General features: G+C 30.3%; 2 protein-coding genes and 1 long non-coding RNA gene across 6 annotated transcripts; 2 read left to right on the top strand and 1 right to left on the bottom strand.

The window, feature by feature from the left end:
- Nucleotides 1-1,111: 1,111 nt before the first annotated feature.
- Nucleotides 1,112-19,804, bottom strand: LOC113516874 (probable nuclear hormone receptor HR38). 2 transcript variants are annotated; one of them, XM_031907941.2, is made up of 4 exons: nt 19,595-19,804; nt 7,163-7,239; nt 5,395-6,823; nt 1,112-4,142 (listed from the first exon to the last, which is right to left on the bottom strand). In XM_031907941.2, the coding sequence occupies exons 1-4, from the start codon at nt 19,692-19,694 to the stop codon at nt 3,883-3,885; spliced, it is 1,866 nt and encodes a 621-aa protein (XP_031763801.1). In that variant the 5' UTR covers nt 19,695-19,804; the 3' UTR covers nt 1,112-3,882. The 2 variants fall into 2 exon arrangements, with proteins under 2 accessions (XP_031763801.1, XP_026757160.1); XM_026901359.3 differs by having other exon boundaries at nt 19,408-19,737.
- LOC116412787 (uncharacterized) lies at nt 4,218-8,241 on the top strand. Its single transcript, XR_004223889.2, has 3 exons — nt 4,218-4,915; nt 6,766-6,998; nt 7,137-8,241. It is a non-coding gene; the product is annotated as an uncharacterized LOC116412787 (long non-coding RNA).
- A 9,591-nt stretch (nt 19,805-29,395) lies between the features above and the next one.
- Nucleotides 29,396-41,694, top strand: LOC113516947 (uncharacterized). 3 transcript variants are annotated; one of them, XM_026901455.3, is made up of 2 exons: nt 29,396-29,724; nt 39,375-41,694. In XM_026901455.3, exon 2 carries the CDS (start codon nt 39,443-39,445, stop codon nt 41,498-41,500), a length of 2,058 nt encoding a protein of 685 aa, XP_026757256.1. In that variant the 5' UTR covers nt 29,396-29,724; nt 39,375-39,442; the 3' UTR covers nt 41,501-41,694. The 3 variants fall into 3 exon arrangements, with proteins under 3 accessions (XP_026757256.1, XP_031763781.1, XP_031763780.1); XM_031907921.2 differs by lacking the exon at nt 29,396-29,724 and adding an exon at nt 31,261-31,330; XM_031907920.2 differs by lacking the exon at nt 29,396-29,724 and adding an exon at nt 36,726-36,878.
- The last annotated feature ends 19,254 nt before the right edge of the window (nt 41,695-60,948 follow it).

The raw sequence follows: 60,948 nt of genomic DNA, 5'->3' as shown, positions 1-60,948 counted from the left end.
TAAATAAATAAATAAATGCTGTAGATGTAATTAATAGTGATCTAAATGCTTAGTGGAAGAAATATTTTTGGCTTTTAGTTAACGCTACTAAATCTCAAGCAATTATTATAGGTAGTTCTTATATTATTTTAAAAATTCGTGATTTAGCAGTTTTTAATGTTACGTATGACTTACCATCAGGTGGGCCATATGTTTATTTGCCACCTCAGTGGTATAAAAAATGATGGAAAAATAATTCTATACTCCTCTAGAATTAAAATGTTAGTAATTGTCATTGATCAGACACTATCATGGAGTCTTTATATAAATGAACTAAATCGAAAAATCCATGCATTGCTACCTCCACACAGGCACCTACAGAAGTTCATCCCTATGGGGATGAAACTGTCCATCCATCAAACTGTTACTGGCTCAATCTCTTCTCTATCCTCTCGTACCAGGTCCATGTCCTATCTAGGTAGACAATATCAACATAGTCTCTTAGCAATAGTGCTCACATCAATATTAATTGCATCTACAACATTATTTAAATAGTGGATGGGGAAGGTAGTTAGAATTAAGTGTATTGTACTTGAATATAACAAAAATAAAAAAAATAAACATTAAATTACACATTTTTGGTATCATCATCATCATCATCATATCAGCTTTTAATTGTCTACTGCTGAACATAATCCTTCTCCTGGTTTCTTGCTAGTAGTTGTTATGCTTGGTAGGCGGATTAGCAACCGCACTTAGGTTTTAGAGATGTTTTAAGAGGGATTCTGCAGCCCATCCCTCGCTCTCATTTAGTTGCCTCTTACGAAACCCACGGAAAAGTAAGGTGTGGCCTATTCTATGCCGGGACTACATGGCCACTATTGATTATACTGGCCGTGTTTTATACTATATTATTATATAGCAAAGAATATATATCAAAAGGACCAGGGTAGGTTATGTTATATATAATATACCAAAATATTAGATACTTATCCTTTACTGTTGAAGGTTACTGACATAACTTATTGAATTATAAACATTAACCAAGTAGAAAGTTTGAAATTATTAATACTATATTGTTGTAGTTTGAGGGTTGTTATTGATGGATGATTTTTAAATGAAAGAGGCGAAGTTCAAAAGACGCTTTTGCATCAATATATTCTGACGAAATATTTACAAAGAAAATTATAACAAAAGCACATCGACCTATTCAGAGATAAAAAACGCAATTTATTACAATCATAGAAAGGCTATAAACAAAGAAGTAGACATAGGATGTTGGGTATGGACTTGTTTATATTATTTGTATCAGAACGGTTCACATTTTATATAGTACGAGCCTTAAAAATATCTTCTGTTATATAAACTTATAAATAAATACATTCAAATAAATGAGTTTTGTATGGTAATATGAAATCAAATCAGATTTTCATATGACTTTTATATATAATATCGATGAATAACAATTTTTGTTAATAACTTTGAGGAGATCATTTTTATTAGATTTTTAGAGAATGTTTCAGATTTCTCATTATTACTTTAATAAGTGGTTGTAGTAATCAGACTAATATATAGGTACATACTCTCTAAATCATACGAAGCATAGAAATAGTAGATAAAAAGGCAGCGCGGTGGCGCCTTTCCTTCCATATTTTTGAGTGTAAATTCTAAATAATCATGTAAGGATATTAATAGGTATTTTATGAGTTCATTTATAGTCATTAGTGTATCAAGAGAGTAATATGTAACATGGTCTCATAACATACAAATGTCTGGTAACAATATGTAGAGCACAACCAGAAAATTATTAAGTAGGTACAAAAGGTACAACAATTGGGATCGCGCCATATATTTAAAGTAACGAGAAATAATTTTTGATTACAACTTATAAATCTACAAAATTAACTAATATAAAGGAGTTTTGGCTATCGAGCAAAAAGTCCAGCATGTAGAATTTTATACCAAAATATTACTTATATAATATCAAAATATGACCAATTTCGTATAAAATTATCAATTTCACGCGTCTTTATAAATATCTTAACATCTACTTCCTAAAGAAAAGTTCTAACTTTTCTCTGTGATAGGAAATTTTATGAAAAAGCAACAATATGTTTTAAATTAGGAATATTCAGTATATTAAATACGTTATATTTTATATGAATTATCTAAATTTCGATCACCATCGTGATCGAGAGTAAACAGTCTTCCCTTTAAATATAATATTATGTAAGTACATTCGGCAATTTTTTATACTTTTATTATAATAATATACTATAGAACAAATGGCCACCTGACACAAAAACACCTGTATTAAAGGTTTTAATTTAGTTTACTATTATAACTCTCTAAAAACCGTTAATAATAATCTTTTATGGCCATTTCTATAGTAAATATATTTATTAGTGGAGTTATTCAAACACACCTATAAACGTATATATTGAAATATTTCTACGCTGTAATTATTGGTCCGGTGAGGTGATTATAGCCTAAATAATTCTATAAATCAGATATTAATTTATTAAGCAACGCAATAACTTGAACACTTTATATAAGTTTTAATTTTTTTTTATAGTGCAATAAGCCGCTTCACACATTGACTGTCTCTTGCCGTATAGGCAGAGGGCGGGAACCGTCGTGATGCGCGGTTAGTGTGTGAAACGCCTTAGATTCACTAGTGTTCATTTGCTTTTCATTAGGTATTGACTATACCTGTGTATATTAAAATGCAACAACATCAAAATTGCAAAAACAGAATAGTGCTTAGTCGCGAAATAGAGAAGCGAAAAAAGGGAGTACCTGTTGATTAATACATGATACTTACTGTATAATTTTGGTAAATGTAATGTGAAAAGGTATAATGCAAATGATACATTGTTTTAAAATATTAGACAAGTCACAGGCACATATCACGTTTAATTTCACAATGTTTACGAGTATTCAATATTTCATACACCTATTGATATAAAAGTTATCATTATCAATTGGCATATAAAGTACAGTAACTTTTATTAAAAATATTAGAAGTGATATGTTTTTGGTACTCATTACATATATAATATGTATATGAGTATATAAAAAGGTACACACACGAGAAAATTTCTACACTACCTATCTAGAAAGGTACTCTTTAAGACACAATGGATTTAGGAGTTATATTAGCATATGCTGAACTTTTTCTCTAGCCGTTTTTATTATTTATAACAAATTACGTTAACGTCCTAGCGTCTAAAATTATTTATAAAATAATTTAAACCTAAAGGTAACTTCCAACAATCGTGTGCTCGGTCCGACACAACATACCTTGGCATAGGTACGAGTATCTATAGTGCCATAACACGCAGCATGTGCGTCGTGGACACTGTGGCGCTCCGCGCACTTTCACACTTAACTTTAACAGGACATCAAATGTCTTAATCATTCGTTAAGTAACTTTTCTTATAGGTATTAAAGCCCGATATTTACGAGCCAATTTTTAACATTTCTAAGTCTTGTGACTAGATTTTTCTTATCTAAATAATACGCAAGTAAATAACATAGGAATATTTGTACGACAAGATGCCATTGATCACGAGCGGTAACTCAAATGCAGACTAAGTACACAATGTTATAAGATTAAACGAAATCACACTCAAATATGACATACCTACCTACATAAGTATTTATAATAAATTAAGCTTAACTTAGTACTTATGCAATACAATTGTCTTCTTCGCTTAATTATTTGAAACTGATAGGTACTTAATACGAACCGATTCCGTAGGAGATCGTAATCTATAAAACTTCCAATTAGACTATAAAAATATTTTTCAATCTAAACACTTAAAAGTAACGGAGTCGGTTCTAAAAGTAGAAGGAAAATGTGTTTTGAAGGCGGGAGTGGTCCTTGGGGAGCGTGGTAGCCTAGAAAGGAAGGCTGGCGCGAAACATATTTTCGATGAGAGGAGGTGCTTGTACTAAATCCTCTAATTTAAGATAGAAGATGCGTTGAAGTCCTTGTACGGACAAGGAACGTAGTTCAGGTAGGGCGCCAAGCACGCGACTAAAGTGGGGGGCTCCTCCGGCACTACCGCTACCGCCGCCTGGCATATGGGCGCGAAGGCATCCTATAATCTTCATTTGCAGCTGTTCCACACGATGGGGTTCTTTTAGACCGTGTCTCTCTGTTAACAAAATATTAAACACATTTTAATTTTTCATTAAACCATAGATGAAGAGTTATTGAAATGTAATTGATATGTAATTTAAGATTTTGCTCAGCAAAAAAAGAAAACAGCGACAAATTTATACGAAAGGAACCTCTATCAATTGCAAACAGAACGATTTTATTATTACTATTATGAAGTTATTTAAAAATGGATATTTGAATAGTCTTTCACTTTCATTGATATACATGGAAGACTATTATGTTACGAGTACTAATACAAGTAGTATTACTAGAGACTAGAGTATGGTATTTTTCAAGAAGGGTATATTAAGGTTTTTTCAGGATCGGCAACGCGTACATGAGTGTTGCAAGCGTCCATAGGTTACAGTGACCATTTAACCATCAGACGGATGTATGCTTGTTTGTCACCTTCGTGATATAAAAAAAAGTCATACATAAAATTCTGATAGCATAAAACAATTTGTAATTATTATCCACGTAGGTAAAGTTATAGGCATTCCCTAACTCAGAATAAAAAATAATATTATTATCATGACTATAGTTCCAAATAGAATGATAAGAAAAATCGTCAATTTATCAGCCTTGGGTTGATATTATATTGTTGATAATATTTGATTAGTTCATGTATGTATATTTACTTATACACATTTGGATTCAATAGTAGAACGAATATATTTTAGTTTAGCTAATAAATATAAATGGCGACTTAGAAGCAAGTTTAACTTGATCCCAAATGTTTCATTCCGATTAGAACCGAATTCACAATAGGTAATTATTATAATTTATTTATACTCGTACTTTATTTCAAATATCTAGGTCAACGATGGATGCAACGTTATCCTTATACATAACTCATTATGGAATAATTTAAACTTTCTATTTTTAAATTATTATAATTATTTTGTTTATTTAATCTGATAATTGTATAATAATTTTTAAAACTATTATTTTATAATGCCGTAATTTTTATTTGGGTACAAGATTTGCTAATCCTGTATTATTTCTCTTATAATATAATATCTTAATGAAATTTTACAAACTTTGTTCACAATTATTGAAAACGATATCGAAATATATGACTTTAATATGTAATACAAATTTGCATTTTTTTTTATTTTCGACTTGAATAATGTTGACAAAAATTGTATATTTATGATAATATTCAATAGAATACTATTATACATATATATAATTATTAAATTATGTATATGTTTAACTTAATTTTTAAAAAATTGGTTTTTACATACCTGTAATTAAGGTTAATGCGCAGAGACAGGCGAATGTAGAAATGTCTATATCCATAGAGTGCAAAGTGTTACTGAAATCGAGTACTGCATGTAGCCAGTCTCCAAAGGATCGCTGACAATGTCTCTTATCCAGCACGAGGCCATTGCAGAAAATAAGTTTGGTGTCCTCCGGGCGGGTACGGTAGGCAAGTCGTAAAACAAATAGTTCAAGTCGTGCTGATGCAAATAATTGTTCACGGTCTTCAGGGCATAAATCTCCATATCCTGGCACTTTTTCAGCAAAAACTTTTATCATATCAATCGAGGTTGTTAGTAGAGAATAAAACTGTTGAATCACTTCTAAATCTGACATCGGAGGTTCCATTGGATTTGGCTCTTTATATTGCGAATAATCAAGATTTGCAAAGTCAGGTGACGTATCAACATGCGCTCTGACCAGTGCCGTAATCAGGGAAATTGGAGGGCTTGGTGGTGATTCTTGGGGACATTTTGGTTTCGACGGCAGTCTTCCACGTCTCCCTTTTAGAGAATCCGTCCTTACTACTTCTTTGACCATTCCAACAGCGAGACATTTTTGAAATCGACAAAATTGGCATCTGTTTCGTCTTCTTTTATCTACAGGACATGATTTTTCTGCCAAACAAACATACTTAGAGCCTTTTTGTACAGTTCTTTTAAAAAATCCTTTGCAACCTTCGCATGTTCTAACACCATAGTGTTGACAGGCAGCCGTATCACCACATACGGCACATAGTTGACTTGGGGAAGAAGGAGCTGCGCGTTGACCTATTCCTTCTGGTGGTGCTCCTCCAGGAGAACTTGAAGCAGAACTAGGTGCTGAAGCTTGCATGCAATGTACTCTTCCACCATGTAGTTTTGGACTATCATTAGAACTACTAGACTCTGATCTTTGTACTGGTAGCGATGCCCGTCGTTGTCTCGATTGATCTGTAGATATGTGAATGTCTACCGAGCTTGGAAAAGGTGGCAGAGAATATGAGTCTTGAGTGTGATTAATTCCACCAGTATCAAATGTTGGACTGCAAGGTTGGGCTGGTGCGTAATAAGTTGATGGAACATAAGGAATAGACGGTTGGTGATATGGATACAACAATTGTGTAGATGTATGCCCTTGATGAGCATATGAGCTGACATTATAACAATCTTCATCCATTTTTATGCCAAACTCTGCCATTTCTTGTTTAGGGTAGCGAACTGAATACGTTTCTTCAAAACTAGGCAGTGTTGGCCCTAGAGTTGGTGAAGATGGATCGCTTACAGGTGTTGTTCGCTGTGATTTTACTTCAACAGGAACAGGTGCGTGAAATTCTACGTCTGGAAATGGATCTAAGTTTTCTTCTAAAATTTCAGACGAATCTTCTTGATATTGCGGTGATAATAAATCAGTGAAGGACGAACCGTAGTTGCTCTGAAATTGAAAAGACAATCAATATTGGAGGCGTTGTTGAAGCGGTAGGCGGTGGTAGCCGCCTGGGGCGGCCACGACCCACCAATGGCGTGCTCAATATTTGTCGCACCTTACGGTCAACGACATCCATATATAATTTTTATATTATATCTATTGAGAATGTTACAATAACAATGTAAGTAGTTTAGTTAGTAATTACTATATATTAATTGACATAGTCAGATGATAGTTTTAGAAAAAAATAGTTGTTTATAATTTTTCTTTAACATTAAATATGAAATGAGATTTCTGAATATGAATTTATTTTCTTTAGGTAAAAACATTCGTTTTAATACTCACGTGTGTCTGCAGCAGTAGCATGCTGGAAGAGTTGGACGAAAAAGCGCTTGGCGAGCGCGGCTCTATGGCGCTCGGCCCTGCAACAACCAAACATTTCACTTAAAATGAATTGATCTATTACGATGAATTTTTATAGCGTAAATAAAACAATATTTTTTTACACCGCGTTACGTATTTCAATTATTGTATCAGCAACAACATTGGACAATAACAACGGAGGGGTGGATTGTAAATGTGCTAGGAAACGGTTGGATGTGAAATTGACGGCGCCGTCTTTTGAACTATCACGCTATACTAGCCAATGCCATGCATCATTTATATTTACCCTCGGCGAACATACTTTGATTCTTCGTTCACCGAGCACTCGTAACTGATTAATCGATAAAACTATCGCGATTTGAGCCTACTGACCGGCTGTCGATCACTATCCAACTGAGTATTACGAGTGAGGAGCAAGAAGAAAGGTCTTCTAATTTATACTGCAGTTTTGCCAACCGAATATTGGCGTTTTTAATACATTGTGTCACGGTGCTTGATTCGCCACGCCCCGAAAATTGAATCCTATGTATACACCTAGTCTATCTTTGACAATGAAATGTGACAAACACCTAACTCTTTTCATTGAATATTAGTTTTTAATCCAAACCGAGTAAGTATAGATTCGCCTGGCGATAATACTTGAAAATTTTTGGGGCGAAAAGGCGATGGTTCCCTTGGGAGGTTATGAAATCAGTGGCATTTGCAGTTTCTATTATGTTAAGAACCATTAATTCCAGTCTTAATAAGCTATAGACAAAACAGTAAAGCTTTGTTGTTAGTAATTTTTTATTGAAAAAATATAAAGGTAAATGTAATATTTTTATATGTACCTAGCCAGGTAGATACATAATATAAAATACCTTGAATTGAATAAGATATAATAAGAAAAAATATGAGCGTAATTTTTAGAAGAGGCATTACTGTAGTTGGTGTTTAAAATCCCAACAAGACATTACAATAAGACCTCCTGATTAGATCAATATATTATACATAGGATATTTAGTTTATGTAATTTATATAATCCAAAACATTATATAATTTCTATATTCGAAGACATTTGTAGCCTTCGAACTGAACAGCTTATGTGCTGTTGCTTCATGGTTAAAACAAAAAAGTTGCTAGTATAAGCTATCATGCTTCTATTTAATGTATGATAATGAAATAGTAACCTCGCCTGCGCTAACGTTATACGTCGGTGGGGTACCAGTGAGAGATGATAGATGAGAATGAAAATGGTCAGTTAGCCCATCGTGATGACCCACCTGGAACTCAGTACGATGTTTTCCGAGGAAACCACGTGGAGATCGACCTGATCGATAGAGTATACATATATAGCAATAGTACTGGTAGTCCGTATTACTACTAATCCAAGCATCCCCCAAACTATCCAGCTTGGAAATAATATCTGCCAATTTACCACTTCTTTAATTGTATTAGGACAGGTAAAATAAAAGACTAAAGTATGACGTATTTTATAGTTGTAGACGTTACTTTGTTAATTCCCTATTGGTAAAGTTTTAAAAATTTTGAGTTGTGAACCTTATAGACTGCCTTATTCAATGATATTGACAAAAAAAAGTTTTAACCTAATGAGAGTAAACTCTTGATTGTCTTAATAATAAGCACTTGGTGAAACTTTGAATACATAACATATTGATAATATCAGAAAAAACACTTGTAATTTTACACAAATTATTATTATAATAAATATTGGAACGGTTGCTTTTTCCAGCCATTTTCAAAGGTTTATTTATTTGTTTTATCTTTAAAATCAATCGAGTAATAACATGAAAGGTAATAGAAATTAGTAAGTAATTATTATATTACTAATTAGTAGAAAAAATATAATGAAATATTAAGTATTTTTTTTTAATATAATGTTGCTAACATAGTTAATTATTTCGTTTGGTAGAATAATTTATTATTTTATATATACGTCTCATTAAAATAATTAGTATATAGGTACATATAGTATTTATTAACTATAAAATTATTATATTATTATCTTTGTTATTATTTTTTACAAGATTTTAACCCGCAATTTCGTCCGTGTTACCGGTATATTTAAATGATCAGGAATAATAAGAATCTCGTATCCATCTCAAATAGTACATGTATACCAAATTGCATTATGTTTGTTTGAGCTGATGAAGGGCTAAGTGATAACAAAAAGCACATTTTCACATTTATACCTAATATTATCGAAATTAGTTCATTGATATATGTAGTTATTGATTTTGAATTAAGAAGCGAAATAAGTATTGACGTTTTTATTCCAGAAGTTTTAGATTTTTATACTCGTATTACGTTCATTCTATATTTATATGTTCAGAGGAGGCGGTAATTTTATTTATTACTTGTTTACGTTAGAAAGAAAATTAATTTTCAAAATATGTATCTAACTTTATTAGATGTGCCTCTAAGACGAAAGCACAATCCATCATTCAAGTATTTAACTTTTTATAATTATAATAACTTACTATTATAAGTGTGGTTAAATATTTAACTTTACCTTTTTTTCCTTAGTATGTTGATGAGTGAAACCACGATGTTTGTCTTTTTATCTTTAAGATGTGAAGGATGGATAAGATGGAAGTACCTATAGGTCAAGTCTCTAGACTCTCACTTGTACATTTTATAGTGTGATTAGGTCAATTTATATTATTTATACCTATTAAGTAATTTTCATTTCACAACGAAGAAAGTGTTAAGTATATGAATTTCATTTCCATTGTTTATTATGTGACGTAACACCTACTGACCAAATATTCTAAAAAAATTATAGATTTCCGAAAACACTGTGTTTCAGATGATGAAAAATGTTTCCCGCACCCCATAGACATTTGAAACAGATACCAGAGAAGTTGCTTGTTTGCCACCTCAGTAATATAAAAAAAAAAATTTTTTTTTAAGTCCCCATATTAAACTTTTTTTGTAAAAAAAGTTTTTATTTTATTGCACAGCGTCTCGTTTGATTTCAATCGACTGAATAGATACCTACCTTAAAACTAAGTTTTTACGATTAGATTTCTCATCGGCATCTTGTACACAACGAAATTATTGTCCTTTGAGTATAGAAGCATAAAATTCAGTATTCGTTTAAACTGTTTTTTGTCTGTTGTAATACCTATTCTAATAATAAATATTTATTTACAGAGTACTGCTTCACTAAGTGGTTGAGCGAAATGAAATATTTCTAAACTCAATATTTATTTAAACATACATAATTTAAATAAATGACCTAGGTAAATCGGTACTTACTTAACTTGTATATTTTTATATTACACTATTCAGATTCTATTATAACGATAATTTACTTAGTATACTAATACAACAATCTGAATATGAATATTATATTATGAACATGTGTTATAAATATACACTTCTTACTACGTACATTTTAAAAGTTTAATTATAAAAATGTGTAAACACAAGATAATAAAATAGGGTTATTATTGTTATAGTTTCTATGAAAAATAGATTACCTAGTTAATTAATACGACATTTTAATTGGAAGGGTTTTTTACCTAACTCCAACACTTATATATGATATCTAATCTTATTATTTTAATATAGTAACATTGTAACCTGTACGCTATACTACTATATACTACTTGTATTAAGATGGTGTCTGTACATAAGAAACATTTAAGAAAAATTAATATGAGGAGTACAGGCCAAAACAATAATCAGAAATTTTGTCTGTCTGTATGTTTGTTGTCTTGTATGTGTGTAACTTAAGCATAGCCCACGCCCCCCCCCCCCCTTTCCTTAAAATACGCCTACTGGGCGTCAGTGTAGAAATAGCTAATATTCTTATATAGGTAATTACCTTTTTAATTCGTAATTAATTTTATTCAAAAACGTATGTAATAAAGTTCAAAAATTGAGCCTTTATCATATCTGAATTTTTTTTATATTCTTTAGAAAATATAAAACTTTGTACAGAATATAAAGAAAATATTTATATTTATAACACAATAATACTAATTTTATTATTCTACTAGGCCGTGTGGTCCCGGCATAGAATGGGTCACCCTTTCCTTTTCTTGGAAACTTTCTTTCAAGGAAACTTGACGGTCAAATGATAGGCAGCAGCGTCCATCTTAAAACACCACCAAAGTCTAACTGCGGTTGCCAACGCATCTGCCAATCGTGACAATTACTGGCAAAACCCCAAAAGGGAAGGCCTATGTTCAGCAGTGGACATTTAACGGCTTACATGGTATGGAATGGTATTAAAACAAATATATTCTACTGTTCTTTTATAAATTCAATTACTGAAATTCGAAATACAATTTGAATTAATTTAGTTATAGTTGTCCGGTACTACTTTCTTTTTCATTACCTAAAAATATAACATTATTAAATAAAAAAGTATTCTTAAAAAATGTTTTAAGAAAAAGATATTTTTCTCGTAGGTATATAGTCTTATTATTTATATTCGTAGGTATATAGTCTTATTTATTGAATACTTTTTAAACTCCTTAAATACCGAATCCGTAGCGAACGTGGCATCTCCAATGTTTCCGGATTTTGATAGTGAAATTTTTCAGGAAGAAGATAAAACCTACCTATATCGATAACAATAAAGAATTATTAGTTATTTTATTGAATTTTAAAGAAAAATGCTATATAATAAACATTGTAATATATAATTTAAGATAGATAAGTCCATTTAAGATGCATTGAAATAATTAGAATCGATTTATGTGAGAGTATTATATTCTTTTCCGCAGAAATGTTTGCGCAAAATTATAAAATAAAGCTCTTATACAAACAAAGCGCACATTACCGTTTAACCATTAGTGACATCTTTTACAAAATCCAAGAATCAAATTTATCTTATGGAGCTTTGAAAGCTCACACATTATTCCTACACTTTTGCTGCAGCATGTACAGTGTTTATAAGCAGAAGAAACTTTCCCTAATCGTATTGAATACTCACAGTAGATGGCGTTAAATACTAGTCAACAAGATATTGATTATAGGTTCACCACCTCCGTTCAACTGAAACTAGATAGACTAATTATACACACACACTTATTCGTGTAGGTATTTGTTTGTTAAAATGGCATAGAGCTTTCGTATTATCGTGACGTTTATATGCTTGGCACTTTTGCGTAAGAGCCCCGTTATTACGGCAGTATTGAAGTTTAATGCATGATCCGATGCGGACATTACATTATGCATTGGCGTTATTTTGATTTGTGTAATTGCATATGTAGCTATTACGATTGCTACTAGTTTGGTGTTAGACTATGCAATTTTAAGGAAAATGATGATTTCGCTTGTTATTCATATGCTTATGTATCTATATTGTTATTTATACTTAGATATTGTTCGTCTACAACGATATCATGATTATAAAAAATAAATGTTCTTACCACTACAACTTCTAGTCGTGTAGTCAAAAGCATTTGTTAAATGTAAAATAGAGCTTTAAACTTTCAATTACACGTTAGGTGCATATGATTATGTTTCAAATTATTTATGTATATGTAAGTATATTAAAGTAAAGAAGATTTAGGTATAATATTATCTTAAAAAAAAACTACTAAAATATGATATTAAAGGCTAGTTCTAATATAATATGTAAACTTTAGAATTAAGTAAATTAAAGCAGTAATTTATCAAAATTTGTTCACGGAAGTGACTACGAAAAAATATAAGGACTTCGTCATCGACCGATAAAAATTGGCGAATACTGGTTGGTATGCAATATATTATAAACCAGTTTTATTGAAAGACAGGTTTTTGTTGTTGCGAATCCTTGGCATCAGAGAAAAAATTAGTAATATGGGTCATAAGGAAGCTTTGTCTAATGTACAAGAGTACATGATTTATATTTTTTATAGTTAGGAGTACATCAGTTTTTATCTCTTTATTAAAATTTCACGGTTAAGTATAATGTCTTTTGTAAAAAAAATAGATGTCTATTTAGAATTGTAGATGTCGCCCATATGGGCATCTACGTGTGTCAAACTCCATCTTTAAAATTAGTGCATCGTAATTGCAGGTATATATGACATTGATATGTGTAAAGTATATTGAAATTTCCAAATCGTACGTGGGTTTTCTGCTGTCTATTACTTTTTTTATATATCTACCCAACTAATGTTATTTACTGGCTACATAGAATATTATGCATTGTATATTATAATAAATGCGAAAGTTTGTAATGATGAATAGATGGATTTATGGATGGATGAACAGGTTTGAATAAAATTTGGTAAACGGCTAGATTATATCCTAACTTAGTACATAAGATACTTTATCTAATGATTTACGCGGGCTGAGTCGTGGGATAGAGTTATTAATTAACAAAAGTAATACTCATTCTACTATTTTATCGCTATCTAATTTTTTCATGTGTCATACTATTTTTTTTTATATATAGGTTTTTATTTTTTTTTAATAAAAATATTATAGAGTTTTAAACATTATATCTGAATCAAGAGATCTATGTAATGATAGAGGCTTTTAGTATTCGGTTCTCTCTGTGTGCGGAGTGTGTGGTACAACTAGTGTGAGATAAATAGATAATAAAAATATCTGTTAGAAAATTGACACTGTAATCTATCTAGGCATAGGACTATAATGAATACAGTATTTTTGTATATATAATTAATGTAACAAAATCGTATAAATATATACAAGAACTAAATAATTATATTTATAATTAGATGGAAATCATAGATTCTGACGGATACAGGAGTTTAAGTGGGATTGTCAGCTGTGTTGAAGGCAGCGAAAGCATGTGGGCGGGGAGGTGTGTGTGACGTCATTTCGTCTAACGTCACGACCACCCTCACCATTTTGTATGCTACATATTATTTGTAAACTGCTGGTTTCAGTTTGATCAAAATCAAGATTATTAAAACGCCTAATATAAAGAAAAGGTATAAACTATAAATAAATGAATGTAAATTAGGTCATTATTTCTATTTTAAGACTGGGTATTGAATAAGATACATATTTTTTTTAAATAACCGCATTTCTATTTAAATTTATTAGATTCCATATTAAAGAGGCTTAAAAGGAATCATCATAAGTAAAAATCTATCTATTCATATGTCTGTCTTTCATTATTTGTTTTATTTCAGGACACATTTATTTTTGCCGATCTATTGGATATCATTTGTTGATACTCAACATAATATATAAGATGTAATGAAAGAGATAATACAAAATCCAACTCTTTCTTTGTAAATATAATAACTTTCATCAAGACAAATGTCTTGATAAAAGTTATTTATCCAAATAGATGAAAATAAACTTTTCATATAAATTGCTTAGTCACAATAGATCGATTTACTTCAAAGAAAAGATTAAAAAAATATTTTTATATATAAATGAAACATTTTTGTATAAAAATAAATTAATGATATATGGGGAAAGTCATGTAGTTTCTGAATTATTAGTTATTATAATGCATTATTTTTAATTATTATTTGTCGAGTTTCGAATTGTTAGTGTTGCGATTACACTCTGCTCGTACCAATATAGTATTTTTATGTGAAGTACAGGTAAAAGTAATATTAAATTTATAATTACTAAATAAATAAATGAATGGTTTTGTTGTTTGTGTTATTTAATCTTATGTGCAAATCTAACAATAAAGCATGCTATATATTATTGGTAAATGTGGAATAATTTAACTTTAAAACAACAAAATAAATTCCTATTCCAAGAGAAATTATAATTTTTACATAATCACATTACCACTAACTTGTGTTAGAAGTCATGTAGACGATATCGTAGTACTTTATTTAATTGACAGAATAGATAATTTAGACGTTTATTATCTGTATATAGTAATAATTTATATATACTTTTTTTTAATAATGGATCCAAAGTTTCTTGTCATCTGAAACATGGAATAAAAGTCATCTATTTTAGTAAAGTAATTCCTTGAAAGTCTTATTATTAAATGTTCATATCTGAAAGAAGAAAATTTGGTGGACCATTGTGCTGAACTAGTTACTTTCCGTTACTCTAGAAATATTTACAACTCTTTTTAGTGGACGCCTAGGGTATTTATGTACAAAAGGATGATGGATAAAAATGTATGGAGTTCCTAAGACTAATAGATAACAAGACATATTTAATGTCGTTGGAAAGCCTATATCAAGTTTGTTTTTATAGGTTTCAGGTCATTGTAGGAAAAAGTACAAGCTTAAAAATTTATTTATTATTATATCTGTTCATCTTTCCAGTTTAGTGTTTCTCTTTCAGCCTTTTTATTTTATAAATGTTTATAGATTTATATTCTAAACTTCAAAATTCTAGACTTCAGTGACGAAACTTCAATGAGTATACCTCGTTTTACGTCCCTTTACGTGCAAAACGGACGGTAAGTTAGGAAGTTGGTGGTCGATTAGGCAAGGGCGTCCTTGAGCCGTAACGCCGGTCGATGGGTGACGTAACTGACGCGTGACGTCACAGGCGTCGCTCGATGCAGAGCCGAGACCGAACGATGCCGCCTCGCGCCCCTTTCCACCCCCACACTTGCCGTTTTCCAACCACCTCTATATTTTTAGACTGCGTGACGTGATCACGCTTCTGAACAGCGAAAGACTACAAAATGAATGCCTAAAAATATTCTGCAGATTTTCCATGTACAATTAGATGCTTAGGTAGATTCATGTTAATTAAGAGCTTTTAAGGTACTCACATTTTATGTTATACAATATTTTTGAATAAATTCTAATAATAATATTCTATCTTTATTAATTGTATTTTTTAGCTCATAATAGATAAACGTGTGGCTTTTAGATTTATTAGTAGGTGGTCTCTTTTAGATATTATGTTTTTATATTTAAACAATTATTATTACTAGTTATTACCAATAATATTAATATTTATATCATCGAATTTTATAATTTCCATATATTATTATATACGAGTATAATAAAATAATACAACTGTTTTCGACAAAATAAATAGAGAATGTCTGTAAGAGATTGCCCTAGCCATAAGATCGGCTTTTATATCTTTATGTATATATTTGAATCTATATTTTATGCTACTGTACTTATTTCACTAGAATTATTTAATTAACATTGTATACTTTTATTTTTCTGGTGCAATTAAGAGTTAAATAAATAAATAATAATAGAGGCCCGTCAGTTTTGTTGCGGAGGGGCAACAGGATGCGACCCCTTTGGTGCAGAGAACAGTCCACCCATGGGTGGCGTCAGTTAGAGTGACGCACGCGGGGCCGTAACTTCGCGGTGACGTCACACCAGCTGTGCGATAGCGTTGTATCATTGTCTATCTGTCAATAGCATCCACGCTTTAATTGAGCCACCAGGTATTTTTCTAAATAAGTAGGTATATAGTCCGAATAACATCATGTTACAGTTCAAATCACAAGATCATTCGTCGATGGGTGAATCCAAATGTGATTTGTTATTCAAATATCAATTTGCATTTATAGCGTCTATAAAATTTTAATACTTAATTTAAACTCGAAATGACTTCATATATTATTTTAATAGAACCACTTTTGTCTTCTATTAGGCAAATACATAGGTATCTATGATTTTTTACGGTCACTAGATAATAATAAGTATCAATAAAAGTGAAAGTTTGTTTTACTGAACTTGATGTACTGTACAGACGATTGGTAGTGTGCGTCGTGGACGTACTGTATATGTGTGCTGTCAGCGGTGCAGTCGATGGGTCAGAGTTTGTCTAATATATATCGGTTGATGATTATTAAGATGAGCCGTGTTACAATATTATGCGTCGGCAATTTGCAGAGGCTCGCATCTTGCTGGCGGGCAGGTGCAACGTCTGCCGGTTGCGACAGTGGATTGGGCAAGTAGCAGGCAGTTCGGCTGAGGCCATCGGCTTCGGAGACCGGAGGCTATCGCGACATAAACATCCCACATTATAGTCATAACTGTTACCTAACTCGTTCTGAGTGAAACAAATCCGAAGACAATTCAACGTGTTCTCTTAATAGGTATAAATAATATAATCGCGCGAATATGGTGGTGCTGTTTATATCTACATATACCTAACTCTTATGACATCGGCGTCGGGTATAATTTATGCGGTCTACACAATTCTTCTTCGACCAGTCCTCTTAAGTGTCGAAATTTATTGCACCATTACTTGTTTGTGTTGTATCTACATTTGACTCTAATTAAGCAGAGATGAATATAATTCATATACCTACTTATGGTACATGTGAACTGAAAACTTAAACGTTTACCATTAGATAGATTTGATTTTAGCATTGTTTTATCTTGCATCGTATTTAATATCTATAACAGGCTTGATTTCACTTTTAAATATAAGCAGATACATAATAGATTTAAATTTAACATAAAAGAATGCAACGAGCTAATACTTATTAGCTCGTAGCAGTACACACTTGTGTACTGCAGTACTGTGTCGATGTTTGTTTTTAAAAAATAATCAATATAAATTTATTATTCACAATGAATTCAGTACAGTAATTTTGAAGAAAATTGATATCGATTATCCGAATAAGATTAAGGTAGAGTTTTTAATATTGGATTGTAACAGAGCAGACGCTGATAATGCCTATATCGTCTTCCTCGGTAAGGATGCTAGTGACGTATATAAATATAATATAATCCTTATCTATACTTATTATGAATGTGAAACTGAACTTGTTTATTATGTATGTAGCTTTCAGCTTAGTTTATCCTAATTAAATTTTACATACTAAATATTTTCTATTAATTATATTAGAACTGTCAACTGGCGAGTTTGTATAAATATAATGATGAATGAGGAGGAATTGAAAGGATTGTAGCATTTTGCGTCCTATTGTTTCTACCTATCCTAATAGAAGACAGGCATGGCTTATATGTATGTATGTATAAGATCTATTAACGATTCCTATGTAATGTATGAGTAGTAAATAGTGACACGAGTAATATACTCGTATTACGTGACGTAAGTGAAGCCGCGGGAATTTACTAATAAAATAATTTGCTAGTATATAAAAAAAATGTTTCATTCATTTACAATGGTTTCAACGCTTAATATATATAGGTGTTTGTTTTTAATTAAAAACTTAGTCAAAGAATAAAAAATGTTGTATTAATAAATAATTATAACAATTGTAGTATTAATAAATTATATGGACAGTAAGTCGATCACATAGTCCAAAGTAAATTGTGATTAAGAATCTCGAGTAGTGACCATTTAGAGGCAAATGTATAGTAAACCGACCTCCGACTAAGAAGACTAGATAATAAATAAATGTTCATAATATTATGATGACGTTGATAAAAGTGTCAAAGTTTTCAACAATTTTGAAATATTACTACTCATCCAATAATATAGCTATTTATATACGAGTAAGATTTTATTTAAATCAACATTTATATATATTTGTATAATATAAGTTATATACCTGTAAGAAGAAATAGAAAATAGTACTAAACATAGCTGTTTAATTCCCTTCTAGATACCTTTGATGAATATTTAGAAAGATAAAAGAATTTAAACTATAATCTATGATAGATATGTTTACTAAATGCAAAACTTACTTTTCATATTAGCATTTAAATTAAATATTGTATCAAATAATGTTTTATAATCCTCTTTTGAATCAAACCTCCTCATCTCTTCTATCCTTTTGAAATAAATAAACCTAAAACGTGATCATCCAGAATATTTAGATCTTGGATTATCACACAAAAAACTTTAATACTAAAATTGGCTTGATTAAGAATACAATCTAGTACCTATTAATAAGTATACTAAGCTACTGTGTTATGAAAGGATTCACGTAAAAAAATATAAATATGTATTATTTACTTGATAACCTTTGTACGTATATGGAAGCAAATAATAAATAAAGAGCAATATAAAAAATATTAAATCAAGAGTATTAAAAATTTTACCGTAAAGGTGTGGTATTACCTGCATAAACTGTAGGTAATTTATGTAAAATTGTATTAGATATAATAATTATATTTATATATCATTATTATATCTAAAGGATAATAAGGATCATAAAGGAAGTTCTAGTTGAAGTTTGTTTACTTTTGTCATTTCTAAAATCACTTTAGTTTTATAACAAATCTAAGGAATGCAGGATTAATAAGAAAACAATATTGTAAAAAAAGAAAAACGAAAGTGAAAGTTAAATAAAATAATAAATTAACAAATAATAATGTCTTAAAAATAAAATAAACAAAAAGGGAAGTACGTACGTGTGTGTTGGAATTGTCTAAAGGCGCAGTGTTGGCTGGAGGGCGTCAGCAACGCACCTCGCATTCTAGCCGATGGCCATTGTCACGACAGTTCCACACAAAGTCTACAACACCCAGAGGTTCTACACAACGAAAGCGAAAATAAACACAGAAGTATTGGATCGCGTATCGTCGTGCGGGCGCTGACCTGGCGCAGGCTTCTCGGGGTCCAGCGAAGTTTCGCGCGACTCCAGGGTCAGGCCGAAGCACGCGCCGGACAGTCCCAGCTCACTCAGCAGGATCCTCATGCGGCCGAGCACATTCCACTCACTGCACGCGCACTCACTCACTCAGTCAGTCGGTAAAGTCGAAGTGGTTCGCGAGATGGTGCACGGAGGTACGCGCTTGTGAACGGGCGGTGCGTTACTGAGGCCGCCGCCGCTGAGGCTGGTGGCTATATCGCGATGTCTGACGTCACGGCTGTGACGTCACGGCGGCGACGTCATTAACGGTACCTCCCACGGCCCGCCCGCAGCCGCCTCGCCGCCGCCGCCCGCCCGAGCCTGCGCTAACGGCATTGCTAGTACGGAGCGGAGCTTTCGTATGCTTTGTATAGCCACCGCCGCCGCCGTGCGCCGCCCGCGCCCGCGTCACGAGCCGCCCGAACGGTGCTACTTCGTCGCTGTTTTGAACAGTTTTTCATATCAGTTGGAAACTACGAGAGTTAATTTAGTGTCAGTCGCACAATAATAATGAATAACTTGTTAACAATGACTTATATACCAAGTTCTATAATTCTACAGTATCTTATGTTATGAATTCCAGATTTTTATTACACATACTTTAGAAAAAAAAAATATAAATAAGAGCTTATTATAACTAAATATACATTTGTTTATTTATATTTTTTCAAATGAAGTCATCCTAGTTATAATTTATTTACTTATTAGACCATCCATGTCATTATTATGTGGTACGTATTGATTGACCTCAACGAAAGTAGCATATATCCGTTTTCATACTGTAGCTATAGGTATTACGTATAAGGTATATCACATTTAATGACGATTGGTTGAGACATTATAGCAAACAGAGGTAAACAAACAAACTTATTTTCACATTTAATTAATAATATTAAGACAGTCATATACATGATATTAAAAATAGATAGATGTTATGTATAACGAGACCATACTATATTGATTTTTTATTTACATATCTTTATGTAGATTACAAAGAAACATATGGATTGTCTAGTAATAGCACATACCAGAGAGAGACTGTACAAAAGTTGTTTGCTTGGGCACCTCTGTCCCATTCGTGTTTCTATCGTCAAGCAGTTGTGTTTGTATGGTTGTGTTTTGGTTTGAAGGGTGGGACATGGCAGTGAATTTATAGAGCACAGAGGAATAACACCTGAATTTTCAGGAATGACAACGCATGGGGGGGTATCACGGGTGAAACAGTATACTCTGTTACGTAGGTACATAGTACTATTCATGTCTATAGGTGACGGTTACCACTTTCCATCAGGTGGGCCGTCAGTTTGTTTGTCATTCTAAGTTGCATAAAAAAACAATCTGTAGGTCTATCTGGTACCTACTATAAGGGTTAAATTGTACTTATTTTAGATCTCACTTCACACTCTAGTACTTTGTCAATTCTAATTTCATTCGCCTAAGGAGTTTTAATGACCTTATTTAGTACAATACGGAGATAATATTATTTGGCTGTGCTCTCTTTCTCTAAGCATCTTTTTAAGTTCGTACTTTTTTATACTACTAAAGAAGGCAAATGAACTTAGACGAATATTTTCAATCTAAAGAGTTACATTAAAATGCATATTATTGCATAAAAATATTTATTACCAGCTTTTACTTGCGAGTTCGTTCGCATAAGCGTGTTTTTATTTATTTTATTAGTAAGGATTCATAGGAGGAGTTGGTACGTTGATCGTATCGATCACAAATATCGAATTTTATGCAACTGTACACTTCACAATTCAATAGTTTCTCGATGTTTTACGAATATACTGTATTTTTATCAATCTTAGATTTTAATCATTCTTATTATGAATTGCAATTGATAGGGTTCAATGTTCTTATGTAGACCATAAATTAATTTTGTCATCACTGAAGTTGCAGTTTTATTTTGTGGAACTATATCTTAAATAATGGTAAGTACTCGTGTCATATATTAAAGGTATATTGTATATCTTTTAACGATGTTGTATTTGTATATACGATGTTGATTTGCAAATGCCCACGTAATAAGGGGATCAACTTCAAAATGCGCAGTAATGATGTCAACATTTATTTACGTATATTATATAGGTGCTTCATGAAAAAATATATTTTTGTTTATACCTATTTAAGTTATTTTCAAAAAATGATAATGGTGTACAAATTCATAGATGATTTTTTTCGTCACTTAATTTCAATTTTAATTATATATTTCTATAGTTATGAATATTAGGTAATTATTATTAGTAACTGTATGGTACTATAGTCTGTTTTAATTGAATTTACTGAAAATATAAAAAAAAAAAATATTGGCCCGACTATAAAAAAGGCTGTTGACGTTCAATAGTAATACAAATCAAAATTCGATTAATAGATTCAATGTCCCGATTTGTTATTAATTTAATTTAGAGAGTACTTCTGTTCTGTGTTTAACAAAACGGTTAAATTATCATTAAGTTATATTGAAATATGAGTAACTAAAGATACAATGTACGAAAATGCATGCGTACTTAAGTCTGTAATTTTACACTGTCATTAAACTTAAAGTACTCGTATGAACATTAAAAATAGGGCTACGATAACAGTGTGAAAGGAAGTAAATAAAGTTTTCCAAGAACTGCTTAATTTGGATAAAAATATGAAAATTACGTTGTTCATATTTTATTATAACTACGAGTATTAAATAGTTACGTTTCACTAGCGATCTTATGAAATATAAATATTTCGATGTTTTAAGCAACTAAAAAGGTATACCTACTCAATTATTTTTTATGTAGACGATTTATTTGCCAATTATAAATCGATTTTAATAATTATTTATGCAGACGATTGACGTAGTTTCTTTTTGTTGATGATTTATTTTTAGAACATGTATTATATAAATTGTGAATTGAATAGAGATTATTTTACTTATTTATAATAATAAAAAATATTCATATAAATTCAAAGATTCACATATAAATTAATAATGAAGATCATTATTTCATTCATGTGTACAAAGAAAGGTTATACTGACATACATTTAGGTTCGAAGTGAGCAATAAAGTAAAAAGTGACAAATGTATTAGACTGGGTTAAATGCTGTGATAATGATGATGAATGATGTGTTTTTAAGTAGAAATTATTAAAAGAACCAGGAACAGATGAAATAGAAATATAACTCCAGATATTTCTATATCTAGTCCAACTACTATTTAAGTTTCTCCGAAATTTCGTAGCCAAAGAACACGAAGAAGTAAATTTTTCAAAAAAATGTTTGCAATAATATTGGTATAGCGTGTTAGGTAAGAAACTTTGGAAAACTTATAATGCATAGTAAGGTTGTTTGAGAACAATACAGAACGAGGTTATTTTATAATCTACATTCTTATGTGTCTTTAGTTCCCTTGACTTTAGATGTTCATTACTATCGGGGTCATGGAATGTTCTATATATTTTTTTACTCTTGCCAAAAAGCACTCGTACTTGATGACAGCATGGATGCCACCCTTTTCAATATTAAGTCAATTGACTATTATTATTTACGACATTTTTTTTACAATTAATTATAAATATAATTTTTGTGTAACTTTAAACTGAAGAGACAAATACATATACAAGCGACTAGGAATAGTAAAGAAGCTGACAGCCCACCTAATATCAAACAGTAAATTTGATAAAATAACTTAAATGTAAGCCCATTTTGTTTGTACATATTTAAATAAAAAGAAGTAATTTATATAACTGAGAATTTCAATATTCATAAAAATAGTCTATGATTGCAGATAATTTGTTGTATACCGTTTAAAAAAAGAAATCTTGCTGCCATGATCATAATATGTAACAGACTTATTTTGAGATTTGATACAGCATTATACTGAAGAGTCTAGAGAGTAATAATTGGTCAAACATCGAGGTATTGGAGGACAAAATGCAACGATGACGACAGCGGGCGGTGGCGGCGACGCGTCCATCGCGACGCATCCCGTGCTCTCATTTGGGGCAGACCGTCGCACGTTTCCGCATTGATTGTACTCGTCGTCACCAGAGGACACATATAGTGTGGATAATACTTTGACTTTTAACATATTTTGTGTGTTTTCATAAAGTTAAATTTTATACAAAAGCTAATTACAAAGGTACCGCTATCTCACTTGCATTTCTGCCGGCGAGAAGATACGTTTTCGTAGCTGTTGCGAATTGAAGTATCAATAATTTCACGGTCATATTCATAATAAGGGCATGACAATGATATTTTTGGGTACGGAGACATAAAAAATGGAATAATGCCCATAGTGTTGTTATGACTGTGGGCGACTATTACCACTCTGGGTGGGCCGCCAGAACAGAATACATAAGAGATAATTTTATCAAATAATTGTTTAAAATGCACTCTAATTTTATAACATTATCATTGTTACTATTATCATGAATGAAAGATGTTACGTTTGTGTTATTAATAAGAGAGAAAATTTAGAAATACATTATTAATTATAAAGGTTAAATAATAGTCATCTATGAAGTGTATTGTACTAATCACTTGAAAGTGTTTTAAAATTATAAGTGTTCTCTTGAAAATGTTATTTTCGGAAGTGGTATTTAGTTACCATGCCTTGTAGAAATGTTTTAGACATCTCCTCAACAATGAGGATATCTTATTATTATAATGATATTATATAAGATTAATAGTTTATTCAAGGTATGGTATATGGTATTTACAAGTACATGATGTATGATACCTGATTTTCATTCATAATATCATGAACATTATTAAAATGTAACAAAATATAGTTTAATTTACACATTTGATGTTTAATTATAGTTTTTTTTTATAAATAATGCATTTATCTTGTTTGTTATATGACTAAAATAATTTCAATTTGTTTAGTAATCATTCACTCTGACTCGTTCGTTCGAGCTCTCTCGCTCCCGCCACTAAACACGTATAACACGTCGTCACTTTGTATATATATTAAAATAATAAATAACTAATATTACTAAATGCCTTTAGACTTTACATCCACTGAAGCCTGCATATTATAGTAAGGTGTATAAATACTATACACAATTTATCATTAGGTATATTAAAAATGTTATAATCATTAAGAATTTCACAATTTCCGTGCCCAGGACGTGGATCTTATTTATATATTTATTTTTCTGTAATTTAAATTATCATTATTTCATACTTCTATTTGTTTCCTGTTGTTGTCTTTCTCTTCATTATCTCTATCACTGTTTTTATATTATAAACATGCCTCTATAACTCTATTGCGTAGCTTCCCTGATTAATTCTTAACTCTCACAAACTATATACAGTTTATTTAATGAACTGATGAATATATATAATGTTGCTTTTAGGATGATTTATCATCGAACCAACTTCAAACGTCGCCATGTATTCCGCGATGTCTGGTGTAATACACATCAAATTTCAGTTGGACTGAGAACTTTTCTTGAGAAGTTGATGGAGATTCGTTGTAATAAACAAGAGATAACCGGTCCAGGCTAACAAAGATGCCATATAAATTAATAACATTACATTTTAATGTATTTTGGTTTTATAAATTGCAGGACTGTCAAGTAAATCTTTTAAAAATCGAATGAATTGGTATATATTTGTTTAAAATACGATAAGTAAAGCTATCGTCGAGGGGGGGTTGTCTTTCTCTGAGTATCCGCATTCAGTACGATGCATGTATTTGTGGCTGTTACGATTGGTCGCATGCCCCAGTACTATTTGCTGCCTGCGGAACGGGCAAGCGTCCAGTTATTCTAATTTTACTTATAATCGATCCCGTCGCATCGCCTACTCACAGACAAAAGACTTCTATCCGTCAAAAGAAAAAAAGTACATGTTATTATGATGGTAAATGTTGCACCTGCATGAGACTGAGACATTAAGAATTATAGACTCAGCGAAACAATATTATTTATGTTCTATAGTCAAACTATTCTATGGTAAAAATTAAGCTTTATAATTTTTTTAATGTGAAATAGAGGCAAAGGAGCATACAGCTTACTCGATGGTGAGTGACTAATGTTGTCGACCACTGTCAGATGTATGAAAACATTATATTTGTTGCAGTATAAGAACTTTACACAAATATACAGAAGGGTCATATAAGCAAATTCCTTACATAAAGGCAACAATCAATATAATTATTTATTAATGGATTTTGAAAATACATTGGTAGAAAATATATTATATATGAAATATATATATTAAAATATATTACCTGTAAGATTTTGTAAACAGTCATGATAGCATTAAGTAAAGCATAGCGTAAATTTGGAAATTACAAATTATAACGTAGTATACAACTTTGCCTTCTGACTATTAGAGCCATAATAATGGTCCTATAGTAGCGTGTCCATTTAGGAGGAAGGAGGCTGGTAACGCGAGTGGGTGCATGTTCAGCATAGCTCTTCTCTTCCAATACTTCTAGTTACTCGTATGTTAATAATATTCATGAAATGTATAATAAAATAAGAAAAGAATAAAATTTTTAGACAGATAATAATTATGACAACCTTCGTGGTGTATTGGTAGGTACGTTATTATATTATTATTATTATATCAGCCGTTAACTGCCCAGTGCTGAATTCCTCCCCCATAAGCGGGGTTTTGCCAGTAGTTGCTACGCTGGACAGGCTGTCTGGTAACCGCAGTTAGGGTTCGGTGATGTTTTAAGAGGAACGCTGTTAACCAATCGGTAAGAAATTTGAGAAGTAAACTGAGTTTGATATGAATCAACGGAAAGCGTATGGGGCACTATTAATCCTGTTCAATAAATAAATATGTAGGTATATAATAAAAGTATAGTTATAAAAATTATTGTTTAAAAATAGAATTAGAAAAAATACGAGACTATTAAGGAGTATAAATTACATATTTAGTAAATGTGACAGAGATGGATTTTTGTTATTTAAAATGAATCGATGCCGCTATCAACAGTCATTTATTTCGAATCAACAGGAAATATAAAAATAATTTCCTTATAAAAGTTATAAAATTAAGGTAATTATTTTAAATTTTTTGTAACCTGTTAACTTTGTTTACCAATTAAATGAAAAAGCCTTTTTACGCTAAGTGTGATTTTTGGAATGGTAAAGAGGTTAGTAGATAGTTAATGGATATTGATGTTAAACAAGATTGGTGTTAGACAAGAATAACTAAAAATATATCTGAGACTTTATGCAACCTTCTTTTATTTTTGTGTAGAATAAAATCAATTGAAGAATTGGAAAATTGCAGTAATTACTATTTTTATGATACAATAGGTTTGGTTGGAATAAATATACTAGATACTTTCGTTATATTTTATTTAATATTTTTTGGTTCTTCTGCGAATATTCTTGTTTCGAATTCACAGCGTTCTATTTTACCGTGGAATTTCAAGTCACGACTAGTATACTTACCGCTATACTTGTAGATCATTATTATAATTTTTCAAAATAATCTATAAAATAATAAAATCCTTGGTCTCAGTGACTAATAGATACATAACCTTGTAACGGAATAAAAATATATAGAGATATTAAGATTAATTCCGAATTGTTTACAAATATTATGTAAATAGTGAGAAAATTATATGTTTCTAAATATAGTTTATTTATTTAAATTATTAAAGTTTAACACAGTGTAATTCTATGTACATTTAACGTAAATATTAATAATCTCATTATTAAACAATAACTTTGTTTGGATTTGATTATTTATATATATATATATATATATATATATATATATATATATATATATATATAAATAATGTAAAAGTACGAAGGTTGGTCATTCTCTCTCTCTCTCTCTCTCTCTCTCTCTCTCTCTCTATATATATATATATATATATATATATATATATATATATATATATATATAAATAATAAGATTATAATTAGAAGATAATTAAGAAGCACCCTTTGTTATTAAAATCAATATCATTTTATAATTATACGAGTGGGTACAATTTATTATAGGCTGTTTTAATTCTTGTAGTAATTAAAATACAGCCTATAGTTACCTATACGCTGAAACATTTAACATTTAAGTGTTATTACCACTTTTTGGTAAGTGTAGAATATTGTTCAGTTATTTTTAAAATATACAGTTTTAGGTATTTTTTAAACGATGTTGGTTTTTGTTGATCACCCATAATGAATATAATTACAAGTATCAGATTAATAATTTAGATAATTTTTTAATAATTTGGATTTCATCAATATCATCTTTATATCAGCTTTTAATTGACCACTGCCGAAAATAAGCCTCCCCTAGGGGTGTTTTGCCAGTAGTAGTCACGCTTGCCAATTGCAACCGGAGTTACATAGGCTTTGGAGATGTTGTAAGAAGGACGCTGCTGCCCATTCCTCATCCTTCCTTAGTCGCCTCTTACGATACGTATGCGAAAGGAAGAGCGGCCTACCATGAAATAAAAATCTGAAGTTTCGGACTCAATTTCGTGTTTTCGTTCATATCTAAATCGGCCCAGTAAATGGAGTTCAACATTCGTTCGTCATAAATCCTACCATAAAAGTCCAAAGGAATAATATTTTAATATTTTTAATGTTTTTAAACAGTAAGTATTATGTAATTTTAACATCAAATTTGTGTTTCGTTCGGCTCCGAAATTTCGGAAAACATTGCATCGTAACATTTCAAGTTCTTTTTTTTAATCTTTTTTATTTAGAGGCTTTTAACATTTCAAGTTATTTTCTAAAGATTTATCGTAGCTCACTATCACTATCACTGTGCTGAATTAAATGGTTGTTATTTAAAGTGAAAGCAAATAATATAAAATAACCCTTGCACAAATAGAAATATCCGAATTAAATATTGAAAGTAACATAAAAATGTACTTAAAATATTCTTAGATTATTTTTATTAGATATAGCTAATATAATAATATAGCTTTATAAGGGTTTCTTTGTATCTTTTTGTTACGGAACTCTAAAAGTAATCATAAACGTCACAGAAGATGACTTGCCTGGTGGTGTACTTAGTCGCGTTAAGGGGAAAATATTGGAACTTTCTAGTTCTGCAGTTGTTTATAGATTAATTTGTTCTAGTATTTTTATTCATCTGTTGTTGGTCCTTCGAGCTATATGGCTGGCCCATTGAGACTTTAGCTTGTGAATACTTTGGATAAAATGGTTATTTTAATTTGTCAGCGGATCTCCTCATTGCGGATTCCATTATGCCGCCAAACTTTGACTGTATCATTCTCCATAGCTCATTAAGCGTCCAGAAACTTCTCATATGACTTTATAGTTACGTTTTGTTTAAGACATGACGGGCAATATGCTTAGATTTTTGTCTTACGTAGTGAATAAACTTTTTAGAATACTGCCCAATTGAGAAGGAGTCGTCTAATTTCTGGGTAAAAATTGGTCAAAAAAATTTTTACAAGTAATTTTAGATATACAAGAATTTTCTCGTTGAAAATGTCGAGAGTAGTGCTCTCATTCACTATGGGTATAAGTGTGATATGGACATTAAACGTGATTTTAATCTTGTTCATGTTAATAAAAAAAAAAAATTCTTCATAGAATGTTCCTAAAATACGTGATTTATTAAAAATTTTACTTTATTTCTGTATGATTTATTGTTAATCGTTGGTAGGTATTTACTATACTTTATCAGCAGTTTGTTAGTAAAGTTAGTGCACGGGCGCGTCACCTATATTTAAATGTAAAGTAAGCATCTGTTGGTGTATCGTTCTGTGTACGGACACAAAGTTGTTCAATGTATGCGTGTGAGCTGTTATCGGTGCGCGAACGCAGCGGCAGCGGTCCGCGAGAATTCTGTAATGTGAACGCGACTGGCTTGTTTTAATTCGATGAAGTCAGCGCATTGTTAGAACGCTGAGTGCGATAGTAAATTGTACTAATTGAGCATGGCGCTGCCTGCTGACATAACAGTAGCCTCATCAATTTCTATGCAGTAGTAGCTATGTTGTACGCAGTCCACTTATTTTCCCAGTGAAGCAGGTGTACGATTCTATACGGGCTCGACGCTCAACTATCATTTAAAACTAGGTATATGTACAATGCGAATGTGTGTGTAAAGTGTCTACAAATAGTGCAAAAGGAGTTCGATGCAATGATCTCTGTTGTGAGTATAGATAATATTTTATTGTTAACTGTTTAAGTACATCACACAGACTCAAAAAGAGCTAGTAGGTGTTAAAGATTTTGAGGTTATGTTTAATATTGCTGAAGACGAAAATACTCCAACTAGGCACATTATATGTACAGATACATATCTAAATCTACCCGTGTCCAATTAATATCAATATATCACATGTCCCTTTTTATACTAGTCATAAGATTATTTGGCGCTTTATCAAAATATTTGTCTAAATAGTTTCAATGTTGTTGTTAGGCTAATGTTGTTGTTGTGAAACTATTGATGTAGGTACAGGTACGTAGTACTATTAGGTATTATAAAAAAATATTGCCTTATTCGTATATTGTTTAATTTTACCTACCTAGATAACAAAGATATTATATAAAATGTAAAGATACACATTGATCTAATTTAAACCCTTTGTTTCTTGTGGCGTGTATTTAGGTTCATACTGTTGTTAATTAGTACATCTGACATTGCTGTGTTAATGCGTTTATATTATAATAAGTACCTTTATGATAATATATGCAATATCTATATACTCGTAATATACAAAGACGGTGTATAAAAAACGTTATGTTTAAACTTAAGGTATATTAATAATGTATATTACTTATAACAGGTTATAAGTACTATACCTTCTATAGGTACTAGTTGTATCAATAATTTGTGACCGGGTCATATTCGTTGACTGTTATAAAAAGTTGTGTATGTATGTAGGTACTTTTCCATGACAATTGTTATAGCCGTTGCGGTAATAACAAACAAACACATCTATCTATATATATATATATATATTAGTAATGAGATGCCTATTACCTATTGTAAAAATGTTATATAAGTTGTTGTCATTACTTAGTACTTGTTTACATATGAAAGCGTATTAGTATTTTTAAAAAATGGGATATTAATTTAGCTGATTCTATAATAATTGTATTGTAATCAGTAGATTAGAAAAGTCAGTATATAAAATTGGGAAATTAATAATTAAAATATAATTATTATAGAATCAGTTAATTTCCCAATTTTCTAAACTGCTGATATTATGTATAATTGTGTAACTTGATCATAATGCCACCATAATGGTAAGTTTATTTACAATTTATAAGTATGCGCCTAACAAATCTTTTTTTAAAAGTCTTGCTGTTGATCATGATCTTACCTGATGAAGAAGTGATGATGTGGTCTAAAATGTAACTTGTTTTGTGGTTTGTTTCTTTGGTTTTATTGATAGAGAACGCCTTTAGGTGTCAAATGATCGCCATGTGTACTTTTATTATGTCAGTATAAGAAAGTAAAGGGAATAAGAGATTGATTATTAAAAAAACAATTAATTTATATATAGATTATCGAATGACCTTAACTTTGTTGTGTCGGAATATAACCAAAACTTTGGATTCATATGATCAAAATAGATAGGTTAGGAATAGGTACGATATTATTCATAAATGACTTCATTCTGATAAATTTGAAACATGAAACCTACTGAAAGTTGACGTAATATGGTATTAAGCAATTAAGTATTTTACCGTCAGTTGTGTTCTTGTGGCTTAACTCGACAGTTCATTTATCATACTTAGTAAGAAATTAGGTGAGTATGTGTGTAGTGTTACTATTATTTATAGCAAATATATCGCGAGATATTTTTTTAATGAATGATAATGAAATGGTAACGCCGCCTGTGCTGTGCTGTGCTGTATCTGTGTACACTGGCGGGGTACTAGTGAGGGATGATTGGTGAGGATGCAAAGGCAGGTCAGTTAGCCCATCGTGACGAATTCAACGATAAATTGGTTACGAGGGTTTCCAGGGGGAACCACGTGGTGTTTGACCTGATAGGGCATGTTAATAGTAATGGGGACTAATCTCCCCATTATTCACAATCCCTTCCCCTCAACATGAGATATTGCCACAATATTAGAAAATTTGGGAAAGGGACTGTTAGTAATGGGACCTAGTGGCCCCATGACTAGTAATGCACTCTATCAGGTTAACCTTCGCTTAGTCCCCCCCCCCCTCTTCCTCACGTAAAGCATCGTGTTCAATTCCTAGCGAATTTGTCACGATGAGCCAATTGACCTGATTTTGTCGTTAACTGTTTCATATTTCATCATCACGTGTACAAAACTCGATTTGCCTATTTATAAAAAGTTTATTTGTTGTAGGTTGGTGCTTCTCATGTCAATATAATAATTAAATTAAAGTAATAGAGACATTATATAAAGTAAACATCCTTATTAATATTACAAATATGAAAGTGAGTTCGTTTATCTCTTGGCGCCTTAACGGTTAAACCAATCGACATAACATTTGGCACTAGCATGGAGAAGGATATGGGCTACATTTTCTCCTACTCATGCGGACAAAGTCACGGACATAGCTAGTCAATTAGTAGATTATTATTATGTAATTAGTATCGTATTTTTAATGGGTGATAACGTAATGGTAGCCTGTGCTATCAGTATACGCTGGCGGGGCAGTGAGAGATGACAGATGCGGATGAAAGCAGAATTCAAATAAAATAAACTACGATAGTTTCCAAGGAATTAGTATAGTGTTACGTATAGAATGATAGCTAATTAGTAATAGGTACAGTCAATATGTTTGAAGATATTAAAATTGTTAATTAGTTGAAATAAACATTAAGATATGATGGTTAAAAAAATCGATAGGTACCTATAAAATAATGAAAGTCTGATAGTTGCTTCTTATAACTATAACAAATAAGATATTACGCAAATAGAGATGCCATACAATTATATCAATTGACTACAAGTGCATATAAAACTAGAATATTCTATGTTGTGAGGTATAGATAAGGTTTTAAAATGGCTTTTAAAATAAGCAAAATATTATTTTGATATATTCCAGGTTTATATAAAGATAAAGTTGGATGCAATACTTTTTGCAAGATGTAAAGACAGACAGAAGACAAACAAAAGTTTTGCCTTCTTTTGTTCCTATTAATCCCTTTTGTGTCCATTCATAAAAACTAAAACCATCTACAAACCTATTTTAACTGTTACTTGCTTAGTCACTTTCTTTTAAAATGGGAATTTAACACAAAAGAAAGAGAACATTTCAATAGTTTTATTAGAGGTTTGATATATTTATGAAATGAAATTAGTTTATTTACATTAAACAGTTTAAAATTATTATAAAAATCACGTGGTACTATTTTGGTACCTGTTTAATCGTCTTAAGCAATGTAGACATGCAAATATTTACATTTTATAACAAAAGCGAAAAACAAAATTATAATGCAATTATGTCTTTTAAATTTTCATTACATATTAAAAGTCTAGTTTATAAATAAGATAATTTATGAATAAGAGGGTAAGATTTTACATTAATTTTTTTCTAAAATATGTTCTATATACATCGTTTAATTACAATTTTATTATCTCACTGATATTATAAATTTATATATGTATTTGTTACTCAATCATGCTTAAACGGCTTAACCGATATGAATGAAATTTGGTACACGGGTACGTTTAAGTAATAAACATCTAAACATCCAAAAGTCCCAAACTATCACATATGTAATATTAGTAGGATAATTATTTAAAAAATCTATATCAAGTATGTAGGTACATACTTACGCGTACAAGTAAGTATTATATTTGTTATCAATATTTAAAGATGTTTGGATTAGATGAGATTCGATAATGGCATATTACCGTTCTTACATATCATCACCAATATAAGAAGAACACTCGAGCCCTCTTATCTTTGGTAATGAATCTATTTATCAAATAATATTTATTGTTATAACAAATATGTATATAATATAAATACTTATGACTATATAGATTATAACCATAAGTATAAAGAAGATTTTGTAAGCAGTTTTGTGTTTTTAGTGAAACCATATTATTATGAAGATTTCATCTCAGACAAGCACAATATCAAATCTTATCTGTCAATTTCCATTTAGTGAAGTATACAGAAAAAAAATCCAACCAGATTTACATTTACGGGAATGAAAGTATATATTATTTAGAGATAAATGTCCTGGTTACGATTGAAGAAATGAATCAATATTTATTTTTATACAATCCAATATACATTGTTGAAAGATCTATTAAACAAGCGAATATCTCTAAATAACAATTATGTATAACATAACTAGCTTTTTGCTCGCTGCTTCGTACACGTGTATTTCAGAAGTAGGAAAACTAATAAAATAGACTAATTCTAGATGACGTATCCAAAAAAAAAAAAAAATAGCTAATTGTTTTTAAAAAATTAGATCTTCAGAAACACAATAATGAATACCGTATTCAATTTGGTGCAGTAGTGTTTGCGTGACGCCCGGAATAAACGCAGACAAAATTTCTAAATGTTATTATTTTGGATTCCTTTGCTCCTATAAAATAATACCTACATTTTTTTTTTATTTTTTTACATGTATAGACGTCGTCTAGTTAAAATTTTATTATATTAGTAAGATAATGTTATACGAGCGTAATTTTAGTTAATTTTATACTTAGTCACCTATAATAGGACTATAGCTTTCCGAACAATACTTTAATAATAGTCTTATCAATTCAATATCTTGATATAACTGATAATTTAACAATTATCAGTTATATCAAGAAATAAATAGTAAAGATAATTTCTAACCTTGGTGTAATAATGAGGCAATTTTATTTTTAGGTCGTACAGTGTTAACAAAACTGTATCAAATTTAATGCGATAGTTTGTGTGATGATTGTTTTGGCATTTATCGTTTTTATTAAGAGCCTCAATATAAATTTATCTTAAATATCTCCTCTGTAAAGTCATTGGCTAGTTACAATTTCAATATTTGTATATTTTATAATAGATATTAGAAGTTTAAATATAAAATAAGATTTAAATTATTGTCATTTATAAATTTAACTTTTTACTAAAAGTACATACTACTAATCACTATCAAATAGTCCACTAGTATAAAGAAAAAATAAAGATGTAAATGAAATAAAAATCGATGAATTCCATACCGTTGTATTTTTTTAGTTTCAGCATCTAAACTTTGATTGATTATTAGCGAAGGTACATGTTTTTTCTGTTTAATATTGTATAAAAGTATATTAATTGATTGTTTTCTTCAATGATTGTCATCCAAATTTTAATCTTTAGTTGATTTTTGACCGAACCCTTATCTCTCTATCTAAAAAGCAATAAACACTTTAAAAAAGAAGTTAATAAGAAATTATTCAGTTCCGTGTTAAAACTATTTATTGCTATAATATGTTTGCGTATACACACTACATTGTAATTGACTCGGACGAGTAATGCCCCTGACATTGTTGACCTATCGTCGTTGAGTTTCAAAAGACATCACTATTAATCGATGATACTATTACGATTATTAATTAATTTGTTCTTATCACTTATAGTAAACATATATTTATGTAAACGACTTAATGTAAAAACATAAGTACTTATTTTCTAATTTTTATTCAAATTTCAATAATCATTTGCAAATAAGAATGAATTTAAAATAGAACTTTTATAAAATTTATATAAAGATCTCGGTTCAGCGAATGGATCTCCAGTCTACTGGAATATTAGAATGTCACGCCTTATTATGAGCTTATTAATGAAACGACTGACCTATGTCTTTTAGTGCAGTAATAGTATTTATACACGTGAGCTGTCGACCCGTGACGTACAAGGCTACGGTATCTTTCCTGTACTTCCATGCCGCAATCATTTGATTATCACTGAACTGAACGAGTATCGATATAGGAGAATAACGATCGAGTAGCCTCTCCTCCCGTCCCTCGTCTCCATATTTGCTACGTCATAGTTATCGTGGACTCCGCGTAATTGTGACGTCACGGTTTCAGAGGGATTATGACGTCATAGTTAGTAACGCATGCGTAAATTCTCTTCATCTAATTTTAGATGGCGCGTTTCTGCCATAATTATAAGTATGTAAATTAATTGAACAAAAATGTTATTAAATATTAAAAAGAGCAAATAAACTGTAAAATTAGAAGACAATAAATGTGTAGTAGTTAGTATGTATGTTGACAAATTGTAATAAAATAATGAAAATTAAAATATTAAATCAAGAAATGTTAATTTTAAATATTGTACACTGCATCTATATTCGGTGTAATAGTGTCCTTACAAACGATTTGTATGCGTACATCTTCATAGAAATGGGGTTATTGCGGCTACTAAGGATAGATAAAGTTAGAAAGATAAACATAGTTTCCGCATTCCAAATACCTTCTTAGATGAATAACGTCAGATAGACGGTATATATTTGTAGATGTTTGAGTTTTGTTAGCCAATTATAATATTAATATGCTATAAGATTTTTATAAAGTTGTTATTGAAAATTTGGATTTCAATAGAAAAAAAAAAAAAAACTTTTGAATTAAAATATGAAGTGATAAAGTATGGTGTAAAACTATTAGTTTTGTACTAATTAGGTTACGTTATGTTATATGCAACGTATTCTCTGATTAACGTCTTAATCCATTATCAAAGTATTTTTACGTCATTATAAATATTTAAAAGTGTTCAATTATTATTAATTATTTTGGTATGCTTCAGTATGAAACCTGAACATTGATATATCTACATGAAGAGATTGATTATTATTATGACATTTGACAAACTGAAACCAATTTTATTTTATAAATCTGTTACTTTCTCTAATATTTTCATATATTTACTACTAAAAATGTTCTAAGTAATGATTAGGTATTTTTTATATTTTTATTAAAGGGACGATTGTTCTTAGTTAGGCACGTTAAAAACCCACTCATAATAAATTATAATATCTAAAATATACCATATTGTTTTTATTATTATCTTGTCACGACATCTCATGATTCTGAAGTTAAACATAAAGATTATATCCCTAATCCTGTTGTGGAGCATTTCAGGAGCACCATTACACCCTTCCATAATTAAATCGTTTGTCGGCCTATTCCCTATTTTACGCGCCCGCTAACAGATGTCGTGAAAGCTCTTACACCGTTTGACAGCTAACATGGCGCTCCGCGCAGTCGCTGCGATAACCACGCAAAACAAGTGAAACTGTGACTACTAAATTGATTTCTTTAAAAATACAACAAGGCCTATATAGTGATACCAGTCTCAGGTGAACATGAAGTCCACATCGAATTCAGGTACTTCTTATTTGTAGGTAGTGTATAATTTAACACTTGACATCTTTGTGCTTAATAAAGTATTGATTGATTAGAGATTGGTGTCAAATAACTACGTAACTTCACTTTTATATTCATGTCGTATTTATAAGTTGTTGACCTATATGACTGTGTATACAGTAAATATTTTGACTTATAGAAAGATAATAGCTAAAAACGGAAAATTATCTTTATGATTACGCAATAACACACAGTTGGAATGGTGCATGTTGGTTACTGCATTCGTTGCCTAGCAACCACGAACTGTTCATATATTAGAGGGGACACAGCGCACGTGCTCATATTAGAGAATAGAATACAATGAAATTGTTAGCTCGTGATTGTGAGTTTGAGGCTTATTTATAGTAACCGAAAGGATAATTTCCTTTTTATATTTATTGATGATATTATGGATTTTTATTTATAAAATTGTTTAATTATCTATTTAATGTTTATATCTTTCAATTGAAATTGAGTATCAAAGGTCTTAGGTGCATTCTTTCCTTACATATATTTCTTATTCCGTCCACTTTATTAATTTTAAACTCGTACACGGGTTTTGTCGATACGTGATATATATTTAACTTCTTTCACAAATATTTAAATCTAATTGTTAATGAATATTTAGTTTGTTAGTTATTTTGTTTAATGTTAATGTTTTTAATATTATGTAAAAAATTATAGTAATGAATTTCAACTGAATAATTAAAAGATTTGTTTTGTTAACAAATTGACTTACTTAATTATGTAATTATTTTTATACCTACTTACAAATTTGCAATCCTCTTTGTGAGAAATAGTTGTTTGCAGTGGCGTAACAATAGGGTAGCAGAGTAGGCAAAATGCCATAGGCCCCCGGCCTGAGAGATCCCTGGTCGAGAGGTGGTGAGCATGGCAAGATCTAATCTAATAAATCTAATACATATTTATTAAAGAATTTGCAAACAAAATTTAATTACTCTAAAGAATATACATGAATTATACAAATAAACAATCAGGATAAAGGTACACTACTTGACTATTCTATCTATCGATAATTCTTTGATTCTAAGGAAGAGTTCCTATCTAATGAATTTTCCATGTGCCTCAGATGATATCGTTACGCCAATGCTTATTTGTAGTGGTTTAAGTGATAATTTGAAAACAAACATGTAAAGCAAAAGTGTAAATTTATGGTATAGACAGACGTTGTATCTATATTTCAAATGCAATCAATAGTTACACCATAGATAAGTATATAAATGTGCGGTATGTATAACTTCACACTATTCTAGTTTAAATAAAATAATAACACATTTTATTTTATACTGGTGAACCGCCTCGGCTTTTTTCGGTGTTTTTACAATAAAATACTGCCAATAATATCCAAATTATATTCATTGTTAATGTAGCTTTCTAAAGATGAAAGAATTTTTAAAATCAGTGAATAATTTTTGAGTTTATTCATTACAAACAAAAAATCAAATCTTTCCACTTTTTAGTATTGCTTTAAATGACTACGACTTGGGTAGATACGATTCCTTAAAACTTGTGTATATTATAATTTTTATAAAAAAATTTAATTTAAATTTGTGAAAAGTACTTATAAAGTACTTATTTACTTATTAAGTAAAAATAGTAATATATTAATTATAAATAATTATTAATAATAATTGCTGTAATAATTATTAGTAATTAATTAATAAAAATTTCTTTAGTATATTAAAATAAAAATAAAATGCCGTATTAGTGGGCATACAATAAACGTAATGTATATTTACATTCACAAGGAATGTATCACCTGGTTTAAAAAGAAGTCCCTTTATATATAAGACCTACAGACTAATACGTAAGCCTTTTGTGATGTTTGGTTTTATAAATAATTTATGCGCAATATAAATTATAAATGTAGCAAGCGATTAATATAAGTTCAGTTATTCCATAAACATACCGATGTTTTTATTGTCAAGTAACGTTACGTTGCGACTATGCACTTATTAAATATTCGTCTTTATTTTTATGATTTTACTATTTATGTAATTATGGGTATACGAGATATTGGATGTATATAATATTATATAGAGAACCTACCAGAGGGAGACTTTGTACAAAAGTCGATTGCTTGGGTACGTCTGTCCCATTCGTGTTTTTATCGTAAAGCAGTTGTATTTGCATGACTGTGTTTCGGTTTGAAGGGTGGGATATAGCGTGAATTTACAGGGTACAGAGGAATAACATCTGAGTCCTCAGGAATGGCAACGCCTGGGGAGTATCATGGGTGAAACAGTATACTCTGTTATGTATACTGCTCATGTATATAGGCGACGGTAACCACTTTCCTTTAGATGGGCCATCAGCTTGTTTGTCATTGTAAGTTGTATAAAAAAAAGAACCTGATGGTTAATAAATAATATAATAATTAAATAATATAAAATAAAATTTATGTTTGTAACATTTGTATTTAACTATTTTAATAATTTTTATTACTTTTTGTTACAGGTATCAATAATTTTTCCAGATTATGGGCCACTGAAAAGGTATAAATATTAAGTTATTAAATATCGGACATGGATCCAATACTAGAAAATGAATCTGCAACAACGGATACTCCTTCAAAATATGGGAAGAAACATAAACACAAAAAGAAAAAAGGTGATGCACAAAAAGATTGTCAAACAGTTGTTGGAGGGAAAAAGAAGTTTGTTGTTACAACCTTATCGACATCAGACGATAAAGATGTTCCATCTACTAGTATAGCGTCAAATAACGTGCATACTGTACATTTTGGAACTCGTGGTGTCGAATCACAAAGACCTCACATAAGGTCTATTTTCAAAGATAGATCTGCTCAATCATCAAGACCATCAAGTACTGAAAGAGATTCCACTGAAACAAAAGAGTATGAAACTTTTCATGGAACGTCATCTAGTCCACGTAGCTCTATTTTTGACATATTTCGATTAAGAAGAAAAAGTGATGCAAAAAAATACCAGTCTAAACCTATAAAACAAACGGAAACTCAAGAAGCTCCAGCAGAGGAACAGAGTACTAGTGAATCAAAAGATTCTCATAAGAAGTATTATCATACAGTAACAGGAGTTTCAACTCGAAAATCTAGTCCTATTACAAGGATAATGGATATTTTTATTAAGACAAAGCCCCAAACTGAAAATAACCAGCCTACATCTGATCAAGTAAAAAAGAAAAATCGTCGATCTTCCATAGAGACTACATCTCCTACTTATCACAAAAATTCATATGCATTATGGGACCCCACACAAGCAAAACAATTATTTAGAGAAGTTAGGGGTCTTCCTAAATACGATCCTTATTTGTCAATAGTTCAAATATCAATCGGAGGTAGGGATAAAACTATATTATTGTTGAATTTTTTTAAGTACCACAAATGTTATGAAATTTTGCCCAAATCAGCTAAAGTCATTATATTTGATACTCAATTTTTAGTAAGAAAGACATTTCCTACGTTAATTTCACATGGCATTCGATCTGCCCCACTTTGGGATGCTAATAAAAAATTACTCGTCGGTATGATTACAGTAACTGATTTTATACGTATACTTCTGCATCTTGATGCTGAAAATTTATCAGTGGAGGATTTAGAGCGACATACGCTACATAACTGGAGAAAAATATTGCGATCAACTAGAAAAAATCTATGTAGCGTAGGTCCCGATCAATCTTTACATGATGCTATAAATTTACTCAATAAAAATCGTATTCACCGTCTTTTAATGATAGACCCACAGTCTGGTGATGTATTGTACATACTATCTCATAAGAGAATTTTAAGATTTCTATTTGTGTATCTAAATGAATTTCCAGAATTAACATTCTTTCACAAAAAATTATCAGATTTAAAAATCGGTACATACGATGAGATTGTATCTGTGACAGATAATACTACTATTAAAACAGCATTTCAATTATTGCTAGATAAAGATATTTCAGCTTTACCAGTTTTAGATAATAATGGTATTCTTATTGATGTCTACGCTAAATATGAGGTATTGAATTTAGTAAGTGAAAAGCTTTACGCAAATTTGTCTTTGACTATTGGTGAAGTAAGAAACAAGAAAAAAGACTGGGAAGAAAAGTTACAAAAATGTCTTTCGAGTATTACTTTATATGAGGCCTTAGAAGTTATAGTTAGAACTGAGAGTCATCGATTATTATTAGTAAATAAGGAAGATAAACTTGTAGGGATTGTTTCCTTGTCAGATATTTTAGTATATTTAAATAGAATAATACCAACTGAGAAAAAGGCATCGACGTTACAAGAAATCTTTAAGCCACTTGAAGAAAATAAAGTAGCTGAATCGCCAAGAGAAACGGAGAACGAAGTAATAACAATTGATGTACCAAATATAAAAGTAGATAAGAGCAATGTACCTGAAACTGATGAAATAACTTCTGAATCAAATAATGATGTAAATATTGTATCAAACCAAAATATTAATAATGAAATTAATGAATTGGAAAATATTGATGTGAATGTAAATGATAGGAAATTAGGTGAAAGCGTGGATGATAATTTGAGTATAGATCCTGCCATAGTCCCTTCTGCGACGGATGAAGACACTGATAAAGATATTGTGAATAATTAGATCAATTTTTAATCCAAAGAAATTGTGATAGGTGAAATCGCCGAATCCGTATATTAATCTCAAATATGCTTTCGCTTTTATTGATATTGTAATTTAACATCGTTAATAGTGCATCAAATACCACGTGATTGCCTTATTCATTATTTAACTCATAATTAAACGTTGCTGAAACTCAATAAAATATTTTAGCAGCATATTGTAGTTTTTCTTAAAAATTAATTTCATTACTCAGAATTTTTTTAAGTTTTATATTGAAGTTTGGTAATATATACATTATCTGTCAATTACTAATAAAAATTAAATTTTTATTAATTTAACATGTTAATTATTTAACAGATAGTTTTTATGTTATGTTGTGGAAAGTACTGATAGAACGAGGTTGATAGTGACGTATTTTTAATTTCAGTTGATTAACAGTTGACTTACAACTGACTCGCAACTGACTTGTATCTGTTGCGACTTTGTTAACAGATAAAAATAATTTTATATATTAAATTACAAACAAAGGAAATTAAAATACACAATTGGGAATTAACACGATAACAAAATAATAATAATCCAGTACGTACAGTGTTAAATTAGAAATTGTTAAAATTATTACCAAATTATAAACAATTTTCTTACTGCACTGCACTTACTGGGTTAATCTGTCACCCTACCATCTTTATCTTTATTTTCTTTGTTTGTTATTTAGTACATAAGACCATTTTTTTCTGTTAATAGAGTCAGTTACAAGTCACAGTTGTAAGTCAATAGTTAATCAAATGAAATATACGTCACTATCAACCTCGTCGTATTATTTCATCTCGCAATATACTATTTGTCTTATAATTAAATTCTATTCAAATTTTTAATTGCGTTTTTAATATGAAATTTTAAAATTTCAGGAATACTTTAATAATGTATAATTAACGTTATGTACTTTTTTACTTAATAAACAGTAATATGCGGATTTCATAACTGGACGTTTTTTAAATTATTTTTAAAATATACAAAAACAGTAAATTTATCGCACTTACATTAATATTATTGAAAATATTATGATCTGTACCCAGTAAGTTTACGCTAGATATTTTATCTTTCAGTATGAAACTAAGTCATGCAAGTGTACTTATTGGGTAGAAGAAATAGAATTAGACATGGTTTTACCTATTTAAATGATGTATAAAGTATATTTTTGATTAGTCCACAGATATACTTTTTTCTAGTTACTAAGAAATTGATTAATTTCCTTGATTGAATACCCAACAGAATAAAAATAATAGATACCAGATTTTTTTAATTGTTTAATTAAATTTAGTAAGTATGTGATGGTATTATTATTTTTTTTTCTCCAAAATTCACATCTGCCCTTTTAAAGAGGGGAAATGGCAAACTAATTCCCGGTAGAAGTACAGTGGGCCGGGGTTCAGGGACCCAAGGAAAGAAACAATCGTAATATGCAGGCAGTATCCAACAGCACTGCTTTCTCCATCTTTCCCTGAAGATAGCTGCCTTGGAATCAAAACGATCTGAGGTGTTGTACTAGACTTGTTATTATTTAACGCGATGGTGAGTATTATTTTCTTTATGACATGAGCATATAAGAATACGGCTTACCTGATGATAAGTAGTTATCGATATCTATAGATAGCCAACATTAGAGAAATTGCAGGCTTTTAAGAAGGAATATGCTATTTTCTTGAAGGTTTCAATATTGTATCTGTTCGAAAATACCGCTGCTGGGAGTTGGTTTTTTACTTTGGTTGTGGGTAGAAGTAAAAGTTTACTAAAATACATAGTAGAGAAAATTAAATAATTAAATTAAAATATCTACTTAATCTAAGACAAGAAAAAGTGCTCAATATATTACATTTATATTAAGCAGTTTGTTGTTTTATTAAACAATTACAAGATGAATATATCTATAAAAACTACTCTTGACACAGCTATTAATCGTGTTAATTTGCTAAAATTTATTCATTTTAGTACCTAGTTCTTAGACTCAAAGTATTTTTTACGATGTTTTGTCGTGGATTTATTTAAAGTTTATGTATGTGTATATGCTTCATCAGAAAAAAAATCTGGTCGGGTGTGGTCTGTTGAACAAGAGCATAGCACAGCTATAAAACCTGTTAAGTAAACACGCAAGGACATTCGGGTAACTTGTGATAAAAATAAAATATTTTAAAATTTGCATACAACAACTTATTAATACGTGTATAAATGTTAAAGAGACTATTTGTCTATATTAATATTACAAAGACGAAAGATTTGACTGTTTGCTTGTAATGGATAAATTTAAAAACTACTAACTAATTTAAAGAATTCTTTTACCTAGAAAGCTATATTATCGGCGATTAACATTAACTATATGTTTTCGAAAATCTTATTTATCTATGCGAAGCTGGACCGGATCGCTAGTTTATTATATCTTAGCGCCTTAACGGTTCAAATAAGAATGAAACAATTCGCGAAATTTGTTTTGCATGTATTATTTAATATAGAGAAGCACGTAGGTTCCTTTTTTACAAAACTAGTTTTGGTTTATAAAATAGGTTTGATAGCTAAGTAGATGATTTCTTGTAATGTAATGTATGAATAAATTACACTTGGGTATATATATATATATATATATATATATATATATATATATATTATATATATATATTCTGGCATTGTTTTTTTTACAATAATTAATTATAATGGTAACCCCGCTTGTACTAACGGTATACGCTGCCGAGGTAACAGTGAAAGATGATAGGTGAGAATGAAAAGGCAGATCAGTTAGCCCACTTATTCTTAGATTATTTCCATGGGGGACTAATATACGTAGAGGTTGATCTATCAGAGTATATTGCTAGCGATGGGACTGGTAGTCCGCATTACTAACAATTCCTTAAAAATGTAAAAAATTGTTAAAGATGTTTGTATGTTTTTTTATGTTTGTTACCTCATAATTCCGTCAGATCTAAACCAATTTGGAATTTTTTTTTATCTGAAAGGATATTCTTACAGATCCGTCCCATAGAAATTTTGTTAAAATAGGTACGGTAGTTTAGGTTCTAGATCAAAATAACTAGCTTTGTCACATTTCAACTCGATTTTTTTTTGCGGGACACAATCTTTAGTTATTTTATTTGATCTTACCTAAACAATCTAATTAAAATTTTAAACATTTCTTACATAAAGGAATCAGATTGTGGTCATATTATACAAAGGATGGGGTTTACCGTACGTGCCGTTTACGTGGGCAAAAGTTACAGGGTTATTGAATATTGTGCATTTATAAAAAATTTTGGATGCTTATTACTGAATTAGAGTTAAACAATTGAATGAATGTAATGAATATAGAGACCATCTGGCTTAATATATAGGATACTTTTTAATAGCGATTCAGGCAAACAAAGTCTCCAAGATGCGCCTACTTAAAAATGAAAAGAATGCGGTCCTCAGACGTTACATCAACATACATATATATTATTATACGCATAATAAATACACGAATTATACATAATTTATGTAAGACGATATATAATAGTATCGGCTAGAGACGAGACAAGATAAAATTAATTCACGGCCAAAAGTAAGAGATCAGCACGACCTTGGGCCGAAGTGGTTTGTTCCGGGTCCACTGCTCCACCAGACCGGTCGCGGCGTCGCGTCTCCCACTGTTGCACTTGGTTTGCAACGCTGCAATGTCGTATTATAGAATTGATACAATTACGTCTTTTATGTAGCTTCTGCTTACCCTGAAGGATAATAACAATATTTTGATAATTCTATAAATAAAATTACTTGGGTTTGTTGATAAGACTATCACTTGAAAATTGACGGTTCGACCAATTAGTCTAAGTTTTTAAATGGTCGTAATGGATCAGTTAATGTATAAAGGGACAGAAAACATCTGTCAGTTCGGTTTGTAATAACTAAGATTGGCAATAATAATCGTACTAATATTACAAAAGTTTCTAAAAATGTTAATGACTGACGTTTTATATTGATAGATTCTAAGTCATGTTGATTTAGTAATATAAGTTGAAACTAGTAAGAATAGTTCTACCTCCAACAAAATAACTTCTCACTTTTTATCAGCGTTCTATATTAAACAGTAAAATCGAATACTTATAATGCTACTGACGTGTCTATTTGTCACTGTATTTCACCGAAACCATTTGAACTTGAAAAGTTACATGTAACATATTATCCTCCATTAAAAAAACTTTTACACTAAAGTATAATACTAGTTAGTTTTCTCGATAAGAAATTATCTCATGATCACATGCCTTTATTAGAATTAGGTAAAATACTCTTTAGAAGATGAAATGTTAAATGAAAATTTATAGGTACTAAATTAGATTCACTATCTACAGTATTAACTGATTCTAATATCTCGGATAAAGACGTGTACACATGAAATCTTTGGTGTGCACTGGTACCAAATTTTAATTGTCACATTACATCACGTTAGATTTTAAACACAATATATAGTAGATATATACATACAGTATCTATGGTTTTGCTATGTAACATATATGTGAAATATGTTACCTAAATAAAATCAAAGTAAATAGCATTCAGTACACACTACAATGTAATCTGTTTAGTAATGTTAGTAGTATTCATAACTTATAAGATTCAAATTATTACGTTTGACGTTATTTTGATACATATAGACCTGTTAAGGTATATATGTATCGTGAGAAGTTTAGATGTCATTTGCTAGCAATTGATTTTATGAGATCAATCTATACGCTCCCGGTAACCATCGTGTTTAATTCCTAGCGAATGTGCCACGATTGGTTAACTAACTTGTCTGCTTGGGGAGTAAGTAATTGTTAGTAATGGGGTCGAACAACCCTGTTGCTAGCAATATATTATATCAGGTTGACCTTTTCGCGATTCTTCCTGGAAACTATCGTGATTAATTCTAGTGGCTGGCCAACGTAAACAAGTAGCGTAGTACAATATATTAGGTGACAATACAAATAGGCGGGCTTACCATTCCATTCTCACTCATTAAAAAAAAATTGCCCTGACTTACATATATGCTATTCATAGTTTCATCCTCTATTGATACCCCTTAATGTCACGAGAAGTAGCAGAAGTATAATATATCGTTAGCATAGGCGGGTGCAGTATTCTATCTTAATACACCGAAAAAAAGGAAAAAAGGTATGTGTAATATTGTATATTATTTATAAGTAGAGTTCAGGTGAGTTCTCTCTCTAATACTTTATAATAGATTTTCTATATGTGTATTCTTAAACCAACACAATAGGTAGGTACTTATCTCAGAAAGTGAAATTGAACATTTTTTATACTGACCATATTGGAAACCATACTCGCTCACGCCTAATTAGGCGATTGACGCTTGATTGTTTTTGTTTATTTTTTTATTACAAAAACTAATATAGTGATAAAAGAAACATTTTTTTTTTATTAATAAAATAAATAAACACATAATGAGCAAGCAGAAGAAGAAAAAAACATCTAACAAACATCTTGGTCAGTTACTTTAAAATAAATAGTTCATAACAATATTTGCAATGTTTACGTAATGTATTAGGTACATATAAAATCGATAATATCTCTCAGGGGAGTTTGCATTATATAATCCGATAATCCCGCTAATATTCCGGTTTTGACAGTTTCATATAGGCACGCAGCTATGAATTAGACAGCAAAATATGAGGATAACTTGTCGAATTACGAAATCGAGCAAGTAGCTGCCCACTCACATGAAACCGGTAAGTCACTTGACATCGGTAAGTAAATATGGAAGCTTGTCGTGATTGTGAGACGAATCTGCCTACACATCACGCCTGTCGCCTGACTAGCGACTAAGTGGCAGCAACGCACATAACCTGTTGACCAGCTACCGTTTTGCTTGGATACAAAAGTTAAATATAGCCTACCGCATTGCGTGATAATTTTGCGCTACCTATAAGAACAATGCGTGGCGAAAAATCACGATATATTTAAATTAATGCAAAGTAATATTTTATTCTTTAATAAATAATTTAATTCTATTAGATCAAATTAAGACTATAAAAACTGTCGCTAGTTGATGCTAAGTCGAGGAATGGCTGGAAGCGTCCCTTTTAAAATGTCACCAAAAGCTATCTGCGGTTGCCAACCTGCTTGCCTAGCGTGGCAACTATTGGTAAACCCCCCTTATGAGGAGTCCTATGTTCAGCAATGGACAGTAAACAGCTGGTGTAATAACAACAGTAATGTAGTTAAAACATTTGCCTAATACATAGTTGAAATTTGTTGTTTTTATTACTATCTATTAGTGAAAGTTATTTCTTCCTTCGTTTATAATACAACGGCTTATTGTGTTTCTAAGTGCCGACATGCCTAGAGTTCCATACGATATTATTGAAACAACAAAAGTTTTTTATTATCTATGGTGTAGCGAAATCTACTAGATACGAAAACCCGAACAACGCATGATAGTAGTATTCACACATAAAAAATATGACAATATTTTTTGTATTTCCTACTAAAGAAATTATTATGATGTAAATGGAATGGTAATTGCTCGTGCGCTATCAATATATGCTGGTGGAATATCAGTGAGTGACGATAGGTGAAGATGAAATGAAATTACTTAGTCCATCTCGACAAACTTACCAGAAATTAATTACGATAGTGTTTGAAGGAATTCACGTGGAGGTCCACCTGATTACCATCAATCCCTTCTCCCAAATGCAGCATTCATCTTCTAAATTATGTTTATTGTGAAATGTTATTCAATGTTATCAATAAGAGAATGACAATAAAGAGAGATTGATGGCTAAAATGGAAGTTTGTAGAACTTCTGATAGTAATAGTGGTGGTTAATCTTTGAATGGTGGCTGCCACACATACTAATGGTAGTGAAATTAAACAAAATAATTTCAATCAAATAACCAGTGGTATGGATTTTCACAAGATAACACTTAATTTAGTAAAATGAACATCTTGTTTAATGAAACATGAATAAAAAAGAGATAATAAATGTAGAGTCCTCATATAAAAACGGCGCGTTCTAGATTTCAAGTTACTATATAATTAAGTTAACATATTCATAAGAACATACCTTATTGATATGTATTATGTAATTAAATATGATGGAAATTGGCAAATGAATTTTAATACCATGGTAGTGGTTTAGATATGTAACTATTAATTAGCAAAAAATTGTTGAGGTGGCCTTAATAATTTTGTTATGTTTTATTATAGTAATTTTTATATTACCCTTTCAGAGATTACAGGCGTCATTGTATAATTTAATTAAAAAAATATAATTAAATTATTTTTATATGTTAGTTTATTATATTATTATTATTATAAAAACCAATAGATCTACTTTAAATTATTGATTAGTATCAAAACGGGTTAATCTAATAAATACGAGTAATATGAATTTACATATTAATCGATCATGTAGAGGTCGTTATGTAGACGCCGCAGTTTAAAATTCTAGATAATTATTATTGCAAAATATTATTTCAAGGATGACAATATTTGCATAATCAGAGATAGTCATCCGATTTTTTGGAAATCACAGTCACACGTTGTATTATAGCATAAAGCTATACATGCGTTTTATTGAAGCCATAAACCATTTTTAATATATATTTTTCAGACTTAAACAGAATTTAGTAACCTCACAGCAGCGGTTTTCATTCACAAGAAGCATAGCATCCACATCAAAGATTTCGGATGTGTTCCGTGCATCTGAAGACTTATTTAAAGATTTTTTAGGTTGCTATAGAAGAAGTGTGTGAGCGACTGAATTGTCTGTTGTTTTAAAAAAAAAATTTGAATAATTACTAAAATCCTCTGATAACGAACCTAAATGTTAAATTGTAGTTGAGATTCTTATTAACCTTAAAAAAAGTATTTGAATAAGTTTAAAAAGCAAAATATAAGGTAGTAATCGGAATTCGTTCTAAATAATAATTTACAACTACTAAAAGAAAGTTCGTTATTTTTAAAAATTACAAATAATGCAGATATTGTCATATCATATAATACCAGAAAGTTGAGGATTACAATAATCAGGGACAGTATAGTAGTAATTGTTGTAGGGTAGTCTAAAAACAAGTCTCATTATTAAACCAGGCTTTAGAGTTATTGGACAGTTTTTGCATTAAAATAATATTTCATTAATTCATAATTCCAGGGACAGATTTAAACCTGGATAGCGACTGTTTAAATTACAGTCAATTAATTAATCAATCAATCAGTACTTATTTTACTATACAGTACGTCATCTACCAGATAAAACCTCATATAAAATTTTTCATCCAACTCTGATTCACTAGATAGGGAACTTACCGGTCAAGCCAACTCGCTACTGTCCACTCACTGTACCTACTTATTTACTTTGATGAAATGATCAATGTAAATTGTATATAAATTACAAGACGAAAGCTCAAGGGTCGGTTCCAAAGTTCAGGGGTCTAATGTCTTGTGGTCTTATATCAAACAGTATTCTGTAATTAAAGTTTGGGTCAAAAGGTATAATTTTAAATTACTTCTTTGCATATATCTTTGCACATAGTTCATTTGTTCATATAAATCTTTAAAATCAATTTCTAAATATTTATGTAGACTAGAAATTTATATTAAGTAAAGATTATTATAAATAAACATCATTATACATTGCCCGGTGGTCCCGGCATAGAATAGGCCACCCCTTACTTTCCCATGGGTATCGTAAGAGGCGATTCGAAGGGAACGTTCGAGGGATGGGTAGCAGAATCCCTCTTAAAACATTACACAAGGCTAACCGTGGTTGCTAATCCATCTGTTAAGTATGGTAATTACTGGCAAAATCCTCTTTATGGGGAGACCTATTTCAACAGTGGACAGATAATGGCTGGGGGGGGAAGGGATTGTTAGCAATGGAGTTTGACAGCCCCATTGCTAGCAATATGCCCTATTAGGTCGACCTCCACGCGTTTCTCCCTGGAAACCATCGTGAACAATTCTTGTTGAATTCGTCACGTTGGGCTAATTGACCTGCTTCATCCTCACCTATCATCCTTCACTGGTGCCCCGCCAGTGTATACCGATAGTGCGGGCGGGGTTACCATTCCATTATCATACATAGAGATAATGGCTGATATGACGCAATGATACGTTGATTATCAGTAAAACTGGTATTTTCGCTAAGGAAATACAAGTAAAAAAATATCAATAAAATTTAAGTTTCCCATAATAACATATCTAGCTGTCAAGGCAGTACGAAAAGTTCTAAATTTTTAAATTTATTATTTGCGTATCTACTTTTATAATAAAAGTTTGATTTGCCAACGAAATATGCAATATGTACCTATAATCAAGTTGTGTTCTAAAAATCTGAATCTCTATTTGTTTCTCGACCCCATGACCCTAAGGTATACCTATTAAATTCACTAGACTAGTGAAACGTTCTTTTATTTATTTTTATTTTATGGCTACGAGTAGGTTATTAATAGACTTATTTAATATTGATGGAAGGAAGCAGCATATTATGTAGATATTAATAAAAGAAATGTAAATCTCATTTTACTTTCGACTATAATTATGATTGGATTATACTAGAATTTATAGTTACGATCATTGTCATTCTAGAATTCAATTTTTCAGTCAATATTATATATTTATATTGCATACTTAACTCATTAAAATGTTAGGTATTTTGTTATTTATTTTATTTAAATAAACAACACATACATTATTACAATACAGAATTGTTTTGAATTGAGGAAGTCTATTAATTATTGAAGAGACTTATGCCATTGGTTGCCATAATCTTACCATAATTTTATTTTAACAACCTATTATTTTTCTATTAATTTAGATTTGTGTATGGTGTTTTGTATATTTTGCTTTAGATGTTTCATATGATATACTTAATATGAAAAAGAGAGGTGACATATTGCACTCCTACTTTGTCGCACACGGAAAACTATGTGCAGTACATAACTCTAAAGTCAGAACACTTGTTTGTATGACAATAATAATATTACGCATGCACGAAGGTGAAGAAGCAAAACTAATAGTTTGAAAGTAAACGTGCATTATGGTCAGTGAAGCGACGTTAAAAATGTTTCACAATATTTCGTCCGGTGAGAGTCACTAGATTTTACGAGTCATTGAAGACACAATTTGTAAACGTTGCCAAAGAGAATGGATTGATTACTTTTTAAGTTGTGTGATTATGTTGCCTCTAACAAAAATGCCTTTGGCAAAGATAATATTATTTCTCTTCTTTATTAATGATCCTCATTATTTTTTGGACATCACATTTTTAGCCTTGTTAAAAATTTGTTAGCAAATATTAATAAGGATGTGTAATTTCAATACATATTGCATTGCATAACTTAATAATATATATTTTTATGATATATAATAGGGTCAAAATAAATTATTTAATTGGTTCGTTCAATGAAGTGATAAACACCTACATAATTTATTAATATTAAAATCTGTCTATTTGCATAATTTAATATTAATTTAACATAATTTAATGGTATCGATAACTTTATTTTCCCATGATCGAATACGTTGCAACTTGATATTAAAGATCTTAAAGAAGAGTCAAACACATTTAAAACTCATAGGTACTAAATATATTGTAGTACAAAGAAATATCCACTGGAATATTATATATATATATATATATATATATATATATATATATATATATATATATATATATATATATATATATATATATATATATATATATATATCTCTCCATAATATATACGTTTTATCACTATATTGTAAATTTAGACAAGTCCATTTTAGACTTGTCTAAATTTGAAATATGTGCTTGTTTAATTGTACGGTACAATTAAACAAGCATATATTTCATAAGGCAAATAGTTTCTTCGTAGTTTATTGAATTTTTTCAGTAAACTTACTGATTTTCAATATTTTATGCAAAGACATTTTATCATTTTTACAGGCTTCACTGGAATAGGTAAATAGATAGATAAACACTTTATTTGAGCCATTTATAACACACGTAAATTAACAATAGAGTTTATACAATCAGATTATTTACACTTTTTTAAATATAAACAAAAGATAAAGTATGAAAAAAGAAAAAGGTAGAAATTTGCTATCTTTATAATATACAATTATTGTAATAATTGTTATTTATTCTAACTTATAAGTATTTTTGAAATCTAATTAGCGGATAGTGCCTTAGTGAAATTTCTGTAATATGGATAAGTGGAGAAACTAAATACACCTACGAGCTATGGAAAATAACATAACCAAATCTTCTCTTAACACCACTAGATGTCATTGTATATATTACGTAACATTAATATTTTAGTAATTAGTTGATAACGTGTTAGATGAATATTACAAATCTTCATTAGGTTAGCTACGATGCCTAACTCAAATACCGACATCAGTAGATACGTAAGTGAGAGTGCGTATTTTGTAATCCTAAGTAATGAAGCTGATGTCATAGCGATTGGGAGTCGATGACCTCTTGACACGGCCATCAAAATGTCTACAATAGAGAGTGACTTAAGGAAAACTTGTATCTGATATCTGTTTTAATCATATTAAATAATATAGGTTTTATAATTGTAGATGGTGTAGGTACCTTCGCAAAAATGCAATTATATCTAATGATTCATTAAAATTAAAATAATGGAGTTTTATTTTTATAATTTTTATATTTATGTATAAACACTTATATATAAATATAAATTGTCGTGTAATCCCAGCATAGAATGGGCCATCCCTTCTTTTCCCATGGGTGTCGTAAGAGGCGACTAAGGGAACTGAATAGTCCAAGGATGAGCGTCGAGCGAGCAGCGTCCCTCTTAAAACATCACTAAAGGCCTAACTGTGGTTACTAACCCCCAAGCATGGCATGTGCGGGCAAAATTTATGGGGAAGGCCTATGTTCAGCAGTGGACAGGTAAAGGCTGATATGATGATGATAAATACTTGTACCTAAAATGACTTATTTTATTTAATGATTCAATGAGTACGGCTCCTTAAAACATGGAGAATGATAAGACACGATTACCTTATATGATTATTATATATATTTTAAATGCAGACAATACTTAAAAAAATATAATTTAATCTTACAATTAGAACTTAATCAAAATATACATTACCAAAATTATTGACTATAAATACTAGCATTATGAAGTTATAAAACTATTAATGGAGATGCATATTAATACATTTTATAGATAATCTTTGACGTTAATGTTCAGTAAATTTTATAATTTGTTATGATTACATTACAATTTAAATATTTAAATAAATAATTATTATTTTCTCAAATTTTTTTACTTCAGCCATTTTTATTCTTTAAAATTAACGAAATATTTTTATAAACCGTTACACTTACTCTGTTAGTATGAGTATTTGCTCCCTAAAAAGTTATCTAAAAATTTGCTTTCTTAAACAACAAATCTCCGGTAACAATATACCTACCTACAAAGAATACATATAATGTGTAGAACAACACTGCGCAGCTATGGATGTGCAGTATTATTGATTGCATAACGTTATTTTATTTAACAACAAAGTGAAACGTATTACGTAATAGCAAAACAAAACAATTTGCATCTATTTTGTATGAGAAAGAATGAAAACAAAAAATTAATTGGTGCTTATGATTATTATTGCTTTTAGGTATTATTTGAGTATGGTACATCGGTAGTAGATACTTTATCAATTTCACAATTTGTGTAATCAAATTTTACTTTTATAGCACTTACTTATTCATTGGGGCAAGTCTACCTTCGCCTCTCGGATTAATTTATATTGTTAACGGTGTAATTAGAACTTATTATTTGAGGTCTTGTCTTGAATATATCGTACAGCGCCATCTAGTCAGGGGGGAGAAGGAATTTTTAGTAATGAGGTCTAACTGCCCCATTGCTGGGGGGAAAGGGATTGTTAGTAAAGGGGACAAACAGACCCATTGCCAGCAATACATCCTATTAGGTTGACCTCCACGCGGTTCCTCCTGGAAATCATCGTGGTTAATTTTTGTGGAATTCTTTACGATTTTTATAAAATTCCAGGTTACTTAACCTGCTTTCATCATCACGTATTAACCCTCACTGGTGCCTTGCCAGCATACCGATAGCGTAGGCGGGGTTACCATTCCCCCCATTGTAGTAGTTAATTCTAGTGGAATTCGTCACTATGGACTAACTGACCTGCTTTCGTCCTCACCTATCATTCCTCACTGGTATCCCGCCAGTGTATACTCGTACCGATAGCGCAGGCGGGATTACCATTTCATTATCACCCATTAAGTAAAGCGCCATCTAGTTTGAAATTAAAAAATCTTTGGTATTTAATAATACATATAATATTTATAATAAATTTATTTTGTAAATGATATACATATATAATAATTATATTATATGTAAAAACATTAAAGGAAAATAAAGAATATAACGATTATATACACTATTGTGTATGTACATATACGTTATATTTTGCATGTACTTATACAGAGAATAATAATACAGGTAAATTGAAAACCTCCTGTTTTTAGAAGAAGCTAGAAAATACATTTTACTATTCATACATGGCTAAAAAATGTAATTACGAACACAAAAAAAGTTGTCTTAATAAAACAATATTATTATGAAAGTTGTTTTGTAAGTACTAAATATATTCAAATTACATAGACATCTTTAAGGTGAATGTACCTATATAGAAAATTTGCAAATAATATGAAATTTGACTAGAATTATTTGTCAATGTTATATTTAGGTAACGCCTGTAGACGTAACTCATGTTGTAATACTATATTCAAACAATCGCCGTAATATTGTTTTTTATTGAGATTATGTATCAATAAGCTATTTCTCAAAATACTGTGTCGAAATTTGAATAGTGTTAACATAAAATTAGCAAGCCTTAAAAAAAAGAGATCAATAAAATTCAAAATGATTTGTTAATGATTTTTGCAAACCTTCAAAACACTGTAATATATTATGTCCGAAACTGGCTATTCAATTTTTATTATAACATCTACATAACAGTTCACATTCGATTTGCAAATTGCTATGTATTTTATTTATAAACATATTTTTGTTACATATTATAAATTAGGAAATAAATACGTACTTACTGTCATTATAAAAAAAAAAAACATAAGAAGTTTACTACATTATCATGGGTACTTGTATACTTGTAGTATATGTAAGTATTTACATAGTTTAATTTACGAAGGAGTTTAACTTATATTCAATATCAACAAAAGTTTACTATGTATGTTAGAAATATAAGATAAGATTACTATCTATATTTATTTATAGCTTTATGATATTGAAAGTGATAGATATAGAATAACTTAGTCTAAAGGAGTGGCAATGTATAAGCAATACCATCAGTGTCACAGAGTATTTTATAATTTCATAGTGTTGCTCATACAGTCAATAGTTGGCTTGATTGCCATTTTAAGTTGTAAAACATAGGTAATAACATATGGTGTATAAATAAATAATAATATTTGGTAGTAATAATAATTAGTAATATAATAATCATTATTGTCTCAGTGAAGTCATAGAAAAAGAATTTACGTCGCACTTTTTTTTTTACAACACAGGTGGCAAACGCGATCACCCACAACACCAGCGGCATTGCAGGTGTGCTGCCGGCCTTTTAAAAAGAAATATACTCTTTTCTTGAAGGCTATGTTGTCGTATCGGTTCAGAAATACTGTTGCTGGAAGTTGATTCCAAAGAATGGTTGTACGTGGAAGAAAGTGCCTTGAAAAACGCACGGTGGAAGACCGCCACTCACGCGCTCTTTTAACAAACCAAATTAATCCGGATGATAGCGGTGTGGTAAGTTTGTGTTCTGTCTCATTGGATTCTATTAATGTTCAGCGTAGTATTTATAAAGGTAGTATGTATAATAGTCTTCTGACTACCCAATCAGCAATTACAGTTGTGAATATATTTATTTTTGCCTTCGGATTTTCTAGTTTACTTTAATATATTGTCGATCTATTGTAGTGTAAATTATATTACGAAGAACTAGCTGTTCAATATAGCAATAACTCACTAGGAGTGGGTAATATGTAGCAATAGCTATGAATTGTAATTACAATGTCTATATATCGGCCCGATAACGAATATATTAAATATAAATTATCCAATATATAATATTGAAATGAAGAACCCGATTAGATATTCGACTATTATGGGTGATATTGACATGGGTCATCACACATTTTTTTCGTCATCAATGTCTAGAAGATTCCAATATATAGATATCGGAGCTGTACTGATATTACCCATGGCTATTTTTTTTATTGCATGGTAATGAAACGGTAACCCCGCTTGCGTTAACAGTATACGCTGGCGGGACACTAGTAAAGGATTATAGGCGAGGTTGGAAAGGTACGAGTAGGTCGGTTAGCATGGTTGCCAGGTGGGACTACGTGGAGGTCGACCTGACAGGGTATATTGCTAGCAATGGAACTGGTAGTTCGCATTACAAACAGTTCCTTCCCCCCTACCTATGCCTATTACACACATAAATTATACTCGTAGATAGTACTAGAAAACAAGAAACTAGCAGTCGCGTTATTTTTATATCATAGATTTATTTATTTATTTAGAGGCAATACCACTAAATCATAGTATTTATGAGAATGAAATAATTAACGTTACTAATAATAGCAATAGCAATATGATTCACCGGATACATTTTTTTAAATAATTTCCGATTACTGCATAGCAATTATTTAATCACGCATTCAGTTATGACGAATACGGGTGCAAGGTTGTTAATAAATTATTGCTTTGTATCTGCTGTTACATTACGGTAACTAATACATAATATCTTTACAATATTGTGCGTGTTTCCTGTCTTAGTATAACATATTTCTCACATGATCAGCCGTGTCGCTTTTCTACATAATACGCATATCATAATTATAAAGCTATTATGGTACAGTATACGCTCAATTATAAGATAGTCTCACAAGATTGGAATGAATGAAACTAAGTGACAGACTCATAGGAATCAATTGGATACACTTAACAATTATTCCATCTTTGTTTCTTTATTGCTTGTTTTTTAACTAATAAGTAAATACAAATAATAAATGGATAAAATTAAAACCTTTCTACTGTATGAGCGAAATGTCTTTGATAAATTTGTTAATAATACACGAAGATCCTCGCATTTTGATGATACTATTATAATTCTACGATAACGATACGAGTATTATTTGGGATGAAGAAGGAGACAGCAGACAAAGTCGAGTAAAAAAGAGGCAATATAATGTATGTATGTATACAAGTCATGTGCGATTAAAATATCATAATGGTATTATTGTATACGATATTTGAAAAATGCATTAGATATCTTTAATTTTTATTCATCATCCTTTTTATTAAAGTTTTATATACGTTCTAGGTTACCCACACTGATAACGGTCTTCAATATAGCACAGGTAAAGCGCTGTGGATAATGTAGATCTAGATCTAAATTAACTCGGAGAAAAGGGTTTTGTAAATTTATTCTATAGAGTTCCTATTGAATTCAAGACTTAGTTACTTCTATTGTATGCGAAGTAACGCGGTGAGCCATAGCTTTATAAAACTCGTGACTTATTGTTCCATGTACCACTGTCAGTAAACAAATATGTTTTAATTGAATTGCTTTTAATTCACTCACATTTTTTCGAACTTTCTATTGTAAAGTTTGATCCAAACAACTTTCGTGTTTGTGAAAAGATTATGGGAATTAGTTTTGAAGAAGTTTATATGCAACACCAATTTACATCCATTATTTTTAATTTGTGAGAATTCTAAACATTATTTATTATTATTTCATTAGTATTGATTAATAATAATGAATAATGGAGCCCATAAATTATTACAAAAAATCCTAATAATTATATAATCTTAACTTCCAGCTGTCTTTTCATAAAATTGTATAATATTTATTTCAATTAGCTTTTACATTATAAATTTCGATTGTACAATTTACGTTTAGCCGTTTCAGGGTCAGTAGACAAAATATTATTGAATATTCGCTTCAATTTAGTTTTGGATGAACGAACAAGTATATTACGTATAGAAATAAGCATTAACTATTACAACTTATGTGAGAGGGCAACCTAAAGATGTCAAGTCTTTAACTAAACTTACTCATATAGGAGTAATTAAATTATAACTAGACAGTATCTGTATATGGGAGATATTTAAGAAAAAATGATTTTTGGAATTATAACAAGAGCAATAGAAGTACAACAACAACTATTTTTAGAAATTTTGTGTCTGTCTATATATTTGTTTTGGTATCACGTAAAAACTACTACACCAAATTGGATGTGGTTTTCACACTAGTATTCCTGAAGATCTATCTTAAAAACTGGTCTATATTTTATCTTAATACACTATCTAGAAGTAGTCTATTTTTATTAGTTTATTATTACTCTTGAAACCCACGCGTATATGTAGCGGGCAAAAATATATTTAATGATAACAACTAACAATGAGTAAAAATTGGGGATTTGATGATCACATTGTGATGATTAACTATAATCCTTGAGTAGATAATAAGAAATAATACTGCAATGGAGTTGGGATCTACCGCATACATTTCTATGGATGCAGGTGACAGAAAATAGACAGAGATGGAAAGATTAACAGGAAATCATACTTAAAGATGGTTGTAGGAACTCTCAAAGTTTGTTAGAAGAGAATTCTTACAGAGTTAAGCTCGTCTGTTGTACATCTTTATTTTATTTAAATAATAATAATGTAATTTTTGTATACAATAAAGTATAAATTAATAAATAAGAAGGAGATATAACTAAATAAAGTAAATAAGAAGTCTTATTAGTTTTATAAATGTTATGTATGTATGTATTATAAATGTTATGTTTGTAAAATTGTTTAAATGTTTGTTACTTAATTACAATGAAATGGATTTGAATAAAAATTTGTATTTGCTTATATTCTCATTTAATATATAGAATACTTTATATACTTATACACACGCGGACGCAGCCACGGGAAATGACTAGTAATTTTTATATTTGCAAATTGCACCCACTGACCACAATGAGATTTGCGATCAACGGCGATTTGTTACCTAATCACGTATACATATACAATACCTTGTTTTAGTTAACACATACAAATGTGGTGTTTTTATATCAACTGTTAATGAGTATGCTGATGTTGATTTCATTTTATAGCATACTAATTCGTGTCGGGCCGTCTGATCTACGATATGTGAATAAAAGCTAGTGAAAGGTATTATTCAAAGGAATAATAATTATTATTCGTCCATATTCGAGGTTGAATCTATTATAGTTAATTGTTTATACATAGACATAAAGCTACTTCTGCTACACGTCGAAGTTTGTATTGCAGTTATAATTAATTTATCAATTCAATAATGTTTTATTGTCCAATTATTTTTAATTCCTGATGTTTCGTTTAATTTTCACAATTATATACATTTTAAATTACTTTCCTTCAGTAGAATACAGTTTATATAAGGAGCTAAAATACCTAGGTATATATAGCCATATAATTTTTGAAGAGTTTTAAAAAGTAGAATTAAGTTACTTTTCTTAAGTCAGATACAATAAATAAGACGTATTATTAGGTTAGGATTAGGTTTATATATTTTTTCACTGAATATATAAAATATACAGAAACGAATATCATCATAAACCAAGATGAAACGATAATCAGTTGTCTCTTATGGTCAGTGACATAGCATGTTGATGGAATTCATGGCAAATCTACAGTAGTTTATGTAAGAAAACATTACATCTCATATATTCTGTTATTATACTAAGAATAATTAATAATAATTAATTCTGTTATTATACTATATAATTAATTATCAAGTTAAATAAAAGTTATGAAAATGGAAATGGATGGAATCAATCGAAAGCTACTTCAAAAAGGATTATAAATTCATATATTTTTGTGTAAAAGTTTTGCGATATTTTAGCCAACTTAATAATCTGCTTTGATAATTTTTTGTACTGTTTTGGGTTTACTTTCGTTCTTGCTACTCTCGTTTTGTCATAATTGAAGTAGTTTGTTTTGTGCTTATTTAGAATATTCAGCTTTCATGTTATTTATCTCCTTGTATTTGATTTTTAAAGAGCTTCTTAGCCACAATGCAACAATTTATAAAAAATAAGCAAATTTTATTTATTATTGTTATTTATTTTATTAGATAGAACAAGTAGGTATATTTACAGAATACGTAAGGAATGTGTCGCGAAGATAGAATTCCTATATAACTCATCTCAATTTTAATGGAAAATTCATAAATATTAAAGAGAAAGAATGTCTTATAAGGGTTTAAATGTGCTGTAAATCACAATCCTGTCATTGGTCCCGCTCAGCTCTCTTCAAGAAATATTGTGCAACACCTTCTATGACAGTTCAATTTTTAATTAATGATGGATCGGTTTGATGTGCGAGTTGGCC

This window comes from Galleria mellonella, unplaced genomic scaffold, assembly GCF_026898425.1.
Source record: "Galleria mellonella isolate WM207_F2 unplaced genomic scaffold, CSIRO_AGI_GalMel_v1 utg143, whole genome shotgun sequence".
Lineage (NCBI taxonomy): Eukaryota > Metazoa > Arthropoda > Insecta > Lepidoptera > Pyralidae > Galleria > Galleria mellonella.
This window is presented reverse-complemented; position numbering and strand designations above follow the sequence as displayed.

What these genes read in the sequence shown, in the direction of transcription:
- LOC113516947 (XM_026901455.3), top strand. Translation starts at nt 39,443, where the DNA reads ATGGATCCAATACTAGAAAATGAATCTGCAACAACGGATACTCCTTCA.
- LOC113516874 (XM_031907941.2), bottom strand. Translation starts at nt 19,694, where the DNA reads ATGAGGATCCTGCTGAGTGAGCTGGGACTGTCCGGCGCGTGCTTCGGC. An exon ending in CCCCGAGAAGCCTGCGCCAG is followed by an intron (nt 7,240 to 19,594) that starts GTCAGCGCCCGC and finishes TGGTTGTTGCAG; the next exon opens with GGCCGAGCGCCATAGAGCCG. An exon ending in TGCTACTGCTGCAGACACAC is followed by an intron (nt 6,824 to 7,162) that starts GTGAGTATTAAA and finishes TTTCAATTTCAG; the next exon opens with AGCAACTACGGTTCGTCCTT.